General features: G+C 42.4%; 1 protein-coding gene across 1 annotated transcript; it reads left to right on the forward strand.

Moving 5' to 3' along the window:
- Positions 1-22915: 22915 nt before the first annotated feature.
- LOC135057585 (pulmonary surfactant-associated protein D-like) lies at positions 22916-32559 on the forward strand. The gene is made up of 4 exons (XM_063963421.1): positions 22916-23108; positions 28163-28270; positions 29290-29373; positions 31861-32559. Exons 1-4 carry the CDS (start codon positions 22928-22930, stop codon positions 32238-32240), a joined length of 753 nt encoding a protein of 250 aa, XP_063819491.1. The 5' UTR covers positions 22916-22927; the 3' UTR covers positions 32241-32559.
- The last annotated feature ends 39530 nt before the right edge of the window (positions 32560-72089 follow it).

Here is a 72089-nt window from a genome sequence, read left to right on the forward strand (position 1 = left end):
ATGTGTATCAAGGGCACGCTGTCTGCCGTTATGTGTAAAAAGGGGACGCTGTCTGCCGTTATGTGTAAAAAGTGTACGCTGTCTGCCGTAATGTGTATCAAGGGCACGCTGTCTGCCGTTATGTGTAAAAAGGGGACGCTGTCTGCCGTTATGTGTAAAAAGGCACGCTGTATGCCGTTATGTGTAAAAAGGCACGCTGTCTGCCGTAAGGTGTAAAAAGGCACGCTGTCTGCCGTTATGTGTAACAAGGGCACGCTGTCTGCCGTTATGTGTAAAAAGGGGACGCTGTCTGCCGTTATGTGTAAAAAGGGGGACGCTGTCTGCCGTTATGTGTAAAAAGGCACGCTGTCTGCCGTTATGTGTAAAAAGGCACGCTGTCTGCCGTTATGTGTAACAAGGGCACGCTATCTACTGTTATGTGTAAAAAGGGGACGCTGTCTGCCATTATGTGTAAAAAGGGGGGTGCTGTCTGCCGTTATGTGTAAAAAGGCACGCTGTCTGCCATTATGTGTAACAAGGGCACGCTGCCTGACGTTATGTGTAAAAAGGGGACACTGTCTGCCGTTATGTGTAAAAAGGGGGATGCTGTCTGCCGTTATGTGTAACAAGGGCACGCTGTCTGCCGTTATGTGTAAAAAGGGGATGCTGTCTGCCGTTATGTGTAAAAAGGGGGACGCTGTCTGCCGTAATGTGTAAAAAGGGGAATCTGTCCGCCGTAAGGTGTAAAAGGGGCTCTACCCGGTGTAGTGGTGCTACTGTGTGGTGTAATTTGAATAACGGAGACTACTGTGCACCGTTTTATGAATTGGTATTATTTTGTGGCCACACCCCTTCCCCATGAAACCACGCCCCTATGTATTTTTGCGCACGCCTACGCCGTGCACTGCCCCTGTTTTGCATGCAGGGCTGGGGCTCCAATGCTGTTTCTTGCACACGGTGCTAAAATGTCTAGTTATGGCACTGTTGCTAGGTATTCATTTCTCTCTGGCCCTGAGCAGGTCCCCCTCACCAGATCCTCTCCAGGGGTGAGGGGGTGGGCTTGGATGGGATGAGAGAGGGGGGGCCCAAAGCATTTTGTCGCACCTGGGCCCACCGCTCGCTAGTTCCGCCACTGGTTTCAACTCAGTTCAGTGAATCACTTTAACTATGACTACTACAAAAGCTGGAGCTTCTCTCCTCCCCTCAGTCCTGTCTAGGGCAAGGTTCCATCCCCTCTCTCTGCAGGCAACCAATCAGGTAGGAGACCACAGGCTACCTGGAGACATTGTTTTAGATGTGGGATGCATTAACCCTCTGTTGAGCTATTTAGCTGTGGCCTGCAGGTCTGTCTCAATATAAAAGGGCTGGCTGGGGTCTGTAGTGCCAAGGCTGTATGCTGCATGTCTCTAGATCACACAGGGGTATGCTGGCACTTGTGGTGCCACAATCCACTTTCAGGGGTGCCACAATAGGCCAAAGGCTACCTAGTTAAACTAAGAAACAGAGCAGTGACACAAACACATAGCATTTATTTCTGTTTAAAGATACTTTGCAAATTAGTAATGTATTACCAATAACCAATCAAACCAAATCACAAGTACTTTCAATTAGTGATGTGCACCGGACATTTTTCGGGTTTTGTGTTTTGGTTTTGGATTCGGTTCCGCGGCTGTGTTTTGGATTCAGACGCGTTTTGGCAAAACCTCCCTGAAAATATTTTGTCTGATTCGGGTGTGTTTTGGATTCGGGTGTTTTTTTCCAAAAACCCCTCATAAACAGCTTATATCATCGATTGTGGGGGTCATTTTGATCCCATAGTATTATTAACCTTAATAACCATAATTTCCACTAATTTTCAGTCTATTCTGAACACCTCACACCTCACAATATTATTTTTAGTCCTAAAATTTGCACAGAGGTCACTGGATGGCTAAGCTTAGCGACACATGTGGCCGACACAAACACCTGGCCCATCTAGGAGTGGCACTGCAGTGTCAGACATGATGGCAGATTAAAAAAATTGTCCCCAAACAGCACATGATGCAAAGAAAAAAAGAGGCGCTATGAGGTAGCTGTGTGACTAAGCTAAGCGACCCAAGTGGCCGACACAAACACCTGGCCCATCTAGGAGTGGCATTGCAGTGTCAGACAGGATGGCACTTCAAAAAAATAGTCCCCAAACAGCACATGATGCAAAGAAAAAAAGAGGTGCACCAAGGTCGCTGTGTGACTACGCTAAGGGACACAAGTGGCCGACACAAACACCTGGCCCATCTACGAGTGGCACTGCAGTGTCAGGCAGGATGGCACTTCAAAAAAATTGTCCCCAAACAGCACATAATGCAAAGAAAAATGAACGAAAAAAGAGGTGCAAGATGGAATTGTCCTTGGGCCCTCCCACCCACCCTTATGTTGTATAAACAGGACATGCACACTTTAACGAACCCATCATTTCAGCGACAGGGTCTGCCACACGACTGTGACTGAAATGACTGGTTGGTTTGGGCCCCCACCAAAAAAAGAAGCAATCAATCTCTCCTTGCACAAACTGGCTCTACAGAGGCAAGATGTCCACCTCATCATCATCCTCCGATTTCTCACCCCTTTCACTGTGTACATCCCCCTCCTCACAGATTATTAATTCGTCCCCACTGGAATCCACCATCTCAGGTACCTGTGTACTTTCTGGAGGCAATTGCTGCTGGTGAATGTCTCCACGGAGGAATTGATTATAATTCATTTTGATGAACATCATCTTCTCCACATTTTCTGGAAGTAACCTCTGTCAAAGTCAGAAAAATATCTCTATGCACACTGCCATATTTGCACCTCACACTGGTCCGCGCTGCGCATGCGTGCGCTCTCCCGTGAAGGCGCATACTCGCAGTTGCGTGCACCCGCTTGTGCACGGTATGCGTATTTACGGTAAAGTTTGTGTAGTCGTAGCGTGCGACTCAATCGTTACATATTTTCAGTAATAATGTATTTTGTAGATCATGGTCCCTTTGATAGATTCTGAAAGTTTGGTTAATATAGCATGTTCCTGAACAGAGAGATTCCTCTTTGTATTGTGCGAAGGGTCTAACAGGGGTCATACAGTGGTGTTTGGTACCCATCGGAAGAGTATTTAAATAGCAATATTCCGGTGTTGGTTTGGAGCGGATTAATCGCTCGTGCGAATAGTTATGGACATAAGAAGTTATGTCCATTTACTATTATTTGTTCTTACTTAGTAACAGTTGGAAACAGGTATCAGTGGGTCTCAAATGGCTCTTTGACCTTAGAGATCCCCCAAACAATAGTTTGCATGTTGGGAGGGCCTCACATCTTCACATGCATAAGGTAAGCACAGGAATAGTAATTGAAGATTAATTGTACTCCAAATCAGTATCTTTCCCGCAGACGGAGTACAATAGCCTTTAATTACACTGAGCTTTGAGACTCAATGAGGAGGGCCAACACCTGTGTTTACGAATGGGTTAGGGTTTGTATCCAGGAGAATGATGGCTGAGATGTCATTGTCTCAACTGAAAGTGGACATCATGAATATTGAACAAAACCCAGAGACAGGGTTTTGTTTTGTATTCGCCAAACAATAGCTCTCCAGAAGACAGGAATGTGTTAGTCATCACCCTTTGTTTTGCATAACCAAGGCCACTGATACAAGACAGCCCACCTGTATGAATCAACCTATGACCTTTTGTTATAATGCGAAGCCGAATTCCTGTGTCTAATGAACAATGAGATTGTAGGGACCATTGAATTGTATTGTGTGTGGGGCATAAATAGCAGGCCGACCATATCCAACTTCACTCTCTCATCAACGGTTCTCATTGCTGATAACCGGGAGCTGGATATCGAGGCGCATGCGATCGTTCCCCTTGTGCGTAAGTATTCTCCGTAATCATATTGTCTTACTGTGAGCCATTTCTCTCTCTCCTTTCTCTTTCTCTCGTATTTTCCCTTAATAGTATTGTATTGTATTTCCTGTATAGTTATCTGGTTAGTTGGTTTATGTTATATTGTAGTGTATGCTTTGTACTGTGATTCTTTTTGCAAGTATAATAGTCATAATACATATAATAGGTTTCGGACCCTAAGCCCAGGTATCTGTGTATTCTTTATAGTGTTAAGTATTCTCTGAGCGTCGGTGATGCTCAAGCAGCTTTGTAGTTAATTAGGTTACACCAGGTTGCACTTACACTCTGTCTCTACACTAAAGTATACTGTGTATCTCATTGTTAAAGGTATAGATATAAAGGTTTAGCGTTGTGAGCGTCTGCGCCGCTGGTGATCTCCTCGTGGTCCCGAGCGTCCGCTACGCCATAGCGAATCATTTCGTTCGTCGGCAGCCAGTGGCGTGCATGCCTGTGATCTCTGGGCCGTGAGCGAACGCGACGCTTGAGCGTCTCGCCTACGGCTGAGCGATCGTTGCGCGGCTTGCGTACCCTTGCGGTACTTCTTGCGTGGATAGCGTGCAGTGTTCTTAGACCTCATGAAGGGTTATATATATACGATAAATATTTAGCTTTATCAATTGGGGGCCGTCCAGTCCTTCACATATCTGCACTAGGTAGAATCAGCAGACATTATCCCTCAGCAAAAGGCGGGAGGTTATATTCCTCGTAGTGCTGACGGGATAAGCGTCTGCTTCGCTTAGTAAAGGGTGCTGAAGGAATCCGGGAACCGGAGGTAAGAACAAAACGATAGTCTTTTAAAACTGTTTATTTTTCTGTCTTGCGTACACACGCACGCACACATATATATACCTGCATTTCTTTTTCATTTGTGTATTTTTGTATATCACCTTCCTGTTTGCTTTTTATAATTGATAAACGTGCTGAGAGAGATTTGCCGCTATTTCAATAGTTTGAGTAAAGGTAATATAGTTAAAGTATAGACAAACACACAGCTTGTCAGTGTGGTGCGCGGTAGATGATAAAGGATCATCTACATTGATAAAAGTATAAATTGTGTTACGGTGGATCTTTGCTTTGCGTACACGTGTCTCTAACAAAGACTCGCGTACGCAAAGGCCGACGCACGCAGCGTATATTACGCAACGGAGCGTCTGGGTACGCCCACGTAACTCAAACAACAGGCGATAAATAGCGCAACGCGATAAATAGCGCAACGCGGTAAATAGCACAAATTGATTTCAGCTTTCCAAAACTTAGTTTAAATACCTTACTTTACTGTAACACCTCTGGGGAGAGCTATCAGACTACGGGAAATGATTTTTCTGATCAGAAAACTATAAGAATGATAGTGGGTTGAAAACGGTATGAGTGTATTGAATCCCGCTTTGTGGACTTTGTGATCTGTGTGATAAAACGGTATTGAACCCCGCTTTGTGGACTTTGTGAAGCTGTGTGATCTATGAGCACGGTCTGAAGTGAAAACGTGCAACAGAGTGTGATAAAGTTTTCGTTGTATTACGCTCTGGCTGTTTTGGAGCACAGTAGGGAGACTCCAATGATCCTACCATTTATGGGCAACAAGTGTCTATAAGTGGTACGATTGGACCGCACGGTTGTATGTGTGACCAATAACGCAACGTGATATGAGGTCGTATATCCATGCGTAAATCTTGCCCTCATACGTGTTGTAGGGAGCACATGCAAGCGTGATTTGTGTAAAAGAAAAAGGAAGGGAATTTTTCTCAGGAAAATCTCTAAAAATAGGGCCTGCAACGGCTACACGTGTCTGCTAGAAGGCGGAACGGAGATACCCGGAGCAGAAGAAGTTCAGTGAAAGAGCTTTAAGGATTTCCAACGAAGTTCTGTGTTTGGTGCATTTTAGGAAGTTTTTCTGTGTTAAAAAGGTCCACAATGGCAGCCAAGTGCACAACACAGAGACGGTCGGAGGTCAGGATTCAGACTCCAGAGGCTTGCAGACCCCGAGGGTCTGCTCGGTTAGTAATGTGGGGGAAATATGGTCCCCACTCTGAGACCTTTTGTGATGAATGGACACGAATGACTGCGGGGGATAAGGCACCATTTCCCGGGATAGGTAGTTTTGACTCAGAGGTGTTGCATAATTTAAGGCGAAGGATATGTCTCATTAAATCAGCAAAGAGACGAATCAAGCATTATGATTGTTTACAGATATGGCAACAGGAGAGTGAAATGCAGAGAAATGTAACTTACTCACCTAACTTTCATCTTGAGAGGAGAGACATGACAATGGAGGGGATTGTGGTTGCGGAGAAAAGCACAAGGGTGAACAATAAAAACGCTCTTGGCAACTGTAGTATAGATGATAAGAATAAGTGTAATAAATGTAACAAAGATAATTGTAATACTGTTGAATGTACAACTATTAACCCATGCAAGTCGCACCCCATGTTAAACTTTCCTCAGGAACACCAACAAGAAAGTGAGCCCAGAACGATGTCGGCACCATTTCCAGAAGCCATCACACAAGACATCCAGGTGGACGCGACCCAATCGGTAAAGACTGTAAACAAACCCCCTAATGGAGGGTCAGGTGAGGTCGTGTCCACAGGTACGTATGGTATTATACATCACACACAAACAAATGTACCTTATATCGTAAAATCAATTCAGAATGACGTTACTGGACTTAATCCTGTTAGGGTAATCGCAGTACCAAATGGGAAAACTGACATTTCAGGATTCACTCCTGTCAGGAACATCGCCATGTACTGCCCTTTTTCCCGAACAGAATTAAGAGCAATTCTGTCTGAATTTCCTGATCCCAGGAAAGACTTAGTTGCTTGTCAAAGATACATTAGAGTGCTAGGACATACTGCAGAGCCAAGTAACAAAGATTGGAGGACAGTTTTGAGGGCATGTTTACCCCCCGATGTTGATTCATTGAAATTTATCGCTGATTGTAAGCTAGATGAGGAAGTGCCACTAACAAACGAGTATAACCAAGATAATGTAAAAAGAATCAATCTACAGTTGAAAGAATATTTTCCTACAGTAGTAAAGTGGAATAAAATCTTTACAATAAAACAAAAAGAAGTTGAATCCGCAGAAGAGTATTTTCACCGGGCTCTGCAGGATATGGCTAGGTACACTGGTATAGATGACATTGAAACTAATGTACACCACAGAGAGGTAGCTGTGTCCGTATTAATGAACAACTTAAAAGACACACTAAAAATTAGGGTACAAACCTCAATACCTCATTGGAGAGGTATCTCGGTTGCGGCATTAAGAGAGTCCGCTATCGAGCATGACCGAAATATCCAAAGAACCAGGGAAGCGCAGGGAGAGCGGTTGATGACACTGAACATCCAAGCACTAGAGGATGCTTCAAGTCGACCAGAACCCCAGGCCCCTAGCACATGGAGAAAGCCAAGGATTTGTTACCATTGTAGAAAAGAAGGGCATTATGCCAGCAACTGTAATAACCCACATAAAGTCAGACCCCCTAGACCAAGAAATGAGCAAAATTATAACACACACAATTATAATCAGGGATCACATAGGCAGGAAAGGTGATCATTGAGACTGACGGTAAGCCTGAGGTAACGGTTAATAAATTGGGAGGTCATTCACTGAAGACACAGGAATGACCAGGTGAAACGTTGTAAATGTATTTGTGAAGAAAAGTGTTTTTCTCTCTCTCTCTATCCCCATCTCTGACGATTATCGGTAAGAATTCACACTTTGCATATCCACTTGGTCCTTGCAGAAGCCTACCAAACCCCAGCAGGACCTATCCGCCACAATGTATTTCTGGCCAGATACAAACAGTGGAGTAATGCAGGTGCTGGTGGGGAGGGACTGTTCAAGGAGACCATTAGACACGTAGATATGACAGCTTGATAATGCTACCAATGTTTTCTTAATGTTGAAAAAGGTTTGATAAAAATGCTTTGTTTCTCTTCTCTTATTGATGGTTATTGTCGAGTTATGTAATGTATATATGCACATGAATTGTTCTCTATCTCTTTTGTTTTTTATTTTCTCTCTCTTCTCACTCATGTTTTCATGGTTTAAAGATGGTATGTCACCCCTCAGTTGGACCAATGGTAATGCCAGATTTTTGCTCCTTACAGAAAGATCGCTGATGGGGAAGGAATATTGCATCACCAGAATGTTCGTTTGGAAGACTGAGAGACAGCACCTTTGAGAGGACAGCAGAACAAGAAGAACAACAAGACGAGAGAACTTATTATCGTAACAAGTTCTCTCCCCCTCAAACTGTTTTCTTATACCCCCATTACAAATTTCTTCTTTTCTCCTCCTGTAAGATGGACTTGCCCCAGGAGACTGTGATATGGATTTTTCCTGTCGACCATGATGTTGACCAGAGCAGTCTGTTTCGGTGAAAGTACCAGTGAGGTCGAGAAAGGATCCAGAAAGGTTCTAATGACTGAGACGGAGGTGTAAATTTCCAATAGCAACCCAATCACCAAGCAAAGGCGAGTACCGGGCACGATCTAACAACCTTGTTATTTGCAAACGTTTTGAAGGATTGTTAGTTTAAGAAAAAAACTGTATCTGTAGGCTCTGTGACAATATCATTGAGGATGGGTGTATAAAGAAATGCCAATCCAGTTTTAATATCCATATGGACCGGCATCCATTGAGTGACTATCACTCCTTAGTGGGTAATGTGTTAAATAAAACAGATTGTTGGGTATGCTCTCAAGTACCTCAAGGTCATAGCAAAATCAGGGCTAGTACCATTTCCTTTAACGATAGGGGAGGTACTTGAGCTAAAGGGTGGGAGACCGGTGGACCGGAGGTTTAATATCTCCAGCCCTCCTAGTTTGAAGCTCCACCAATACCACGTGGATAGGTCCCTATTATGTTTTAACATCTCCAATCCCAGAAAGCCGGGAAATTGGGAAGTATCATGGAGTAACCACACCATGACCTTTTCACATAGAGCAGATAGAATGCCTACAGATACAGAGCTTGTACGCCACATAGCCAGTAGAGGAAGATCTTTCCGGTATAGGTACACCTTAGGAAATAGGATTACGAGAGTTGGAGAAGTATCACCAGGATACTGTGCATATATCGTACAACCTGATACGTGTACTAAGCAGATGGAAGAATTAGGGTCAGGAGATTTCACATGGAAGGTGTGTAATATGGTTATGTCCTACTCCGTCCCATATGTTCTCCCCGATGATGCATATTTCATATGCGGGAGAAAGGCGTACAAGTGGCTTGCCCCAAACTCTGAAGGATTGTGTTATATTGGAAAAGTATTGCCTGAAGTAATGACTGTAACACATGACAAAATGAAAGACATACACCGTGGTGCCCAAGCTCCTTATACTCACACTCATTACGAGCACCTTGTTAAAAGACAACTGTCAGAAAGGTTAGAGCATCCGGCCTCTGATCTGATCCATGAATCCACCGGGATTCAGGTTCTGGTGGCGTTAGATTTCACTCGCACCGCTCGAGGAGTGATGAATTATAGATACATTTCCGCACTCGCCAATTTGTTAGATAATATCACTGAAATGTATGATGACACGTTTAGATACACTGGAAGAGAACTTCAAGCTAATAAAACAGAACTGGTACAGCATAGAATGGTTCTTAATTACCTCACAGCAGTGACAGGCGGATATTGTGTTACATTGGCAACACAGTACGGCGTGAAGTGTTGCACGTATATCACGAACAGCACCGAGGATCCGGTAGAGGTCATAGACCAAAAGATGGACGATATTCTCCAATTAAAGTGGGAATTTCGCCGAAAACACAATCTCACTCTTGCTGCTGTAGGTAATGAGCTGACTGGTTGGGTGTCATGGTTGAACCCGCGAAATTGGTTCTCCGGTTTGGGAGACTGGGCTCAAGGAGTCATAATGGATGTTGGGAAGTTTCTACTATGTATCTTAGGTGTTGTTATATCGATTGGATTGATATTTAAATGCGGGCAGGCTTTAATGAGGTGCAAACAAAGTACCAGAGTGATGAGTTTGAGGAGTGAGGAAACTGTAATTAACCTGGATTTGATTTACGACCCAACGATAGAAACAATGATGTGATGAAAATGCGATTATACGGTCCGTTTCTTTCACCTGTTTTTCTGCTTTTCTCCAAGATAAAAAGACCCCCTTGGACGAGGAAGTTGACGAGACGCTATACAGACAACGGATGGACCAAAGAAGGAGTTTTGACCACTTGAGATACGGACATTTGATGAACTTTGCCATGGATCCCCAGTTTCCATAGAATTCTTAAACTTACGCTAGCCCAACATTTTTTGTAAATCTGATGGCATTGACAAAGCTTATTGCTCACGCCTAATGAGCAAAACAGCGCAAAGAAGACGACTTTCAACTGATACCGAACAAAACTTCAACCGACAGATGTACATTAACCTGACATAGAATACCACTGCATTTACCGTAATTATGTCTTTTCTTCATTTCTACAACCCTCAGGTAATGACACACATAGTATAGGGAATACAGGCACAGATATCAGCAATCACATATTCCCCCATTCATGTATCATCAACTAAAATGTGCTCCCCATTTTTGTTCAAAATCCGAAAAGAGCTCGGTAAAGTTTGACAGCCCATCCACAGACCCGTACCACGGGATAAGAAGGAATTCAAATGTATACTTCGCAATACCTCGAAGCTTGATTTACAACACGTACGGCACGATGATACATGACCCCCCAAACATGGACTCATACACACATGCTTCTGCTATCTCACTAGGTCATACCCTCTTCACACCTTCTCCTCTCTCCTCCCTTACCCAACCATAGAAATGAATTAACCCCTGACATATATTTTTCTCCTTTTGAAATGTTTTAGAAGGTGGCAGTTATTATTGACTGCCAAAGGGTAGACTGTCAAAGTCAGAAAAATATCTCTATGCACACTGCCATATTTGCACCTCACACTGGTCCGCGCTGCGCATGCGTGCGCTCTCCCGTGAAGGCGCATACCCGCAGTTGCGTGCACCCGCTGGTGCACGGTATGCGTATTTACGGTAAAGTTTGTGTAGTCGTAGCGTGCGACTCAATCGTTACATATTTTCAGTAATAATGTATTTTGTAGATCATGGTCCCTTTGATAGATTCTGAAAGTTTGGTTAATATAGCATGTTCCTGAACAGAGAGATTCCTCTTTGTATTGTGCGAAGGGTCTAACAGGGGTCATACAGTGGTGTTTGGTACCCATCGGAAGAGTATTTAAATAGCAATATTCCGGTGTTGGTTTGGAGCGGATTAATCGCTCGTGCGAATAGTTATGGACATAAGAAGTTATGTCCATTTACTATTATTTGTTCTTACTTAGTAACAGTTGGAAACAGGTATCAGTGGGTCTCAAATGGCTCTTTGACCTTAGAGATCCCCCAAACAATAGTTTGCATGTTGGGAGGGCCTCACATCTTCAAAAGCATAAGGTAAGCACAGGAATAGTAATTGAAGATTAATTGTACTCCAAATCAGTATCTTTCCCGCAGACGGAGTACAATAGCCTTTAATTACACTGAGCTTTGAGACTCAATGAGGAGGGCCAACACCTGTGTTTACGAATGGGTTTGGGTTTGTATCCAGGAGAATGATGGCTGAGATGTCATTGTCTCAACTGAAAGTGGACATCATGAATATTGAACAAAACCCAGAGACAGGGTTTTGTTTTGTATTCGCCAAACAATAGCTCTCCAGAAGACAGGAATGTGTTAGTCATCACCCTTTGTTTTGCATAACCAAGGCCACTGATACAAGACAGCCCACCTGTATGAATCAACCTATGACCTTTTGTTATAATGCGAAGCCGAATTCCTGTGTCTAATGAACAATGAGATTGTAGGGACCATTGAATTGTATTGTGTGTGGGGCATAAATAGCAGGCCGACCATATCCAACTTCACTCTCTCATCAACGGTTCTCATTGCTGATAACCGGGAGCTGGATATCGAGGCGCATGCGATCGTTCCCCTTGTGCGTAAGTTTTCTCCGTAATCATATTGTCTTACTGTGAGCCATTTCTCTCTCTCCTTTCTCTTTCTCTCGTATTTTCCCTTAATAGTATTGTATTGTATTTCCTGTATAGTTATCTGGTTAGTTGGTTTATGTTATATTGTAGTGTATGCTTTGTACTGTGATTCTTTTTGCAAGTATAATAGTCATAATACATATAATAGGTTTCGGACCCTAAGCCCAGGTATCTGTGTATTCTTTATAGTGTTAAGTATTCTCTGAGCGTCGGTGACGCTCAAGCAGCTTTGTAGTTAATTAGGTTACACCAGGTTGCACTTACACTCTGTCTCTACACTAAAGTATACTGTGTATCTCATTGTTAAAGGTATAGATATAAAGGTTTAGCGTTGTGAGCGTCTGCGCCGCTGGTGATCTCCTCGTGGTCCCGAGAGTCCGCTACGCCATAGCGAATCATTTCGTTCGTCGGCAGCCAGTGGCGTGCATGCCTGTGATCTCTGGGCCGTGAGCGAACGCGACGCTTGAGCGTCTCGCCTACGGCTGAGCGATCGTTGCGCGGCTTGCGTACCCTTGCGGTACTTCTTGCGTGGATAGCGTGCAGTGTTCTTAGACCTCATGAAGGGTTATATATATACGATAAATATTTAGCTTTATCACCTCGTACGCCGATTGCTGACAAGGTGAGCGGCTGCACTAAACACTATTTTGGAGTACACACTGGAGGGAGGGCAACTTAGGTAGAAAAAAGCCAGTTTGTGCAAGGGCCTCCAAATTGCCTCTTTTTCCTGCCAGTATACGTACGGACTGTCTGACGTGCCTACTTGGATGCGGTCACTCATATAATCCTCCACCATTCTTTCAATGGTGAGAGAATCATATGCAGTGACAGTAGACGACATGTCAGTAATCGTTGGCCGGTCCTTCAGTCCGGACCAGATGTCAGCACTCGCTCCAGACTGCCCTGCATCACCGCCAGCGGGTGGGCTCGGAATTCTTAGCCTTTTCCTCGCACCCCCAGTTGCGGGAGAATGTGAAGGAGGAGATGTTGATGGGTCACGTTCCGCTTGACTTGACAATTTTCTCACCAGCAGGTCTTTGAACCTCTGCAGACTTGTGTCTGCCGGAAAGAGAGATACAACGTAGGTTTTAAATCTAGGATCGAGCACGGTTGCCAAAATGTAGTGCTCTGATTTCAACAGATTGACCACCCGTGAATCCTGGTTAAGCAAATTAAGGGCTCCGTCCACAAGTCCCACATGTCTAGCGGAATCGCTCTGTTTTAGCTCCTCCTTCAATGTCTCCAGCTTCTTCTGCAAAAGCCTGATGTGGGGAATGTCCTGACTCAGGCTGGCAGTGTCTGAACTGACTTCACGTGTGGCAAGTTCAAAGGGTTGCAGAAACTTGCACAACGTTGAAATCATTCTCCACTGCGCTTGAGTCAGGTGCATTCCCCCTCCTTTGCCTATATCGTGGGCAGATGTATAGGCTTGAATGGCCTTTTGCTGCTCCTCCATCCTCTGAAGCATATAGAGGGTTGAATTCCACCACGTTACCACCTCTTGCTTCAGATGATGGCAGGGCAGGTTCAGGAATGTTTGGTGGTGCTCCAGTCTTCGTTACGTGGTGGCTGAATGCCGAAAGTGGCCCGCAATTCTTCGGGCCACCGACAGCCTCTCTTGCACGCCCCTGTCGTTTTTTAAATAATTCTGCACCCCCAAATTCAATGTATGTGCAAAACATGGGACGTGCTGGAATTTGCCCAGATGTAATGCACGCACAATATTGCTGGCGTTGTCCAATGTCACAAATCCCCAGGAGAGTCCAATTGGGGTAAGCCATTCTGCGATGATCTTCCTCAGTTTCCGTATGAGGTTGTCAGCTGTGTGCCTCTTCTGGAAAGCGGTGATACAAAGCGTAGCCTGCCTAGGAACGAGTTGGCGTTTGCGAGATGCTGCTACTGGTGCCGCCGCTGCTGTTCTTGCTGCGGGAGGCAATACATCTACCCAGTGGGCTGTCACAGTCATATAGTCCTGAGTCTGCCCTGCTCCACTTGTCTACATGTCTGTGGTTAAGTGGACATTGGGTACAACTGCATTTTTTAGGACACTGGTGACTCTTTTTCTGACATCTGTGTACATTTTCGGTATCGCCTGCCTAGAGAAATGGAACCTAGATGGTATTTGGTACCGGGGACACAGTACCTCAATCAAGTCTCTAGTTGCCTCTGAATTAACGGTGGATACCGGAACCACGTTTCTCACCGCCCAGGCTGCCAAGGCCTGAGTTATCTGCTTTACAGCAGGATGACTGCTGTGATATTTCATCTACCTCGCAAAGTACTGTTGGACAGTCAATTGCTTACTGGAAGTAGTACAAGTGGACTTCCGACTTCCCCTCTGTGAGGACGATCGACTCCCAGCAGCTACAACAGCAGCGCCAGCAGCAGTAGGCGTTACAATCAAGGATGCATCGGAGGAATCCCAGGCAGGAGAGGACTCGTCAGACTTGCCAGTGACATGGCCTGCAGGACTATTGGCGTTCCTGTCTAAGGAGGAAAATGGCACTAAGGGAGTTGGTGGTGTGGTTTGCAGGAGCTTGGTTACAAGAGGAAGGGATTTAGTGGTCAGTGGACTGCTTCCGCTGTCATCCAAAGTTTTTGAACTTGTCACTGTCTTATGATGAATGCGCTGCAGGTGACGTATAAGGGAGGATGTTCCGAGGTGGTTAACGTCCTTACCCCTACTTATTACAGCTTGACAAAGGCAACACACGGCTTGACACCTGTTGTCCGCATTTGTGTTGAAATAATTACACACCGAAGAGCTGATTTTTTTTGTATTTTGACCAGACATGTCAATGGCCATATTCGTCCCACGGACAACAGGTGTCTCCCTATGTGCCTGACTTAAACAAACCACCTCACCATCAGAATCCTCCTTGTCAATTTCCTCCCCAGCACCAGCAACACCCATATCCTCATCCTGGTGTACTTCAACAGTGACATCTTCAATGTGACTATCAGGAACTGGACTGCGGGTGCTCCTTCCAGCACTTGCATGGGGCGTGCAAATGGTGCACGGTGCAAGGTCTTCCCGTCCAGTGTTGGGAAGATCAGGCATTGCAACAGACACAATTGGACTGTCCTTGGGGATTTGTGATTTAGAAGAACGCACAGTTCTTTGCTGTGCTTTTGGCAGCTTAAGTCTTTTCATTTTTCTAGCGAGAGGATGAGTGCTTCCATCCTCATGTGAATCTGAACCACTAGCCATGAACATAGGCCAGGGCCTCAGCCGTTCCTTGCCACTCCGTGTCGTAAATGGCATATTGGCAAGTTTACGCTTCTCCTCAGACTCTTTCAATTTTGATTTTTGGGTCATTTTACTGAACTTTTGTTTTTTGGATTTTACATGCTCTCTACTATGACATTGGGCATCGGCCTTGGCAGACGATGTTGATGGCATTTCATTGTCTCGGCCATGACTAGTGGCAGCAGCTTCAGCACGAGGTGAAAGCGGATCTTGATCTTTCCCTATTTTAACCTCCACATTTTTGTTCTCCATTTTTTAATGTGTGGAATTATATGCCAGTATCAATAGCAATGGCCTACTACTATATATACTGCGCACAACTAAAATGCACCACAGGTATAGAATGTAGATGGATAGTATACTTGACGACACAGAGGTAGGTACAGCAGTGGCCTTCCGTACCGTACTGCTATATATACTGGTGGTCACTGTGTCAGCAAACTGCAAAACTAAAATGCACCACAGGTATAGAATGTAGATGGATAGTATACTTGATGACACAGAGGTAGGTAGAGCAGTGGCCTTCCGTACCGTACTGCTATATATACTGGCGGTCACTGTGTCAGCAAACTGCACAACTGAAATGCACCACAGGTATAGAATCTACATGGATAGTATACTTGACGACACAGAGGTAGGTACAGCAGTGGCCTACCGTACCGTACTGCTATATATACTGGTGGTCACTGTCAGCAAACTGCAAAACTAAAATGCACCACAGGTATAGAATGTATATGGATAGTATACTTGACGACACAGAGGTAGGTACATCAGTGGCCTTCCGTACCGTACTGCTATATATACTGGTGGTCACTGTGTCAGCAAACTGCAAAACTAAAATGCACCACAGGTATAGAATGTAGATGGATAGTATACTTGACGACACAGAGGTAGGTACAGCAGTGGCCTTCCGTACCGTACTGCTATATATACTGGTGGTCACTGTGTCAGCAAACTGCAAAACTTAAATGCACCACAGGTATAGAATGTAGATGGATAGTATACTTGACGACACAGAGGTAGGTACAGCAGTGGCCTACTGTACAGTAATGCTATATATTATATACTGGTGGTCAGCAAACTGTGCAAAACTGAAATGCACCACAGGTATGGATGGATAGTATACTTGATGACACAGAGGTAGGTACAGCAGTGGCCTACTCAGGGCCGGTGCTAGGGTGTTCGGCGCCCCCCTGCAAACTATAAATTTGCGCCCTCCCATATTCCTTTGGCGCGCGCCGGGAAAAGGGGTGTGGTCTCACAAGTAAGGGGCATGGCCACACAGTAGTACCCCCATTTAAAATTACGCCACAATGTAGCACAATCTTATTAATCTTATACGTAATGCCCCACCCGTAGTAGTAGCGTCCTTATACGTAATGCCCCACCCGTAGTAGTAGCGTCCTTATTTGTAATGCACCCCAGTAGTAGTAGCATCCTTATACATAATGCCCCCCCAGTAGTAGTAGCATCCTTATACATAATGCCCCCCGAGTAGTAGTAGCATTCTTATACATAATGCACCCAAAGTAATAGTAGCATTCTTATACATAATGCACCCACAGTAGTAGTAGCGTCCTTATACGTAGTGCACCCCCAGTAGTAGATGCGTCCTTATACGTAATACCCCCCAGTAGTAGTAGCATCCTTATACATAATGCCCCCCCAGTAGTAGTAGCATCCTTATACATAATGCCCCCCCTGTAGTAGTAGCGTCCTTATACGTAATGCCCTCCCGGTAATAGTAGCGTCCTTGTACATAATGCCCCCCAGTAGTAGTAGCGTTCTTATACGTAGTGCACCCCAGTAGTAGTATCGTCCTTATATGTAATGCCCCCAGCCCCAGTAGTAGTAGCGTCCTTACACGTAATGGCCCCCCCAGTAGTAGCGTTGTTATACGTAATGCCCCCCTGTAGTAATAGCGTCCTTATACGTAATGCCCCCCCAGTAGTGGCGTCCATAGAGCGCGCGCACAGACATACCTCACACACACACACACACACACACACACACACACACACAATTCACACATATATACACACACATACACACCCACCATATACACACACACACACACACACACAATTCACACATATATACACACACATACACACCCACCATATACACACACACACACACACACACACACTTCTCTCTCACCCTCTACTTACCTAATCCAGTCTCCCTCTGTACAGTAGCCAGGTCCGTGTAGCTCCGCCCCCTTATGGCCCGTTTAGCCACTCCCCCTACCGTCCCATGTAGCTCCGCCCCCTTCTGTTCCGTACTCTGCGCTCTCACACAGATGAGATGAGGTGAGGGGAGGGAGGAGGCGTATCATGCTGCAGGTGCCCGCTGCCAGTGCCTGTCATACAGTGACAGACACAGCAGTGGCAGCAGCAGGGGGGACAGGACGGCGCAGCAGGGAAGGAATGCAGAGCAGGGGGAGCGCCTCTACGTCCCAGCGCCTCCCTGCACTGCATCCCTTCGCTGAGCGGGTAGCGCCGGGCCTGGGCCTACTGTACTGTAGTGCTATATATTATATACTGGTGGTCAGCAAACTGTGCAAAACTGAAATGCACCACAGGTATGGATGGATAGTATACTTGACGACACAGAGGTAGGTAGAGCAGTGGCCTTCTGTACCGTACTCCTATATATTATATACTGGTGGTCAGCAAAATTATGCACTGTACTCCTACTATATACTGTCTACAATGCAGCACAGATATGTAGTGTTTTTCAGGCAGACAACATATACTGGTGGTCACTGGTCAGCAAAACTCTGCACTGTACTCCTCCTATATAATATTATACTGGTGGTCCCCAGTCCCCACAATAAAGCAGCACACTGAGCACAGATATGGAGTGTTTTTCAGGCAGATAACATATACTGGTGGTCACTGTCAGCAAAACTCTGCACTGTACTCCTGCTATATAATACAGCTGCTCCCCAGTCCCCACAATTAAGCAGTGTGAGCACAGATATATGCAGCACACTGAGCACAGATAAGGAGCGTTTTTTTCATGCAGAGAACGGATAAAACTGATGGTCACTGATCAGCAAAACTCTGCACTGTACTCCTCCTATATTAATATACAGCTGCTCCCCAGTCCCCACAATTAAGCAATAAGTAAAGCAAGCACAAATATTTGCATCAACAATACACGGAGAGGACGCCAGCCACGTCCTCTCCCTAACATTTCCAATGCACGAGTGAAAATGGTGGCGACGCGCAGCTGCTTATATAGAATCCGAATCTCGCGAGAATCCGACAGCGGGATGATGACGTTCGGGCGCGCTCGGGTTAACCGAGCCATACGGGAGAATCCGAGTATGCCTCGGACCCGTGTAAAAAGGGTAAAGTTCGGGAGGGTTCGGTTTCCGAGAAACCGAACCCGCTCATCACTACTTTCAATAGAAAACAATAAAACACAGAAATTTACTAAGACTCTTGTGTGGAATATCATTGCTCTAAAGTAGTATTCATTAACAAACAGCAACTATAAAGACACTAAACCATGTTTAAAAAAGCAACAGCAGATGTGGATGACCCCGACACAAGTGCACTTGCCCCAATCACATATCTATTCTCAGTGCCCAATCTGTACCTCCTTCCTGAGGGTCCTGGGCCAATTATGACTTGCACTCTGTTCTCATGTAAGGCCCCGATCATTCAGTCTTTTTGTTGAGCAGTTCATCAAAATCTCCTTGACTATAAAACAGTGTTCCGTGCCTGCGGGTCAGATACAATGCAGGATGGATACAGTGTGGGTTGGATAAAGTGCAGTATACAGTGCAGGTCCGATACAGTATGGTTTGTATATAGTACAGGTCGGATATAGTGTGGGTTAGAAACATTGTGGGTAGTATTCAGTGTAGAATAGAGTGTAGGTTGATTACAGTGTGGGATACAGTCACTTTCACTGTCACTTTCCACCTGGGACTTCCCACGGAGCACAGCCACCACTGTTCATGCTGCAGTGTGGGTCAGATACATTGTGGGTCAGATACAGTGCGGAAAACAGCATGGGTTGGATACAGTGTGGGTTGGATACTGTGCAAGTTGGATACAGTGTGTGTTGAATACAGTGCAGGTTGGATAATGTGTGTGTGTTGGATACAGTGTGGGTCACATACATTGCAGGATATAGTGTGGTCTGGATACAGTTCAGGTTGGATACAGTGTGGGATACAGTGCAGGTTGGATACACCAGTAGTGCACTTACTGTGATAAGGGGTACCAGTGATGTCCTCAGGGTGGGAGTGCCGGTGGTGTCAGTACTGCTGGGGTACTGGCAGCATCAGCAGTGCTGTGGTGCAGGCAGTGTGGGAGTGTTGGTGATGTCCTCAGTGCTGGGGTGCTAGCGCTGTCTGCAGTGCATGAGTACCAGTGGTGTCCTCAGTGCGAGTGTGCCAGCGGTGTCCTCAATGCAAGGGTGTTGGCATGGCAGGGTTGCCAACGGTGTTGGCAGTATGGGCAGCACTGTCCTCAGTGAAGTGGGGGCCACCATTGTGTGTATCTGCTCCATTGAAGTCTATGAAGAGGCGCTTATTGGCTGAGAGACATGACAGATGGCTCTCTCAGCCAATCAGAATCATTAAAATGACCTACAAATTTTATGAGGAAGACCTGCACTGCCATTACAACAGAGATTACTCAAATTGTGAATTCCAGTGAGGCAGAGCTAATGTTGTGCGATGTTAATATTAATAATAGTGAGGAGGGTGATGATGAGGATGAAGATAAAATGTTCCACAACTGATTATGATTCACAGCACTGTTAGTCACCTTAAGCCCATTGGTAACGTGGTTTAAATAAACCGCCAAGATTTTGTCATTTGTGGAGGTCTAAACAAACCAACCATATCAGCCACAAAGGTGTCAGTTCCTGATGTTGAATTTCTTAGTTTGTTAAACTGTGCATGTCCTTTTTAATATACAACCTAAGGGTGGGTGTGGGGGCCCATGACAGTTCCATTGTGCACCACTTTCGTTATGGGCTGTACTTTACTGAGGCATTGTTATCAAATCTTTCTCTTGCAAGACCACTCAACACCAGCTCATCCTTCTTATCATTCTTTCTTGTGCATTCTTGATAGGAAGCATATAATAAATTATAAGAATCATAACATATTATCTTATCATATTATTATCATCTTAAATCTTATATTCGACTAGGCTGTAACTCTGACTTGATTGAGTATCTTGTATTGTCCTGAGTGTTGAGGACTAGTAGCTATAAAATTGGACTATACTATGACTCTGCCTTGAATGAATTTCTTGTCTCTTGTATTGTCCTGACTCTTTAAATCTAGTACAGATGAAGCAGTGCTCATCTATTCTGTGGCTATTTGCTCCCAAGATTAGATTAGTGCATATTCGCATTCGCGGCACATAGATAATATATTACCTAGTCACAGGTGTCAAAAGCCACAGATGAAGATGCGGATGGCACTTGTGTCTGACAGTAGCTGCCTTCTCCTTCTTCACATAATAACTTATGTGACTGATGCAAAAAGGAGCAGGGGCCATCAGGCACTGTAGACAATACAAGAAGATAAGATGCAACAGGAAAGACACAGGGAGTGAACAAGAATGACAAAGGGGGCTCAGCTGTAGAAATACAGCAGTTGAGTTGGGCAGACAAAGTTGGAGAAATGTAAGTGGGTTTAACAAAACAAAGGGGGCTGAGCTGTAAAGATAGAAGGGGGCTTAAGAGACACAGGGGTATTTGCTGGAGAGACAGAAAGAGGGTTGATCTGGGGAGACAGGAAGGGGATGGAGAGACACATGGAGATGAGCTGGAGATTGAAGCGGACTGGAGACACACAGGAATCTGCACTGAAGAGACTGAAGGTGGACTGGAGAGGTATAGAGGGCTGAAGTGGAGAAATAGAAGGGTCTGAAGAGCCATATAGGGAGCTGGAGAGACAAAATTAGTGAGTTGGAAAGACAGAAGGGGGTCTGGAGAAACAAAGGGAGTTGACCTGGAGAGACTGGAGGAGGTCATGAGAAACACAGGAGCTTGAGCTGGAGAGACACAGGAATCTGCACTGAAGTGACTGCAGGTGGACTGGAGAGCTATAGAGGGCTGAAGTAGAGAAATAGAAGGGACTGAAGAGCCATATAGGGAGCTGGAGAGACAAAGGGAGTGAGTTGGAAAGACAGAAGGGGGTCTGGAGAGACAAAGGGAGCTGACCCGGAGAGACTGAAGGGGGTCTGCAGAGACTCAGGAGGATGATGCTGGAGAGATACAGGAAGATGGTGGTGAAGAGAAGCATGGGGAATGTCACTGGGGAGATGAAGTGGGCATGAAATGGAGAGATGCAGGGGGGTAAACAAGAGTGACACAGGGGACTGCACTGGTGAGATGAAGGAGGCTGACCTGGAGAGATGTAAGAGATGAGATGGAGAGATGCAGGGTGGTGGTGCTGAAGACATGCAGAGGGGATGGTGATGGAGATACACAGAGTATGTGGATCTGTAGAGATGCAAGGGTAATGGTACAATAGAGACTTGGGGCAAAGGTGGTCTAGATATTCATAGGGAATGGCATTTTAGAGACACAGAGGGATGACAACTGGAGAGACATGGGATGTTGGTGTCTATCCAGGATGTTTGATCAGAGAAGTTCACATTTTGTCCTGCCCCATCACTATCCATTATCTGGTTGAACCTCTGTTGTATGAAAATGACATATTATTCCTATGCAAACAGGTGGCTTCTGTACGACATGATCTCCTGTATGCATACCAAAGGCGAGCTCAAGACACTGTCTGTCCTGGAAGGCTTAATTTCTTCAGAGGTCCCTCATTGCAGAGAAACTAATGACATAGAACATATTTTTCTTTTTAAGGGACCTAATGCTCAGCTGGTGGCAGGAATATTAATAAAGAATCTAAAATTTGTTTCACACTATTTTAGTCCCTGAAGATTCTGGAGGACTGGGGTGATCTCTGGCCATTCAATTCAAATTTACACCAACTTCTAAATTCACACGTCAAGCACTAGTTGAAAAAATATGTGAATAGCTTAGTGAATGCGACATGGAGATATGAGCAACACACTAGCTAAGAGAAAACAGAGGAAAGTAAAAAAATAATTGGCACAAAATTTTGGTATCAAGCACCATAATGCATGTGCATAGAACAAAATTTACAAAATTTACTTTGAGCAATATTATAAATGGAAAATACTTTTTTATTTTTAGTTATATATAGTTTAGGTATTTTTCTTATTATTGTCTTGTTCATATGTTTATTTATGTTATACTAATACAATTTCCTTATTTATCACCTTCAGGATATTGAATCCTGTTCCATTTTACAACATGACAGATCCGCCAATACAAATTATGCCAACAAGGAAACAATTTATTAGTATAAAAGGTCTGCACTGTAAGCATTTCTTTACTTGTACTACTGCTGGTAACATTAACTCTCATATTCTTCATATCTGATTGGTAATTCTCAGCATGATTCAAAGAGAAAAATAACACATTTACATTATGAATAATTGTTTATTCCTTTAAAGATTGCTTACAGTATGTATATTTTTCTGTTATATATATTTATGAAAGTATTGTGTCTTTATTCTCTGACAATAGAACTATTGTGCAATTCCCTTGCAGCAAGAAATGTACTCATCTGCAGTAATGGCAATACTATTACAGTACCTCTAATAAATGTTTCTTTCCTCATCTTTACTATAGATCTATGACATTTGGAATATGCAAGCTTTCCGTGTTTTCTGTGTCCTGTTAAATGTATCCTTAGTGTTATCCGGAACTCAGATATGTAAAGACCCAGACATCAATGCTTATTCCATAATTACATGTGGTGCCCCAGGTAAAGATGGTCTACCAGGCAAGGATGGTAAAAATGGACTTAAAGGAGAAACAGGAGAACAAGGTGAAATACTACAACCACTGTATATTAGAATGGTGTAACAGAATTTGCTTTCCAACTTTTTTATAGTAATAAATTACGTTTTATTTGTGAAAATGTCTTTTGAATATAATCGTTAGGAACATAATAAGCAATGCAATGATTCACATTTAATAAAAAATTAACATACCTTATTTGGACATTTCAACAACCATCCATTTTACCAACAAATGCTTTTATCTGTATTTTTGTAATCTGTTATTATATCACAGCTGCACCAATGCAATTTTACCAACAATTAAAAATCCTTTCAGAAATACCATTCCTTTTTAACCCTCTCGCAATCCTCTCATTTCTACCAGTCCAAATACATTTCTGCACCCACTTTATCTACGCTTTGATTCACTTCAAACTAAATCTACACCCATTCAGCTTACACTGCTTTTCTCACCTGCATTTTTGCAATTCTTCTGCTCTGATTCCCTTACACCAGAGGCGGTCGATGGGAGGGAGGGGGCAAAATGGCGGCGTTTGGCTGCCGTTTTGTGGGCGTACTCTGGCCAACGCAGGCGTGGCCGGACCATGCAGGGAGTGGCCCGCAGCGGCTGCGTGACGTCACACGCAGCCACTACGGGCTGGGGAGCGATGAGTAGCTCCTGGCCAGCACGCTAAAGCTGCGCTGTCTGGGAGCTACTCTTGAAGTGCAAAGGCACTAACATGCATGGCAGACTAGCCCTGTGCTGGGCTTTCCCCCTCATGTCTGAGTTCATGATCGTAGCTGTGCTAAATTTAGCACAGCTACGATCAACTCAGAATGATTACCTATGTCCAGGTTTTCTTCTACTCCCCACATCACTCAGTGTCTACCTAATCATGTGTCTTGCCCCCTATTCACACCTCTATCCTTCCCCCCTAGTCTCCTACACCTCCTCCTCTCTCCCCTCCTGTCTCCCCTCCATCCCTCAGTTTCATTCCCCCTCTTTTCCTCTTACATCACTTTCATTCACCTCTGCTCCATGGTCCTGCTACTCACCACTCAGCCCTGCTCCCTCCCTTCCCTGTCATCTCCTCACACCCCCATTCACATCACACTGAACTCCCTCCCTGCCCACCTCCTGCAGTTTCCCCTCCTAGCTCAGGCACCCGCACCATCACTACTCTCTCATCATCCTTGCCCTCAAAGCCTCAAAGTTAATCTCACCTCACCTCACCACTACAGCAACCCTGATAATCTCATTCACATCTCTCCCACAGACTCCTATCCCCTCTCCTGTGCCCTCTGGAATGCCAGATCTGTTTGTAACAAACTGGTCCCCACTCATGACCTTTTCATTTCCAACTCCCTGCACCTACTGTACTAGCCATTACTGAAACCTGGATTACTCCCTCTGACACTACTTCTCCTGCTGCTCTATCTGCTGGGGGCATCGTATTCACATGCACACCCCGACCTGGGGGTCGCCATGGGGGAGGTGTTGGGATCCTTTTACCTTCTAGTTACTCCTACCAACTCATACCACCAGAACTGTCCCTTACATTCTCTACATTTGATGTCCATGCTATACGCCTCTTCCAACCAGTCCATCTTAGAGTACAGTAGCTGTCATTTACTGACCCCTTGCATTGCCTCCAAATTCATCGACAACTTTACTTCCTGGCTTCCTCACTTCTGACACTCCCTCCATTATCCTAGATGATTTCAACATCCCTATCGATATCCCCACACAATCCCCTGCCTCTAAACTCCTTAACCTCCCCTCTTTACTTGGTTTCTCCCAGTGGACCTTCTCGCCCTCCCATGTGAATGGAAGCTCACTGGATCTGGTCTTCACTCACCGTTGTGATATTTCTGATTTTTCCAACTCCCAATTTCCCCTCTCTGACCACCACCTGCTCTCCTTTAACCTATCTCTCTCTGATTCCCCAACTCTACCTCCTAAGCCTGCCAACACTAAGCATAACATTGAGACTATTGACACCACATTCCTTTCCTCCCTGTTTGACTCACTTCTCTCTCCTATTCTCTCTCTCTCTCATACCCTTAACAAGCCACTTTCATATACAATGCATCCCTTACTTCTGCTCTTGACTCTGTTGCTCCACCAACCACTATTTACCCTCGCTAATTAACACCTCAACCCTGGCACACTAAATGCACCAGATATCTGCAAAAATGCTCACGTACCGCTGAGCGACACTGGATGAAATCACGCTCTAAGGCAGACCTCCATTTCAAACTTATGCTCTCATCCTTCAGTGCTGTCCTATCCCTTTCTAAACAGTCATACTTCAAGAACCTCATCTCCTCCCAGTCTTCCAACCCCCGGCGCCTCTTTGTCACTCTCAACTCACTCCTCTGCACGCCTCCACCTCATCTACCCTCCTCACTCTCTGCTCTTGACTTTGGCACTTACTTCACGTTCAAAATTGACTCCATACATCAGGATATCACATCACACCAGACCAACAGCAACCAGCCTCCTCTCATTACTTACCACCCCTCCCCATCCCTCTCACCAACTCTTACATCTTTCTCCCATTCATCTGCTGAGAAAGCCATGGTCCTCATTCATTCCTCTCCCCATATCACCTCTCCTCTTGACCCTATACCTTCCCGCCTCCTCCGCTACCTCTCTTATTCTGCCTGTCCTCATCTTTCCCACCTTCTCAATCTTTCCTGCTCATCAGGCACTGTCCCCTCTGCCTTCAAGCATGCACTCATCTCTCCTATTCTTAAAAAACATACCCTGGATCCAAACACTCTCTCCAACTATCAACCCATCTCTCTTCTCCCTTTTGTCTCCAAACTCCTTGAGTGTATTGTCTACAACCGCCATACTTCCTTTCTTTCCTCACACTCACTGCTTGACCCATTCCAGTCTGGCTTCCGTCCTCTCCACTCCACTGAAACTGCCCTTACAAAAGTCTGCAATGACCTCCATGCTGCTAAATATAAGGGCCACTACTCTCTACTTATTCTTCTTGATCTCTCTGCTGCTTTTGACACCATGGACCACCCTCCCCTACTGTAAATCCTTCACTCCACCGGTCTGTGTGATACTGCCCTCTCTTGGCTGTCTTCCCACCTCTTTGACCGTTCTTTCTCTGTCTCCTCTCATGACTCCAACTCCCCCTCACTTCCACTAACTGTAGGTGTACCCCAAGACTGTGTCCTTGGTACTCTTCTTTTCTCTCTCTATACATTCTCACTAGGTAAGCTCATTCACTCTTTTGATTTCCAATATCATCTCTATGCTGATGACACTCAAATCTATCTTTCCCCTCCGGACGTCTCCCCTGCTCTCCACACTCGAATCTCCAACTGTCTCTCTGCTATCTCTGTTTGGATGTCCCAGCACTTTCTTAAACTTAACATGTCTAAGACTGAGCTGATCATCTTCCCTCCCTGCCACATAACCTCACCTCCCACAATCTCATTATCTATTGATGGCACTACTATCTCCTCTAACCCCCAAGTGTGCTGTCTTGGAGTAATCCTTGACTCCTCCCTCTCCTTCAAACCACACATTCAGCACCTCTCACAAACCTTCCATTTTCATCTTAAAAATATTTCCAGGATCAGACCCTTTCTGACCCAGGATGCTACTAAGATCCTTTATCCACTCACTGGTCATCTTCTAACTGGACTACTGTAATCTCCTCCTGACTGACATTCCTGACAAATACCTCTCTCCACTCCAATCTATCCTCAATGCTGCTGCCGAACGCACTATGTCCACCTCTCCTCTCCTCTCCTACAAGACCTTCACTGGCTTCCCTTCCTTTTCAGAATCCATTTCAAGCTTCTCCCACTCACTTACAAAGAACTCACCCACTCCTCTCCCATTTACATCTCTGACCTTATCTCCCCTTACACTCCCACCCAGGGCTGGCAACAGAAATCTCTGGGCCCCATACAGTAATATATTTGGGGCCCCCTCAGGTTTTATACATATATATATATATATATATATATATATACTGTGTGTGTGTGTGTGTGTGTGTGTGTGTGTGTAGCCCCCTTCCTCCCACACATCCCTCAGTCTGTCTGTCCCCAATGACTACATACTGCATTCCCAGCTCTCCCACCCCATGCCAAAGCCATATATACCCTCACCAATCCACTCTTACTCCAAGGAGAGATTCCCCTGCACTGCACTTTCCACTATCCAGACCCACACACCACACAGCCGGAACCATGCGACCCTCACACCCTACCAGAAGAAGCCTGCACAGGAAACAGGAATCCTGACCAGTGGAGCTGCTGCATGCCCCATAACTGCCTTCAACAGAGAGGGTCCTGGATTAGCAGGTGCACACTCATGCTGCACAGTCTCTGTGTGAGAGGATCCTGTCACTCTGAGGCTGACCCACACCGCCTACAGCTTGCTGCCCTATTTGGACAAGATGTCTCACATCCCTGGTGGTCACTAAGTGGCATATACTTGGAGCCCCTCTAAACCTTGGGGCCCAGCACAGTTGTCCCCTTTGATCCCCCTGTCACCGGCCTTGCTCCCACCCATCCTCTTCACTCTGCTAATGCATGCCGACTCTCCCGCCTACTGATTACTCCCTCCCTCTCCTACCTCCAAGATTTTTAATGTACTGCTCCAATTCTCTGGAATTCCCTACCTCTCCCCCTCAGACTCTCCACCTCTCTACAAAACTTCAAATGGGCTCTCAAGACCCACTTCTTCACCAAACCCAACCAAATCTCATCCAAACCCTCTGTTCCATGCTCTCTATATACCCCATCTGTGTCACCCCTGTCTGTCTACCCCTCACCTTTAGAATGCAAGCTTTCACTCATGTGCTTATCCTTTCTCTTACTTTAACAATCTTCAACTGCACCAACTCCAGCAGTTCTCTGCCACATGATACTTATTTCAGTGTTATCTGCTGATGTAGCTATGTTTATTTACCCTGTACTTGTCCTATATTGTCTTCAACTGTAAGTTACTGTTTTCCTGTTTTAATTATTTGTTTATGTAATCTGTAATTGGACACTGCGGAACCCTTGTGGCACCATATGAATAAAGGATAGTAATAATAATAATGTTTTAATACATTTATTTCAGGACTACCAGGACCAGCTGGACTACAAGGGATTGCTGGACCACACGGATTAAGAGGAGAACAGGGTCTACCTGGCCCAAAAGGTGACAGAGGTGACAGTGGAGCCTCAGGTAAACTTATTCGATTTTTGCAATTACTTTATACATTACTATGCCACTGAGTTTGAAATAATGTATTAAGACAATCAATTTTTAAACAATACCCATATCAATAACTATTGCATAGAATTTATTTGCTGAACCTTAAAGTCAGTGGTGATTTTCTTTTATTTAAAAAGTGCATCAGATATTAACATCTTAAACCTAGCATTTAATGGTATTTTGGAAGTTATTAATAATGTTGCACTTTTGTCAACCTGTAGTCCAGCAAGTAATGATTGAATAGATGCAGTATTATGGTATATAATATTTTGGGTTTAGTGTTATAAATTATAACTGTATTAAATTAAGCAGAATTTCTATTTGTTATATTTCAAAATACTTCACATACTGTATATCACATGCAATTTATAAAAGTATTGATCTTTTTAAAATTTGTTTGTAACTGATGAAATCATAAACACTGACTGTTTATTAGATATTGGAGACTTTATGTTTCTGAAATCGCATAGGAAAGTGTGCACTGATGTCAATACTACTCAAAATAGTCAGTGTATACTGTATGTTCCTAAGTGGTAGAGAGAATAAGAGTTAAGGAGCCTTGAGCACAGATAGAGAAGATCCCTCCAGGTTCCATAGATGCACGTGTGGTCAATACTATTGGCTTCATCTTTCAGCTATTGACACTAAAGACAAAACAAGTTACAAATAAGAGGGCAGTTGTATTAAGCCTGGAGAAGTGATAAAGAAGTGATAAGTGGAAGGTGATAACTTACCAGCCAATCAGCTCCTAACTGTCATTTTTCAAACCCGTAATGACTTGCTGGTGCATTATCACATTCCACTTATCACTTCTCCAGGCTTAATACATTTGCCTGAAAGTATCTAAATAACTTCAAGATGACATTATTGCCTTGTAACTATAGCAAGCATTATAATTATATGTGAGCTGCTACAGTATATATCATACAATGTTTTATTGCTACTTGGACCACTAGGTATACAGATATTAATTAGTACTCTTTCTCCAGTACTCGAAGCTCATAGAAAACAAATTGCAATTTTTGATGAGCGTGTAAATAAACTGCAATCAAGCTTAACACAGCAGAAAAATGGTTTGTATTACTATATGTAATGCTATGATTTTTGGTTATATATTTCTTATATTTGTGAAAGAAAATAGCACAGGATGTGCAAAATAATACTCTAGAAGTGTGTATAAGCTGCAGTTAGATACATGATTACATGTAATAGCTTGAACTTGTCCTTTCGGCAACACAAGCAGTTCCTAAAATAATTTCACTTGACAAAAACATCTGCCAAATAGTTTGTGGTCAAAAAAAGAGACACAGTGGTGGATATTCAATGTATGGGTCTATTTACTAAGCCTTGGATGGAGATAAAGTGGCCGGAGATAAAGTACCAGCCAATCAGCTCATAAATGTCATTTTTCAAACCTTGCCTGTGGCATGGCAGATAGGAGCTGACTGGCTGGTCATTTATCTCCATCCACTTTATCTCTGTCCAAGGCTTAGTAAATAGACCCCCTTATGTGTGAGTTGATTCACTAATCACTTTACCACAGCTGTAGTGCTGGCAACAATTCAGTTATATACTGTAGTCCCTTCATGATGCATCCAATAGATGTGCAAACAAAAATGAGAGATTTTTAAGACCTAATACATACATGATGCTCATTGTGGGTCTATATAGTAGAACTGGTATTGCATTTTAACAGTGTTCAAAAGCCAGCATGGGAAATTTCAAAAACAGCTGTAAATAGGGGTGGAGTCTGTGAATGTTACGGGTCTGATGGCATATCTAGGTGAGTATGATGGCATATAAGGTATATGATAGAGTCTAAGGGCATGTAAGGGGCATCTGTATGGACTCATGGTATATAAGTATGTGGGGGAAAGGAAGACAGGGGGAGGCGGTACCAATCTGAGACTTTGCCTTGGGTGACAGAAGCATAGCTTCAACCTGATTTTAGAGCCACTGATTGCAAAATAATACTAAGGAAGAGGAGATGGTGCAGATAAGCAAAGAAAGAGTAGATAAGGGAAGAAGACCCCACTTATTTAAACTTGCAATGTAGTGGAGTGGTTGTCGAACAAAGGTGACACAGAATGGCCAGTCAACTTTTTTTGGGGAAAATGGGGTGTTAATAGGGTACTAATAAAGCCAGAGATGGCTTTTCCACACTCCAATGTGTGGAAAATACATAACTTTGTGGTCAACATTTTAATTACTCACAATAAAACTCAGTTTTGCTCTTGCCTGCCTCACCCTCCATATATTCTTAATTACTATTCAAAATAAGTTCACATCACTGTTATACTGACTAATACTAGTATAACTAGCTGATGTGAGAGGCTAGGAGGATTTGTATCTTCAACAGAATGAACCCTAGAGCCCCACAACCTTCATTAACCCCCCCCACCACCACCACCACCACACTACTGTCACACTCAAAACACCAGCACTCAAAACCAATCAAGCATGATACTTATTATAATTAGAATTAACTACTTAACTTCAAACTCTGTTCTATATACTCTGCATCTTCTTTCTTGGTTTGCTCCCTTCTAGCACCTCTACCCTGACATCTGCCACAATTTCACAATGCTAAAATTACTGGGAGGAGTTGGGTGCATCTCAAAGTTATCCATCATTGGTGAGGCTATGCTCCAATAGGGAGCATCCAAGCTCTGGAACCCTAGGCTGCAGTCTGATCTGTTCAATGGTTTGTCAGTTACTGTTCACCCTTTGCCCTCACGCACTGGCCACATTCTCTCCTATATCACCCTGTCCCTTCCCTCACACATTGCCAATATCCCTACCTCCATCATTCTTATCCTTTCCTCACATTCCTGCCCCTCCTCTCCTTCATCACCCTGCTCCTTCCCTCACACTCTAGTCCCATCCTCTCCTTCATCACACTCTGGCCTTTCCTCTCCCCCCTGTAATCTCCATGTTCCTTCCCTCACATTCTGGACCCTCCTCTATAAAGAGTTGTCACACGGAGAATATAGGCATGCTGCATATCATTTTAATCAGCACAGTCTGTTTGTGCATCTCATTTGCATAATCATGTGAATAAGATGTATTTTTGCCTAATAAGACACCCATTAGCAAAGCTGCCTGCAAACTGCTGACTCACTCACGCCAGGCATTTTGCATTTGAGCACAACGAGGTACAGCTTTGATGTGCATTAAGGGGTCCCCCATTTTGTTACAGTAGCTAACTACTATGCCACTCACAATCCCCACTATTATTCTCTTGGTTTGTTATGGTAGGATGCAGACATATGCAGTAAATGTATGTACCGTAAAAATAAAGTCCTGCAAATTAGATTACCAAATACAACAAAGCTTTGCTCATTTGCAAATGAGAATTTATTACTGATAATAATTTACTTTAGACTGTAAATCAATTTTATATATATCAATACCTGTGCATTATAACATATTGCACAAAGTACTTTACATAAATAATATACAAAAACTTAGCCTTTTTAACAAAATGTATCATAATGACACTTATAATATTTATTTTTCCTTTTCCATATATAATATATTATATATTTATTCTTTTTCAGCTTTTACATTTTTCGAAGGAGGAACAACATCTGGTGGAAAGATCTATGTTTTAAATAATGCCCAAGCTAATTATAATGACGCAAAGTTAGTTTGTGCCCGTGCAGGTGGTCAGCTACCTTCACCTGTAAATGCCAAGGAGAACCAAGCTATCTTAGATATTCGTAAAAAATCTCCGATAGCCATATTTCTGGGCATAAATGATATTAAAAAAGAGGGCACTTTTACATATCCAAATGGTGAAAACATTGGCTACTCAAACTGGTATCCTGGTGAACCGAATAATCTGAATGGAGTGGAGAATTGTGTAGAAATGTATGAAAATGGAACATGGAATGATACAAATTGTGCAGAAAAACGTGGTATTATTTGTGAGTTTTGATCCATTTAGAAAGCCATTCACTGCTTTGCTTTAATAATTTACTTTTGATTATCTTTAGTGAAGTGGGTCATTTTATTTTGTTAAAATTAATATTATTACAATCAGATGTAGGCTTAATTACTACATACAAATGTTGTCTACTGGCTAGAGCATGTTTTAAAATACATTTTATGATGCAGTTAGCATTAAATAAAATTGTTCCTGGATAGTTTTGGAACTTGAATAAGGGCCCTCATTCCGAGTTGTTCGCTCGCAAGCGGATTTTAGCAGATTTGCTCATGCTAAGCCGCCGCCTACTGGGAGTGAATCTTAGCATCTTAAAATTGCGAACGATGTATTCGCAATATTGCGATTACACACCTCGTAGCAGTTTCTGAGTAGCTTCAGACTTACTCGGCATCTGCGATCATTTCACTGCTTGTCGTTCCTGGTTTGACGTCACAAACACACCCAGCGTTCGCCCAGACACTCCTCTGTTTCTCCGGCCACTCCTGCGTTTTTTCCGGAAACGGTAGCGTTTTTTCCCACACGCCCATAAAACGGCCTGTTTCCGCCCAGTAACACCCATTTCCTGTCAATCACATTACGATCGCCAGAACGATGAAAAAGCCGTGAGTAAAATTCCTAACTGCATAGCAAATTTACTTGGCGCAGTCGCAGTGCGGACATTGCGCATGCGCATTAAGCGGAAAATCGCTGCGATGCGAAGATTTTTACCGAGCGAACAACTCGGAATGACCACCAAAGTGTAAAACAAATTGAACATCTACTGTTAGTACAGCACTAATAAATGGATATTTTTCATTTTTAGCATCTAATGGCTATTTATTGACTAAGCATGGCATAAATAATATTAACTAAGCACAGCATATTTACATAAGCATGCCAAATATTGTTATCTAAGCATGGCATGCATATTGTTTTTATTATTTACCTCTAACTTTATAATAATATAGATAGATTAACACTATAGTTAACTGATAATTGTTTTGTGTACTCATCTAAATAACACTGGCTGGTTTTAATTATTTTTTATGAAAAAACCCATTTGGGTATAAATTGTTGTTGTGATTGCCTTTGTATTTCCAACAACAAGAACTAAAATATGTTGATCTAAGATTCATTTAAAAATTAAAAAGTGTTACTTTGGCAGCATGGCCTAGCGATGGATAGAGGCAGACATGTTTATCTGTCGCTCCAGGGATTGTGGCATTATGAGGCAGCCACACGGAACTTACCTGCACTGCAGCCCACATACACAGTGCTTGTCAGGATCTGGTTCCCTCCTCTGCCCAACAGTACTACATGTAGAGCTGCTTGTGCCTGTGGCCTAGTCCTGGTGCAACGCCACTGCCTTGAGCAGGGCTGAAACTAGGAATTTCGTTACCCGGGGCAAGGCAGTAATTTGGCACCCGCCCCCACCCAAAAAAATATAAATAAAATAATAATAATAATAAAATAAAAACCAGAAAAAAAGGGGATACTACTGGACAATATTCCCTTATGTGCCTCAAATGCCCTAAGCATCACAAGCCCCCCCCCCCCCCTCCCCAGCATGTTCAACTACATGCTCCTCTGTGTGTCCCCATACATTGCACTATATCATAACACTTCATCACTGCACTACATTCCCCTATCCACTGCACTATGGGGGTAATTCAGACCTGATCGCTCGCTAGCTTTTTTGCGGCACTGCGATCAGGTCAGAACTGTGCGTACGTATGTACCGCAATGCGGCGGTTCATTGCACGTGTACAAAGTGTATCGCTGCTCAGCGATGGGTTTGTGTGAAGGTTCCATTCGTACGGCCGTTTGCAAGGAGATTGACATTAAGAAGGCGTTTGTGGGTGGCAACTGACCGTTTTCAGGGAGTGTTTGAAAAAAATGCAGGCGCGTCCAAGCGTTTGCAGGGAGGGTTCCTGATGTCAATTCCGGCCCTGGACAGGCTGAAGTGATCGCAGTGGCTGAGTAAGTCCTGGGCTACTCAGAGACTGCACAACATCTGTTTGTACAGCTCTGTTACACATGCGATCGCATGCTTGCAAAGCGAAAATACACTCCCCTATGGGCGGCGACTATCTGTTAGCAGCAGTGCAAAAAAAACCTAGTGAGTGATCAGGTCTGAATTAGGCCCTATATCACTATACTACATCCCCTACACCAGGGCTGGCCAAACCAGTCCTCGAGATCCACCAACAGTTCACATTTTCCAGACCACCTAGCTAGTCCATAGGTGTAGTCATTACTAATTACAGTAAGATGTGCTGCATTCATTCCTAACTGACAATTCTACAGATGTCCAGGAGGCCTAGAAAACATGAACTGTTGGTAGATCTCGAGGACTGGTTTGGCCAGCCCTGCCCTACACACTGAACTAAATCACTAGACTACATGTCCCTATGCACTGCACTACATACCCTATATGCTATATGGCATTGCTACACTACATCCCTTTATATGCTACACCACATAAGTGCACTTCAGGCCCCTATGTACTGCAATACATTACTACACTATATACCCTATATGGTACACTACATCACTGCACTACACCCCGCTATATGCTACACTGAATCCCCCCATCTGGGAGGCAAAGCGGAGGTTGATACTGCTAAAAGGGAGCACATTGTATAGATTGTACAATGCACCGCACGCTAGTCGCAACACTGCATGGCAAAAAAGAGAGTTTAAGACAGTAGCTGACATAGGAGAGATCCCAGTAACTGGAGATCACCCACACAGCATCAGAGCCAGCTGCGGGCAGACAAGTGGATCAGATACATTGTCCTGGGAGCTGTCTCTTGTCTCACTCGAGCAGCATAGCACTGCCGGTAAAAAACAAAACAAAATAACTATCTATAGATTGTAAGCTTGCGAGCAGGGCCTTCCTACCTCTATGACTGTTTGTTATTACCCAGTTTTGTTATATAATTTTATTTACAATTGTTAAGCTCAATGTACTTTGCTGTGCTACATAAAAAATTGTTAATAAATAATAATAAATAACCCTGCTCCTCTGTAACTCTTTGGCACCCCCTCAAATCCAGCACCCGGGGCATATGCCCCCTTAGCCCCCCTAGGTACGGCCCTGCCTTGAGTTCTGGGGGCATGCAAGTGCAGCTGTTGCTGGCATGACCATCTTCCAGCTGCCATTGGAACCCTTAGCTAATCCCTGGTTGGGCAGCTATCTCTTAAATGGACTCCACACTCACTAGAACTCTGGGAATCCTTCTCCCACACAATTGTTGGAACTATATAACTGGGTGGGCAGCCATTTTAGATATGACTGTGCTGTACTGAGGGGCATTACCTGCTTAATTAGTCACATTACAGTATGTTTGGGCCCTGAGATGCTATATAATGCCTTATATTGGCTTGGTTGAGTGGGGTTGTACCCTGCCTGATTCTCCCTCTGTTGCTGTGAGTATGCTGTGCCTTTTTACTTTGAGGTGTTTTCCTGTAATTAACTGTAGTCTGGGAACCAACACTCCTGTAACACCGACTGTTGCTTTCTGTTCCTAGTGTTTCTGTTACCTCACAGCAGGCTGATATTATTGCGGAATTTAGAGCTGGTCTTCAGTCTTGTCAACAGTCTGTTGATTTGGGAGGATGTACTAACCACCTTGAGTCTAAAATAGATGAGCATGTGGGCTCTCATTATTATTTAATTACTCTCCATGAGCAATGAGTTAGCACCTACCCATCCATCACCCCCCTCCCTCCACAACCTCCCACCTCTACAGACCATTTTGAGCAATGTCAGATGAATGACCCAGTGCAGAGAGCAAGGTGGGCCCCATTGCTTGAGGGACCTGCACCTTATCTTAGGGAGACAGGGCTGACTTTGTGTGTGCCACACTCCTAGAGGATTCCTGCAACCTATCAGCTCTGATGATCACAGCCACATACAGGAGGCGGTCAAGATCCCACCTGACGGGATCCCGGCGGTCGAAATACCTACGCCAGAATCCCGTCCAGCACAATCCCGACATATTCTCCCTCCATGGGTGTCCACAACACCCATAGAGGGAGAATATAATAGTGTGCCAAGCGTAGCGAGGCACCGTGCCTGCAGCATGGCGAGCGAAGCGAGCCCGCAAGGGGCCACGTTCCGCTCGCCACCCCTGTCGGGATTGTGTGGTCGGGATTCCGGCGTCGGTATTTCGACCGCCGGGATCCCGTCCAGCGGGATTTAGTACTGATCCCCCACATACTGCCTCTAATTAACAGACAGCTGTACTTTATTTCTGATTCACTGCTGTCTGGGAATTAAAGACAGCTCACAACCAGTGTTGGGGCTAAAATGATGGATTCCTGGAAGTACAGTGGTGAATATTTTTGCTCAGTCCTATTCTAGTATGACTTAGCAAATGATTTACAGGTTCCCCAGCCTACTGATGACGGCATTGCTAAGTTTGTGCAGGATTTATATCTTCCTTCATTGGACACTTCCATACAGTTTAGTAGTCTTTGGGCAGTAGAAGAAGTTGGGATAGCTAAAGATTCTTTGCCACTGGACTAGCATCCCAGTCTTGATGGCTATTTAATACATGTTATAAGGTTTAAAAGATACTGTACTTTGTCTCCACTATCAGTTCAACTGTTTAACTTCCCATGTGGAATGTTAGAAGCAGATTGTTGCTTTCCCTGAAACTGAAAAGAATCCATCCTTGGTCTCCAACTATAGTCTGATAGCATTATTAAATGCTGATATTAAGATCTATGCCAAACGGCTTGCTAATAGAATGGGTCCATTGATACCTTTTTTAATTAAACAGGACCAGGCTTGATGTGTTCTTGGTAGGCAATACTCAGATAATATTGGTAGGTATTGATAGAGTCAAATAACTACCTTTTAACATTAGCTATATATTAATACCGTGTAGCCGTAATGGCTGCTAAACCATGTGCACATGCTACGCACTCCGTACGCTATTTGCGTATGAAGACCTCGCACGTGGTACGCAAATAAAGTACACACGCTGTGCTGGGTGTACGGAATACCCACAGTGAGCATACACACAGACAGTAACCTTTATAAACTTTAAACACAGATTATGCTTACTCTGTAACCCTTGTATGCAACACACTATGATTGAGTTTGTGTTGTAAAACCTTACTACTGAAATACTGCAGCGACATAACGCTGCTTAACCTTGTTAATGTAAATGCTGTTAGAGCGATTTAGAATTCAGAAACCCTTTGTACCAGCTAGAGAGACACAGACACCCTGCTGAGGTTCTAACACCTTATATGAACGTTCTATTTGCAAAAGAATAATACAATACAAGTCATACACTACCAATATAACATAGACTACCAAACCAGATAACTGCACATGAAATACAATAACAGTACAATAACACTTAAGAGAAAGGAGAGAGAAAGAGGAGAGGAGAGAGAGATATGGCTCACAATAACAATAAAGACAATATGATTGCGGAGAAAAACTTACGCACAAAGGGGAACGATCGCATGCGCCTCTGGACATCCAGCTCCCGATTATCAGCAATGAGAACCGTTGAAGAGTGAGCTGGATGTGATCGGCTTGTCTATTTATGCCCCACACACAATACAATTCAATGGTCCCTACAATCTCATTGTTCATTGGACACAGGAATTCGTCTTCGCACTAAAACAAAAGGTCATAGGTTGATTCATACAGGCGGGCTGTGTCTACTTCCAACTGCTCAGGTGGGTGGGAAACTAGGTTTCCCGCCGCATTGATAAGTAAGTGCAAATAATAGTAAATGGACATAAACTTCTTATGTCCATAACTATTCGCACGAGCGATTAATCTGCTCCAAACCAACACCGGAATATTGCTAATTAAATACTCTTCAAATGGATACTAAACACCACTGTATAATCCTTGTCTGACCCCTTGTATCAGAAAAAGAGGGATCTCTCTGTCCATGAACATGCTACATTAACTAAACTTTCAGAATCTATCAAAGGGACCATAATCTACAAAATACATTATATGGTTAAAATATATATCGATTGAGTCGCCCGCTAGACGCATACAAACTCTAACGTAAATCCGCATATCGTGCGCCTGCGGGTGCCCGCGAAGGCGAGTATGCGCACGCACGGGAGAGCTCTTGCACGCGCAGCGGGAGCTCGCATGAGGTGCAAATATGGCAGTGTGCATAGTGATATTTTTCTGACTTTGACAGTCCACCCTTTGGCAGTCAACAATAACTGCCACTTCCTAAAACATTTCAAAACGAGAAAAATATATGTCAAGTGTAAATACATTTCCATGATTGGGTAGGGGAGGAGAGGAGAAGGTAGGAAAAGGGTATGACCTAGTGAGATAGCAGAAGCATGTGTGTATGAATCCATGTTTGGGGGGTCATGTATCATCGTGCCGTACGTGTTTTAAATCAAGCTTCGAGGTATTGCGAAGTATACATTTGAATTCCTTCTTATCCCGTGGTACGGGTCTGTGGATGGGCTGTCAAACTTGTCGAATACTGTGACTGAGGCAACCTACTGAAGGCCTAACATTTATGTGTGTGCACTACGGGATAGTACGTATATTATGTATACATCCAATAAGCAAAGGGTTCTCATATTCACTAGTATAATATGAAAGCATAACAGAATCCATCTTGTTTCTAGCTAGATGATATAGCAAATTCATCTTGAACTTTATACACACCCTGAGAGAAAAACAACTTTGTTGGCTGAGTATTGTTTCCAACTACGCACTTTCTAAAAGCTCATAGAAACCAGATGTAATTCCTAATATGGACACAGTTCAATATATCACGAGTATCTTGTTAGTATTCTTGACAATTGTCCCAATATTGCCTAACATTGTATTCCAGAAGAATGAAATCATATGGGAGGGATATACAAAAGGGGCGTTACTTTGTATTATATAAAACTCATTGTTGATACGTGTATGTTGTTGTTAAATGATTTGACACAGGACGAGAGAATGCTACCTCTCCCCTGTATACGGGCGTGGCCCGTTGAATAAATAATAATTGATTTTTATAAATCCATTTTCAATTCATTAATTTTACCTAACAACCCAAACAGCAACAAGATGGTTAATTTAGTTAACCTCACATAAGAGAATTCAACAGATGGGGGCTATGTCCTTGGAACTATAGATCTCGATCTCTTCATCAAATTCTCAAAGGGGTGTGCCAGCCAGCCAGCAGCTGATGATGGAAGGAACATCCCAATTCATAACAGCACTGGTAAGTATAGAATACCATGGTATGTGCTGTATTCCAGTACATGCTGTTTCTATACCTGCCAGCTGTCTGTGTGATTGTATTTTTATAATATGAGAATTATAAGTGGAGAGATTGACAAACTAGTAAAATAACTCAGGGACCTGTTTGTTGTTGCTTGTTTGTAAAATTAATACCAAAATTATGTCCAAATCGGTTGAAGGACCAAGTAACTCGGAAATGATGATTGACAGATGCTGTTGCATGTAAATAAGAATACCAAAATTAATTCAAAGATTTGAGCAGAGAAACAGTGACCTGTGTTTTTCACTCTATGAATGATTGCGTGAATAAGTGCTTTGGACCAAGAGCCAAATAAAGTAAAAAGCACATAGATCACCTCCCCTTGTTAGTCAGCTACATACGTGTAAGAAGGGTACTTTAAATAAATAGAGTGAACAACCCGAGGTTATAGGGATTATATGTAATTGAGTGTAATAATATATTGCAATACTGAGCTACTAAGAGCTGCTGGTTGTTTTAAGCATAACATGGCATGTTGCTTTGTGATAGTAGTCTGTGATAAGAGGATCTACTGCAGCTTCCCAGTTGACAGACGTGTCGCGTGTGTGAAAAATTGCAGGGATTGCAAATTTTTCCAGCGTATGGGAAGGGCAGGGAGGATTAACTTTAAGTGTGCATATCATGTATGGAAGAAATATTCCATAGAAGCACTAATTTTGTATAGTACTGTGACAAAGGGTACAGTATATGTTTTGCATTTCAATCATGCTGTATAATATTGGCCTGATCAACCAATACTAAGCGTATTTTGAAATCGGCAAAACTGTTGAAATCTGCAGGTAATTGAAGTTTGCAAACTGTATTTAAATTTTTGTATTATGGTTTTGTGGGTGTAACATAATGTTCAGTTAAGTATATTCTCAGATCTGTGTCTAATAGAAACCTTCTGTCTGTGATTGGCATGGTTACAAGTTTTGAAATAATAAGGTTTATATATATATATATATATTTGTGAACTAAGGAAACAAAAGTTGATGTCCGTGTTCAAATGGCTTTTGGCAGATCTGTAGTTAAAAATATGTGTTTATCTAATGTTACTATCTAACTATGAAGTGAAGTTTCCATATGGTATTGTTTAATACGCAAATATTCTTTAATGCAATATATTGTGAGAAGGTCTGCCAGCAGAAAAAAAAAAAAAAAAAAAAAGGAGTAGATGGCGTTTATATGTCATCCTTAGAGTCAGTTGTGTGGTGAGGGACAAGATTTGCTTCTGTTGGGCCACATATTTTATGACTGGCAGCCACCAGCACTGAATAATTTGAATGGGTACTAGACCATCAACCCAGGGCACCCCTGCAAGTGTCCGAGGCACCCCAGGTAGCTACGGCACACAGTTTGGGAACCTCTGCATAAGCAATACTCTAGAAATGTTTGTTATACAAACTATCTACTCTAGTTTTAATATAAAAAGCTAATATCTTTACCAGATAACCTGTAGAAAATGCTGCCAATTTCTTTCTACAGCATAACTGTAATCAGAAAATATAAGAAAAAAAAAAAAAATCCCAGCAACAGATTGCTGGAGATACGCTAACAGCGTTAACGCTAACAGATCTGCATCTGGCAGGCAGTCAAGAAGACAACGCCCTAACTCTGGTGAGCTATACGGGGGGAAAAGAGTTTTCAAAGCAGCAGCTAAAATCATAGGGAAAGATAAAGGAATACGCATTCTTTAATGTATATGCTGTAAATCAAACATTGCGACAAGCAATTAATCACTACGATTCCAGTATTAACATACTTTTAGACAATTCTTCAAAGTTATTTGGAAGAATCCTAATGTAAAAGTTACCCTGGGTATTTCTAAAGATTCCAGGAAGAATAAAGTAGGAACAGATTAAGTTGGATGCATAGCATATCTATATATCACTTACCCTGGGTTCGTGAGGTAAAAAAATATGCTTGCTAAAATCCATCTCATTGTATAGTCATCGATATAATACATTGCAAAAGTTCTTAGTGGACTGCACAATATGCAGTGATGAACCAGGTTCCGTAGCCAGGAAGTGTGGGGATATGATTGTATAGAATAGTTATACAGAAAATAGGAGCGTTGTTAAGTTTGTAAGTGATTTTTCAGTGAATATGTATATGTGCCAAAACATTTCATAGGGTTGACACAGTCCAACAAAAGTTTGCTTGGAAGCACAGGAAGTAATGGGTGTGCATGAAGAAACGTACAGTTTGTGTGGACTGGCCAGTCTGAATGATATGTTGAGATGAGTAAAGAAATGTAACCAGTATGTGGATGATATACCTTTGTGCTATAAATTATTTGAAGTATTGGTGTCAGATATTAAACAGTTGTGTTTTCTTACAGAAAAGACCACAAGGTGGCGCAAGACAAAAGTCAACGGTGTGCTGACATAGTTAACTACCTAGATCATTGTTTGGCGCTAGGCCAAAGATAGTTAAAACCCTTAGAGGGTGGAGCCTTGGTATACATTTATTGATAGATAGATATGTATGACCAGATGATAAATCTCCAGATACAGTAATTTTTTTTTGGAAATGCTATATGCATACATTCAAGTTCATAACCAAAGAAATTATAGAAGGTAATACAATATTACACTTTATCACAAATAAAACATTATGAATACACAGTCAGAGCCAAACCATCCACTTATGCAGAAGCAAGAACATATATGTTTAATACTGAGTATATAGGTTTAATACTGAGGTTAAGCAGTAGATTTTATATGATGTGTACATTTTACCTCTGACAGTATACAACTTAGATATAATATAGCAATAGTGTAGCTTACGGAGAGATTTCAGATTTAAAGATATATCCCTTCACTCAATATGGGATATATGAACCAACAGGGAAATTGTAACAAATGATTTGTTCCATGAAAAATGTGTTTATTAGGACACATAAACTCACTGACATACTACATACATAAAGTGCATGGGTGAATCTGGACCAGTTAAAGTGACCGTGTAATAGATGTAAATTTCTCACCATATAATGGGATTGCGGTGGGCTAGCTTAAAGAAGCAACTTGGGTCCGAGGCTGAAAATAGCCTAGGCACCACCGCAGATGGTTTATTCAGCGTATCAGTCCTTTTACTTGCTTCACTGACCCTCGTCACCCGATTCCCCTGTCCAAGAACCTATCCTGGTAGGGTTTCCTCTGGTGGCACAGTGATGCCCAGCTCAGAGTGTTTCCTGCTGATGATTCACAGGACAACTTAGATACAGCTGCATACTTGTCTTCCTCACCCCCAAAAGTGGGGAGTATAAGGAATATAATGTGGATGAGTAAGACAATTATAATGATTACATCGCATTTTACATTGCATTTAAAGGAACTGAAAAAAAAAGCATCTCCAGCATCCATAGGGGATAATGGGATGGTGAATTAGTGAGTTAGTATTATTAATAATAAAGTGTTGTTGCCAATTTTCATTAAGGGGAAATGTCATGAGTTATGCAAATCCAAGGGTAATTAAAATGAATTAGATTCACAAGCTTTCTATAGTGGGATGAAGTTTAATGGAGAAGTGTACATTGTGTTTTGTGAGGGATCGTGATGGTGATAAAGAAAGCTATAGCATGTTTACTGCAGATGGTTGGGTTGATTAAAAACAACATTGTTTTAATACACATAGTTTAATGCAAAAATAAGGAACTATAGTATGTGTAACAGGTGTTAAGGGGGTTTTTGAGAAATGAATAATAAGGCCTGAGGTGTGAGCTATTGTTTCAAAGACAGTAAAGTTTCTTTACTGATAGAAAGAGTTTATAGGAGTTTGAAAAATATTTTGTGTTTAATATGTGTAATGTTGAGAATAAAAAGTCATAATGTGACAAGGAAAGTTTAAAGAATTAAGCATTATTAATCTACAAAAGAGACAGGAAAGGCAGAATTTGAATCATGGCATGGTCCAATCATTGGTTCAATAGTGGTAGAATTACACCTAAGCCTCTGCTTTGTCTCTCTTCTATATCATTTTTTGTTATTCTTTTTGGAATCCAGCAAAGATATGTTATCCAGCAAAGATATATTATCCAAAGACTGATTCAAAACTACAAAATGATTTGACGATTCAAATGTGTCACACAAATTATTTAAACAGTTACAAGAATATCAAAAGCTGCAAGAACCTTGGAAAGATATTTAACCAACACGAAAACACACAGTCCGGCACAGGACAATCACTAAAGAGAGTGAAGACGGTGTTATGGTGAGAAGTTGCTTATGTTTTGGTTCCATTACAGATCGCATAGGATGGTCCTTGGCAAGTACCGATGACTCTGATACAGCCGTTGCAAAGGCTGCAGAAGAAGGACACCTAGATCCATGAGCTTGCAATGAAATGAAAAGGTCAGAGACCAGAGCTTAAAGGAACCTAACACTAAAAACAATTGTATGGAGATACAATACAGAGACTGTTACTACTGTTACTACCACAGAGTTGTATTTGAATGAACCCTTCAATCAAGATAGAGATGATTATGATCATTGATAATAGACTATGTGCTTATAAGCTAATATCCTACAGAACTTTTAACATTTCTGAAAGTATACGGGAGCGACGTTATTTATAACAGCATTAGGACTTAATTTATTTATTTTTCTTTGAAGAGAGAGCGAGCAAACGTGTGGTGTAGGTATGAGTACTCATCCATTATTGTGGATGGGAATTATTTCAATAAGACCCTTCCTTCCTCTTTTCTTTTCTAAGCAGGAAATCCAGAGGGATTTATGACTGGTGTAACGAACACACACTTTGAAAGACGTGGTTGTGAGTATTATACTCCACTTGAAGACAGATGTATAGATTAATGCATGGATAATTTAAATAATTTAGGATATTATTCTGAGGAGTATCCAGTCCAGCAATACCATTAATTGTTGGAAAGATTTTAAGTACTGCAGCTATATAAATTGTATTGCTAATCATTATTTAAGACTATTATAATTGTTAGATATGTATACATAGACACTAGCAGGCCAAAGTTCTCTATGCAATTTACATTTGATGTGATTACCAAAACTTTATAGAGTCGTGATAATAGTGAAATACGGTACATGTGTATAGATACAACAGTATCTCAAGAAAGAACCACTGGTGATAATATTAGCTACACATATCGGGTGTATTTCAGTTAGTGGAAATAAAATAGGTCAATAATACAGAAAAAAATAAAAAATAATTTTTTTTTTTATCTTATGTAGATAGAAAAGGTTGATTTAAGGGAATGTGAAGGATTGTTACAATATACTAACCTAAGGTTTCTAGATGTGCTAGATATAATGAGTTAGGTATATAAATAGTAATGGTTACATAGGATGTTCATTAAAGTTTATGATTTAATAAATGTATTTTACCAGGAGTAGATTCAAAGGTTAAAAGAAGATATCATACATAACGGGGAATGGTAGTTGTCACCATGTCCTTAGGATATGATATATAATTGATTACCTATTAATTCTAAAAATGTTTGTTATTTAAGAAGATTGATTTAGCAATTTTATACAAAAACATATATTAACTTGAGAAAAGTTTTCTTTCAGGATGAACTATTCCTAAAAAGAGTAATTGACTCAGTAATCAGGAAACATGTTCCTGCCACCAGAGTATCAATAAAACCTTGAAGTGGTAAAGGTGGCTAATAAGTTCTCCTATGGCTAATGAAGTCGTATGATTAATCAACTGGAAGTTGACGTTTTATTTTAATTAAATTATTGATAACATGATTGATCTTTATGATATGATATTCCAGAACTGTGGACATTTGTGATGATTCCAGGACATTGGACATGAACTATTACGATACCATATTGTTCTACAGTTTTTTTTAATACCACAAATTGGAGGATATTGTTGATGTCCGGAAACAGCACTTTAAGCTCAATGCTGTGCTTATTTGACCAAAGACATTACGGATCCTGATACGTGTAATGCCAAGTATATAAAGGAGGTCCATGATATAAAAGAACTTTAACCAAGGCATTATGATATGGACTGGAAAAGATAAATGTTTAAATCCTAGTATTCAATTTTCAGGATTAGGAAAATGTTTTTTAAGTATATTGTATGTGATGATGTATTCTGTGATGAGGTTTATTCTTTGGTAACCCCGATGTGATTATAGACAGTCATTTGATGTTCACCGCATACAGGTGTGGCCTATGTTGTATTTAGAAGGCTACTGTCAAATGCAGAATAGCAATACTACATGAAATGATTATTAGCGAACTATACGTTCCCAGAAATTCTCCTGAGATGACAGGGCACATGGATAATGTCCCTGATCAAAGGGTGGAGCTGTCGAATACTGTGACTGAGGCAACCTACTGAAGGCCTAACATTTATGTGTGTGCACTACGGGATAGTACGTATATTATGTATACATCCAATAAGCAAAGGGTTCTCATATTCACTAGTATAATATGAAAGCATAACAGAATCCATCTTGTTTCTAGCTAGATGATATAGCAAATTCATCTTGAACTTTATACACACCCTGAGAGAAAAACAACTTTGTTGGCTGAGTATTGTTTCCAACTACGCACTTTCTAAAAGCTCATAGAAACCAGATGTAATTCCTAATATGGACACAGTTCAATATATCACGAGTATCTTGTTAGTATTCTTGACAATTGTCCCAATATTGCCTAACATTGTATTCCAGAAGAATGAAATCATATGGGAGGGATATACAAAAGGGGCGTTACTTTGTATTATATAAAACTCATTGTTGATACGTGTATGTTGTTGTTAAATGATTTGACACAGGACGAGAGAATGCTACCTCTCCCCTGTATACGGGCGTGGCCCGTTGAATAAATAATAATTGATTTTTATAAATCCATTTTCAATTCATTAATTTTACCTAACAACCCAAACAGCAACAAGATGGTTAATTTAGTTAACCTCACATAAGAGAATTCAACAAACTTTACCGAGCTCTCTTCGGCTTTTGGTTGCAACAAAATGGGGGAGCACATTTTAGTTGATGATACATGAATGGGGGAATATGTGATTGCTGATATCTGTGCCGGTATTCCCTATCGCCTATGTGTGTGCTTTACCTGAAGGTTGTAGAGATGAAGATAAGACACAATTATGGTAAATGCAGTGGTATTCTATGTCAGGTTAATGAACATTTGTCGGTTGAAGTCTTGTCTGGTGTCTGTTGAATGCAGTCTTCTTTGGGCTTTTGCCAATAGGTGTGGGCAAAAGCTTTGTCAATGTCCATAGACTTACAAAAGTGTTGGGCTAGCGTAATTTTAACATTTCTAGGGAAACTGGGGGTCTATGGCATAGTTCATCAAATATCCGTGTATAAGGTTGTCAAAACTTCTTCTTTAATCCATCAGTTGTCTGTATACAGGCTCGTCAAATTCCTCGTCCAAGTGGGTCTTTTTACCTTGGAGAAAACGGAAAAACAGGTGAAAGAAACGGACCGTATAATCGCATTTTCATCACATCATTGTCTCTACCGTTGGGTCATAAATCAAATCCATTGGAATTACAATTTCCTCACTCCTTAAACTCATCACCCTAGTACTTCGTTAAAGCCTGACCGCATCTAAATATCAAGCCAATCGATATGACAACACCTAAGATACATAGGAGGAACTTCCCAACATCCATTATGACTCCTTGAGCCCATTCTCCTAAACCAGAGAACCAATTTCGCGGGTTCAACCATGACACCCAACCAGTCAGCTCATTACCCACAGCAGCAAGGGTGAGATTGTGTCTTCTGCGAAATTCCCACTTTAATTGGAGAATGTCATCCATCTTTTGGTCTATGACCTCGACCGGATCCTCGGTACTATTCGTTATATATGTGCAGCATTTCACGCCGTACTGCGTTGCCAGTGTGACACAATATCCACCTGTTACTGCTGTGAGATAATTAAGAACCATTCTATGCTGAACCAGTTCTGTTTTATAAGCTTGAAGTTCTCTTCCAGTATACCTAAACGTGTCATCATACATTTCTGTGATATTGTCTAATAAATTTGCGAGCGCAGATATGTATTTATAATTCAACACTCCTCTGGCGGTGCGAGTGATGTCTAACGCGAGTAGGACCTGAATCCCGGTGGATTCATGGATCATGTCAGAGGCCGGATGCTCTGTTCTTTCTATCAGGTGCCGTTTAACTACGTGCTCGTAATGAGTGTGAGTATAAGGAGCTTGGGCAACACGGTGTATATCTTTCATTTTGGCATGTGATACAGTCATTACCTCAGGCAGTACTTTTCCAATATAACACAATCCTTCAGAGTTTGGGGCAAGCCACTTATACGCCTTCCTCCCGCATATGAAATATGCATCATCGGGGAGAACATATGGGACGGAGTAGGACATAACCATATTACACATCTTCCATGTGAAATCTCCTAACCCTAATTCTCCCATCTGTCTAGTACACGTATCAGTTTGTACGATATGTGCACAGTATCCTGGTGATACCTCTCCAACTCTCATGATCCTATTTCCTAGGGTATACCTATATCAGAAAGATTTTTCCTTACCGGCTATGTGGCGTATAAGCTCTGTATCTGTCGGCATTCTATCTGCTCTATATGAAAAGGTCATGGTTTGGTTACTCCATGACACTTCCCAATTTCCCGGCTTTCGGGGATTGGAAATGTTAAAACATATTAGGGACTTATCCACATGATATTGGTGGAGCTTCAAACTAGGAGGACTGGAGATATTAAACCTCCTGTCCACCGGCCTCCCACCACTTAGCTCAAGTACCTCCCCTATCGTTAAAGGAAATGGTATTAAGCCTGATTTACTATGGCCTTGAGGTACTTGAGAGCATACCCAACAATCTGTCTGATTTAACACATTACCCACTAAGGAGTGATAGTCACTCAATGGATGCCGGTCCATGTGGATATTAAAACTGGACTGACATTTCTTGATGCACCCATCCTCAACTACATTGTCACAGAGTCTACAGATACAGTTCTCTTTTCAGCTAACAATCCTTCACAATGTTTACAAATAACATGGCTGCTAGATCGTTTCCGGTACTCGCCTTTGCCTGGTGGTTGTGTTGCTATTGGAAATTTACACCTCCGTCTCAGTCATCAGAACCTTTCTGGATCCTTTCTCGACCTCCATGGTACTCTCGCCGGAACAGACTGCTCTGGTCAACATCATGGTCAACAGGAAAATCCATATCACAGTCTCTTGGGGCAAGTCCATCTTACAGGAGGAGAAAAGAAGAAATTTGTAATGGGGGTACAGAAAAACAGTTTGAGGGGGAGAGAAACTTGCTACGATAATTAGTTCTCTAGTCTTGTCGTTCTTCTTGTTCTGCTGTCATCTCAAAGGTGCTGTCTCTCAGTCTTCCAAACGAACATTCCGGTGATGCAATATTCCTTCCAAACCAGCGATCTTTCTGTAAGGAGCAAAAATCTTGCATTACCATTTGTCTAACTGATGTGTGACATACCATTTTTAAAACATGAAAACATGAGTGAGAAGAGGGAGAGGAAAAAAACAACAAGAGAGAGAGAACCATTCACATATGTATATATCACATAAATCAACAATAAACAACAGGAAAAAAAACATTTTTCAAACATTTTTAAAACATTGTCAGATCATCATCAGGCTGTCATATCTACATGTCCCATGGTTTCCTTGCGCAGTCCCTCCCACCAGCACCTCCATACTCCACCCTCTGTATCTGGCCAGGATACATTGATGCGGATAGGTCATGCTGGGGTTTGGTAGACTTCTGCAAAGACCAAGCAGATATGCAATGTTTGAGTCCTACCAATAATCGTCAGGGATGGGGAGAGAAAAAGAAACATTTCACAGATACATATACAACGTTTCACCTGGTCATTCCTGTGTCTTCAGGGAATGACCTCCCAATTTATTAACCGTTACCTCAGGCTTACCATCAGTCCTAATGATCACCTTTCCTGACTATATATTATGGGTGTGGCCCAAAATTCTTCCTATATGATCCCTGATTATAATTTGGTGTGTTATAATTTTGCTCATTTCTCTGTCTAGGGGGTCTGACTTTATGTGGGCTGTTACAGTTGCCGGCATAATGCCCTTCTCTTCTACAAAGATAACAAATCCTTGGCTTCCTCCATGTGCTAGGGGCCTGGGGTTTCGGTCGACTTGATGCCTCCTCTAGTGCTTGGATGCTCATTACCATCAACCGCTCTCCCTGCGCTTCCCTGGTTCTTTGGATATTGCGGTCATGCTCGATAGCGGACTCTCTTAATGCAGCCACCGAGATACCTCTCCAGTGAGGTAGAGAGGTTTGTACCCTGATTTTTAGTGTGTCTTTTAAGCTGTCCATTAATACGGACACAGCTACCTCTCTGTGGTGTACATTAGTTTCAATGTCATCTATACCAGTGTACCTAGCCATATCCTGCAGAGCCCGATGAAAATACTCTGGTGTGGATTCACTTTCTTTTTGTCTTATTGTAAAGATTTTATTCCACTTTACTACTGCAGGAAAATATACTCCTAACTGTAGATTTATTCTTTTTACATTATCTTGGTTATACTTGTCTGTTAGTGGTACTTCCTCATCTAACTTGCAATCAGCGATAAACTTTAATGAATCAACATTGGGGGGTAAGCATGCCCTCAAAACTGTCCTCCAATCTTTGTTATTTGGCTCTGCAGTATTTCCTAGCTCTCTAATATACTTTTGACAAGCAACTAAGTCTTCCCTGGGGTCAGGGAATTCAGACGAAATTGTTCTCAATTCTGTTCGGGAAAAGGGGCAGTACATGGCGATGTTCCTGACAGGAGTGACTCCTGAAGTGTCAGTTTTCCCATTTGGTACTGCAATTACCCTGACAGGATTAAGTCCAATGACGTCATTCTGAATTGATTCTACGATATGAGGTACATTTTGTTTGTGCGTGATGTATAACACCATACGTACCTGTGGACACGACCTCACCTGTCCCTCCGTTAGGGGGTTTGATTACAGTCTTTACCGATTTGGTCGTGTCCACCTGGATGTCTTGTGTGATGGCTGCTGGAAAAGGTGCCGACATCGTGCTGGGCTCACTTTCTTGTTGGTGATCCTGAGGAAAGTTTAACATGGGGTGCGACTTGCATGGGTTAGTAGTTGTACATTTAACACTTTCATTTTTATAAACCTTACTACATTTGTTACTTTCATTCTTAATATAGTTACTAAGTGCATTTTTATCGTACAACATTGTGCCTTTCTCCGCAACCATAATCCTCTCCATTGCCATGTCTCTCCTCTCAAGATGAAAGTCAGGTATGTAAGTTAAATTTCTTTGCATTTCACTTTCCTGTTGCCATAACTGCAAACAATCATAATGTTTAACTCGTTGTTTCCAGGATATTATGAGACAGATCCTTCGCCTTAAATTATGCAATACCTCTGAGTCAAAACTACCTATCCCAGGAAATGGTGCTTTATCCCCCACAGTCATTCGTGTCCATTCGTCACAAAAAGTCTCAGTGTGGGGACCATATCTCCCCCACATTACTAACAGAGCAGACCCTCGGGGTCTGCAAGCCTCTGCAGTCTGAACCCTGACTGCTGAACGTCCCTGTGTTGTGCACTTGGCTTCCATTGTGGACCTCTTTTAACACAGAAAAACTTCCTAAAATGCACCAAACACAGTCTACGGTGGAAATCCTTAAAGCTCTTCCACTGAACTTCTTCTGCTCCGAGTATCTCCGGTCCGCCTTCTAGCAGACACGTGTAGCCGTTGCAGGCCCTACCTCTAGAGATTTTCCTGAGCCAGCGAAAATTACCTTCCTTTTTCTTTACACAAATCACGCTTGCATGTGCTTCCCACAACACGTCACGTTGCGTTATTGGTCACACCTACAACCGTGTGGTCCAATCGTACCACCTATAGACACTTGTTGCCCATAAATGGTAGGATCATTGGAGTCTCCCTATTGTGCTCCAAAACAGCCAGAGCGTAATACACCGAAAACTTTATCACATTCTGTCGCACGTTTTCACTTAGACCGTGCTCATCACGTATTCACCTTGACCGTGATTCACCAAGACTTACTTCACCAAGATTTACTTCACCAAGATTTCACCAAGAGGAGTTCAATACACTCATACCGTTTTCAACCCACTATCATTCTATAGTTTTCTGATCAGAAAAATAATTTCCCGTAATCTGATAGCTCTCCCCAGAGGCATTACAGTAAAGTAAGGTATTTAAACTAAGTTTTGGAAACTGAAATCAATTTGTGCTATTATCGCGAGGCTATACTATACCGCCCCCACTAAAACAATGCTATTGTGCGATTTGAGTTTCGGTGGGCGTACCCAGACGCTCCGTTGCGTAATATACGCTGCGTGCGTCGGCCTTTGTGTTGCGTTTGCGAGTCTCAGCCTTTTGTTAGAGACACGTGTACGCTGGCCATACAAAAATACAATTAGCACGTTTATCAATGTAGATGATCTTTAACTGTAATCATCTACCAAGCACCACACAGGTCTTTCCTTGTATCTCAGGCGAAGCTGTGCGTGTGTTTTACAAATTACCCCTTAATGTATCGTTTTTACTCTTTAACTACCAATAGCAACAAATCTTTCTCAGCACGTTATCAATTATGAAATGGCAACCAGGAAAGTGAGATGTGAAGATTACACAAATGAACATGCAATTCTAAATTAATCTAATAACATACATTGATGTAAGCACACGCATATAGATATTACATATATGAGACCCTATTCAGTGCTTCTAATTTGCATATGAATGTGCGATTTCTTTCACTGCTGGGAGAGAGAAAAAAACAACAAACCAGTCCCACAGGTCATTTGCATTTCAATGGCCATCCCACAAGCAGCAGAGCCAAAACAGGTTCTTGAAGAGAGACAGTGACCAAAAAAAAACTACTTTGCTTTATTTGTGCATTTCTCAAATCAAACATTCAATTCATTATTAACTGTTATCAAACTCCATCCGAACTACCCATGATTGACTATGATATGGACCAAAAAAATGCACTAAAAAAAAAAACTCATTAAATTATGATTTCTTTTTGACAGTGGATGGCTGATTATTTCCTGAGTCAACTGAAAATCAGCCGTTCAAAAAAAAATTGACCTTCCCAAAATGGCCGCTGCTCCTCCCCCTTCCACATCCATGAGGTTTACACAAAATGGGGGACAGACCTTTTGTCACAAAGAAAAATCATCATGCCAGCTCCTTTTAGTTATCACGCTATGCAGAGCGATTAAAAATAATTTTAAACCTATTTAAACAGACAAACCATCCAATCTGCGTGTGTAGTTGGCACCAAATAGAAATAAAAACCAGATTTACAAAGACAATAGCTTAATGTTCCTACCTCTGGTTCCGGATTCCACCAGCATCCCTACAGACCAAAAGAATCAGACGCAGACTCTCATCTGATCAGCACTATATATTCCTTTTCCTCCCTTTGCTGATCGATAAAAGTCTGCGCCTTTTTCGCCCGACTGCGGATATGAGATGGACCGGACTTGCCCCCACTTGATAGAGTCAAATAACTACCTTTTAACATTAGCTATATATTAATACCGTGTAGCCGTAATGGCTGCTAAACCATGTGCACATGCTACGCACTCCGTACGCTATTTGCGTATGAAGACCTCGCACGTGGTACGCAAATAAAGTACACACGCTGTGCTGGGTGTACGGAATACCCACAGTGAGCATACACACAGACAGTAACCTTTATAAACTTTAAACACAGATTATGCTTACTCTGTAACCCTTGTATGCAACACACTATGATTGAGTTTGTGTTGTAAAACCTTACTACTGAAATACTGCAGCGACATAACGCTGCTTAACCTTGTTAATGTAAATGCTGTTAGAGCGATTTAGAATTCAGAAACCCTTTGTAGCAGCTAGAGAGACACAGACACCCTGCTGAGGTTCTAACACCTTATATGAACGTTCTATTTGCAAAAGAATAATACAATACAAGTCATACACTACCAATATAACATAGACTACCTAACCAGATAACTGCACATGAAATACAATAACAGTACAATAACACTTAAGAGAAAGGAGAGAGAAAGAGGAGAGGAGAGAGAGATATGGCTCACAATAACAATAAAGACAATATGATTGCGGAGAAAAACTTACGCAGAAAGGGGAACGATCGCATGCGCCTCTGGACATCCAGCTCCCGATTATCAGCAATGAGAACCGTTGAAGAGTGAGCTGGATGTGATCGGCTTGTCTATTTATGCCTCACACACAATACAATTCAATGGTCCCTACAATCTCATTGTTCATTGGACACAGGAATTCGTCTTCGCACTAAAACAAAAGGTCATAGGTTGATTCATACAGGTGGGCTGTGTCTACTTCCAACTGCTCAGGTGGGTGGGAAACTAGGTTTCCCGCCGCATTGATAAGTAAGTGCAAATAATAGTAAATGGACATAAACTTCTTATGTCCATAACTATTCGCACGAGCGATTAATCTGCTCCAAACCAACACCGGAATATTGCTAATTAAATACTCTTCCGATGGATACTAAACACCACTGTATAATCCTTGTCTGACCCCTTGTATCAGAAAAAGAGGGATCTCTCTGTCCATGAACATGCTACATTAACTAAACTTTCAGAATCTATCAAAGGGACCATAATCTACAAAATACATTATATGGTTAAAATATATATCGATTGAGTCGCCCGCTAGACGCATACAAACTCTACCGTAAATCCACATATCGTGCGCCTGCGGGTGCCCGCGAAGGCGAGTATGCGCACGCACGGGAGAGCTCTTGCACGCGCAGCGGGAGCTCGCATGAGGTGCAAATATGGCAGTGTGCATAGTGATATTTTTCTGACTTAGACAGTATCAACTGATAAGTTGGTGGAGGTCAGCGTTAAGTAGAAAGGAATAGAAACCCACAAACTATCACATCACTTCAAACTACATCATAACCAAAATCCGAGAGGTATGACCTTCCAGGGCATCCAGAAAATATCCAAAAACTGGAGAGGAGGCAATTTTGAGAAAACCATAAACAAAGAAGAAATGAAGTGGATTTACACACTAAAAACATTCCGACCACAAGGCCTTAATATTGACAATGAAGTGAAAACTGTAATTCTAGGTTAATATGTTAGGACAATGAACATAGCTTGAAATATAGCATCGTCATGCAAACAACATTTTCATAAATGCATCAGAACCCCTGAAAAATTAAATGCGATACCTTCACAACATTCATTTACTATACATCCCCATAATCAAAAGTCGTCAACCATAAAATAAATAAACTCCACAACTAGCATTATACTTAACATAGATAGACAACCTTACATTAAGGTAAACATGTGGGATACGTCACTACAAAAACGTCTAACTAGATCTACTCAATTTTAGACATACAGCCAACAGAGGGTTAAACCTTCTCACTTGCACGCATATAACTGGCAGCACCAGAGCAATAGATTATGGGATACAATTATCAACCTGACTCACCTACATTATTACCATACCATCAACAGGTGTCACTATTAGGAGTACCATTAGTATGCAAGACAGGGCAAGATTCCACCATGCCCCTGCCCACCAACAAATGATCAACAAATTAAATCAGTTCAAGGCACTCATAAATATCTGACCACAACCAAGATGGCTCATACTGTATCACACTCCCTGGGGAAGGCTCATTAGGCCGATACGCATTAAAAACTACTTAGCTCTGACCTCCATCAACTTATCAGTTGATACCTACCAATATTGTTCTGAGAGGGAATTGGGTAACCCTAAGGCCTAACAACTGAAATACAATCCCCCAGTATACTTGGAAGCGCTGTCCTAACCACATTATTTGCAATCCTCAGATAATACTAGATGAGTAATAGATGTAATAGAGGCGTTTGCTACTTCTGACGATTCATTATGTTGCTTTCCTTGGATGCCGAGAAGGAATTCAATAGACTCTACTTGGGCTATCTAAAGGCTGTTTTGAAATGCTTTGGACTGAAGCATAGAGCTCTAATCTCTGCCTTGCCTCATTTCTCCAATTCATCAGCCCATTTTGTGATTGGGCTCCTCTCCTCTGATTTTTTCTTAACCATCAAAGCTGCCCGTTGATTTTCATGCTGGCAACAGTGACTTAAACTGAAATTATGAAGACTACAGAATCTATTCATGGCTCTGATCTCTATGGTTAAGTGCACACAATTGTTTTTCTGATTCTAACTAACCCTGAGTCTTATCTACCATCCTTGCATGTGGTCTTAGAGGACTATGCCTGAGTGTCTTACTTATAGATTACATTCTTCTAAAATGGAAGCTACCCATTTCCTTAAAAAAAACTCTGGATTATGTCAACCAAAAGTCAGAATATTTCTTATTCTGAAACCATGTGGAATTTATAATTACCTAAAATAGTCAGAAAGGGAGATTTCATGCTATAAATATCATTTTCACAACACTTACAGTTCAAGAATTGGTAGTATAGTTCCTCAGAGTTTTGTGCTGGGTCAGAAACAGTTAAATTGTCTTTAAACAATGTGTCCTCTGCTTCAGCTGCTTAAAATCTGAAAGTCTCCCATACAGTATATGCAATGAAATTCTGTGAGTCAACGTTAAAGAAACTGCCAGATTATCCATAATAGTTATTCATAGTTCCAAAAAAGTTAATTTCTGTAGAGTAAGAAAAACAGCTTCAAAACAGGACCCAGGGAAACTCCACAATAAAATATAGGTGCTTTGCAACAGGTGCTGTGATGAGAACACTGACCCCACAGATTATCATATAACATGGTCAAATGACTGCCGGCACTCTTAACAATAATAAAACAACTTGCTAAACTTCCAGGATCAATAGAAAAATGCACACTCCAACACATAAAGTTTGCACTCAGGATGATAATTTAATAAACAATGTGTATTAGACTGACATTTCAAGTTTTAAGTATTTTCATCAGGATTAAAAAAAATATATACAAACAATTGAACAATTTACCAAGATCATAAGGTCCCTCATGAAGTGTGCAGCCCAGCCACCACCAGAATATGCAGGTCACCCCACCGGATGTAGCCCACTGACTCTCTTCTGGGTAGCGCACCCAACATTGCCTAGGAGACAAGCAGTTTGCAATCAACAGATGCTGACAGCCTGGGCTCATCTGCAGGGTGGGGGCCTAGATTAAATTGTAGAAATAAATGACATTAAATATGCATATAATGAACTATTAAGAATAAAGAAAATACATTTAAAAAAAATAGTTTTAGCCAGCCTGAGCAAAATAAACAGACTGTAAAGGAAACACAGAGAGATAGACTAGAAGAGAGAATTAGAATAGAGATACGTACTAAAGGGAAAGGTATTCTGACTGTTGACATCCCGAATGCTTGTATGCTGACCGTATCCCATTGATTGGCTATGAAGTCCTTACAGGATCTTCAAAGGCAAAACAAAAGAGGAAAGAAAGACTCTGTGTTGGGGCACTCATATAGATATTATTAATAGACAGTAAAACTTAACTTTTAATCAATTTTTCTAAAATATAGTGACTCAGAATCAAAATTAAACATTAATATATAAATGATAAATGGGAGAAAAGCCTTGGTGAAGAATATTTCAGAGTAATAATATGTTAACTGGGTAAACCTGTATACATAATGTAATAAATCAGGTTAATTTTAATCCCAAGGGGGTGGTCTTTATAATTGATCCTTGCTATTTGCAAAATGGTTGTAAACAGTGTGAGCGATGTAAATAAGGAGATGTTAAAATGTTGCCTATGTAGGTTGTCCAGCACCCTCAGCTCTATATAAAGGCCGTGGTGTCACCAAAAGGCAGTTGATTCAGTAATTTTTTAGCCCTTGATAGGTACAATCCTCTTAGTGTTCATTACTGTGATGTACTAAATATGTGCTTATTTATTACTATCATGTAATATCTCAGACGTTGAATATCAAAAATAGCTATTTTTATTCACTCTAACAATTTTGATAATTATGCTTTTGTACTTGCTAGTAAATTAATTCAGTATTCAGACATCTCTTTACTTGAAAAATTGTACGTGATTAATCTCTGGGCAGAAACTATACTGCATCCACTCACGAGAGGTTTTCTATCCCTGTTGATGCAATATCACCAAGTCCTTCTGGTCCCTGCTTTATTTTCATCCAGGTATTTTTCCAAATACAGGGGCCTTGACACCTTAGTCTTCTCATTAGACCTCTCCAGCCCACATTGATCACACACATCAATCTGATACTCTGGTACCTTATCCTGACATTACTTTCTTCTTATCACTTGCTCTCTCATCCATTAATTTGGACAGCAGAAGCATGCTTTCTCTGTATGGTAGATATACTCTCTCATTCAGCAGATTACTGCCATACTCCACAGGATATGCCCAATCTCATCTAATCTTGGAAGCCAATCCATGGAAGGCCTGGCCATTCATTGTCTGGGAGACCAGCAATGAACACTGGGTGCAGTAAACAAGCAAGCTGAACAGCAAAAGTAATATCTCTGCCTATCATTTTCTTGCTTCCCTAGCAATTATAACTAACTCTTTTTCTTTTCTATTCCTCTCTTCCTAAAAAAATGTTTTTTCCATCTCACCAGGTATTTTAGGAGCACAAAGGGACTATTATTAAGTACCCCAGCTCTTATCAGCTGCAAGGGCTAAAAAATTACTGAATCAACTGCCTTTTGGTGACACCACGGCCTTTATATAGAGCTGAGGGTGCTGAACAACCTACATAGGCAACATTTTACCATCTCCTTATTTACATTGCTCACACTGTAACAACCATTTTGCAAATAGCAAGGATCAATTATAAAGACCACCCCCTTGGGATTAAAATTAACCTTATTTATTACGTTGTGTATACAGGTTTACCCAGTTAACATTAGTGATGAGCGGGTTCGGATCCTCGGAATCCAACCCGCCCAACTTCACCTTTTTTTTACACGGGTCCGAGCGACTCGGATCCTCCCGCCTTGCTCGGTTAACCCGAGCGCGCCCGAACGTCATCATCCCGCTGTCGGATTCTCGCGAGATTCGGATTCTATATAAGGAGCCGCGCGTCGCCACCATTTTTACACGTGCATTGAGATTGATAGGGAGAGGACGTGGCTGGCGTCCTCTCCGTTATAGTAGAAAAAGACTGAGTATAAAGACTGAGTGACTTACTTATAATTGTGGGGAGGATTGGGGACGGGGAGCAGCTGTTAGGGAGTACAGTGCAGGGCTTTGATTATACCACCAGTGAGTTTAATCCTTTGTTTGTTTCTCTGCCTGAAAAAAAAATGCTCCACCATATCTGTGCTCACTCAGTGTGCTGCACTGCTGCATGATATATCTGTGCTGAGTGCACTGCTCTGCTCACACTGCCTAATTGTGGGGACTGGGGAGCAGTTATAGCAGGAGTACAGTGCACAGTTTTGCTGACAGTGACCACCAGTCCAGTATACGTTTGTCTGCCTGAAAAACACTCCTGTGTTTTTTTTTCTTCTTCATACTAGTTTAGCAGTCTGCTGACAGTGTCCACCAGGTCCGTTATACAGTATATTATATATATAAGCAGCAGTACGGTAGGCCACGGCTTTACCTACCTCTGTGTCGTCAGTGCACTCGTCGTCCATAAGTAATATAATACTATACTATCCATCCATCTACATTGTATACCTGTGATGTTTTTTTTTTTCTTCATACTAGTTTAGCAGTCTGCTGACAGTGTCCACCAGGTCCGTTATACAGTATATTATATATATAAGCAGCAGTACGGTAGGCCACGGCTGTACCTACCTCTGTGTCGTCAGTGCACTCGTCGTCCATAAGTAATATAATACTATACTATCCATCCATCTACATTGTATACCTGTGTTGTTGTTTTTTTCTTCATCCTAGTTTAGCAGTCTGCTGACAGTGTCCACCAGGTCCGTTATACAGTATATTATATATATAAGCAGCAGTACGGTAGGCCACGGCTGTACCTACCTCTGTGTCGTCACTCGTCGTCCATAAGTAATATAATACTATACTATCCATCCATCTACATTGTATACCTGTGGTGGCTTTTAGTTGTGCGCAAAATATGGAGAACAAAAATGTGGAGGTTAAAAAAATAGGGAAAGATCAAGATCCACTTCCACCTCGTGCTGAAGCTGCTGCCACTAGTCATGGCCGAGACGATGAAATGCCATCAACGTCGTCTGCCAAGGCCGATGCCCAATGTCATAGTACAGAGCATGTAAAATCCAAAACACAAAAGATCAGTAAAAAAATGACCCAAAAATCAAAATTAAAAGCGTCTGAGGAGAAGCGTAAACTTGCCAATATGCCATTTACGACACGGAGTGGCAAGGAACGGCTGAGGCCCTGGCCTATGTTCATGGCTAGTGGTTCAGCTTCACATGAGGATGGAAGCACTCATCCTCTCGCTAGAAAAAAGAAAAGACTTGCGGCAAAAGCACAGCAAAGAACTGTGCGTTCTTCGAAATCACAAATCCCAAAGGAGAGTCCAATTGTGTCGGTTGCGATGCCTGACCTTCCCAACACTTGACGGGAAGAGCTTGCGCCTTCCACCATTTGCACGCCCCCTGCAAGTGTTGAAAGGAGCACCCGCAGTCCAGTTCCTGATAGTGAAATTGAAGATGTCAGTGTTGAAGTGCACCAGGATGAGGATATGGGTGTTGCTGGCGCTGGGGAGGAAATTGACAAGGAGGATTCTGATGGTGAGGTGGTTTGTTTAAGTCAGGCACCCGGGGAGACACCTGTTGTCCGTGGGAGGAATATGGCCATTGACATGCCTGGTGAAAATACCAAAAAAATCAGCTCTTCAGTGTGGAAGTATTTCAACAGAAATGCGGACAACAGGTGTCAAGCCGTGTGTTGCCTTTGTCAAGCTGTAATAAGTGGGGGTAAGGACGTTAACCACCTCGGAACATCCTCCCTTATACGTCACCTGCAGCTCATTCATAATAAGTCAGTGACAAGTTCAAAAACTTTGGGCGACAGTGGAAGCAGTCCACTGACCAGTAAATCCCTTCCTCTTGTAACCAAGCTCGCGCAAACCACACCACCAACTCCCTCAGTGTCAATTTCCTCCTTACCCAGGAAAGCCAATAGTCCTGCAGGCCATGTCACTGGCAAGTCTGACGAGTCCTCTCCTGCCTGGGATTCCTCCGATGCATCCTTGAGTGTAACGCCTACTGCTGCTGGCGCTGCTGTTGTTTCTGCTGGGAGTTGATCGTCATCCCAGAGGGGAAGTCGGAAGACCACTAGTACTACTTCCAGTAAGCAATTGACTGTCCAACAGTCCTTTGCGAGGAAGATGAAATATCACAGCAGTCATCCTGTTGCAAAGCGGATAACTGAGGCCTTGACAACTATGTTGGTGTTAGACGTGCGTCCGGTATCCGCCGTTAGTTCACAGGGAACTAGACAATTTCTTGAGGTAGTGTGCCCCCGTTACCAAATACCATCTAGGTTCCACTTCTCTAGGCAGGCGATACCGAGAATGTACACGGACGTCAGAAAAAGACTCACCAGTGTCCTAAAAAATGCAGTTGTACCCAATGTCCACTTAACCACGGACATGTGGACAAGTGGAGCAGGGCAGACTCAGGACTACATGACTGTGACAGCCCACTGGGTAGATGTATTGCCTCCCGCTGCAAGAACAGCAGCGGCGGCACCAGTAGCAGCATCTCGCAAACGCCAACTCGTTCCTAGGCAGGCTACGCTTTGTATCACCGCTTTCCAGAATAGGCACACAGCTGAAAACCTCTTACGGCAACTGAGGAAGATCATCGCAGAATGGCTTACCCCAATTGGACTCTCCTGGGGATTTGTGACATCGGACAACGCCAGCAATATTGTGAGTGCATTACATCTGGGCAAATTCCAGCACGTCCCATGTTTTGCACATACCTTGAATTTGGTGGTGCAGAATTATTTAAAAAAGGACAGGGGCGTGCAAGAGATGCTGTCGGTGGCCAGAAGAATTGCGGGCCACTTTCGGCGTACAGGCACCGCGTACAGAAGACTGGAGCACCACCAAAAACACCTGAACCTGCCCTGCCATCATCTGAAGCAAGAGGTGGTAACGAGGTGGAATTCAACCCTCTATATGCTTCAGAGGATGGAGGAGCAGCAAAAGGCCATTCAAGCCTCTACATCTGGCCATGATATAGGCAAAGGAGGTGGAATGCACCTGTCTCAAGCGCAGTGGAGAATGATTTCAACGTTGTGCAAGGTTCTGCAACCTTTTGAACTTGCCACACGTGAAGTCAGTTCAGACACTGCCAGCCTGAGTCAGGTCATTCCCCTCATCAGGCTTTTGCAGAAGAAGCTGGAGGCATTGAAGGAGGAGCTAAAACAGAGCGATTCCGCTAGGCATGTGGGACTTGTGGATGGAGCCCTTCATTCGCTTAACCAGGATTCACGGGTGGTCAATCTGTTGAAATCAGAGCACTACATTTTGGCCACCGTGCTCGATCCTAGATTTAAAACCTACCTTGGATCTCTCTTTACGGCAGACACAAGTCTGCAGAGGTTCAAAGACCTGCTGGTGACAAAATTGTCAAGTCAAGCGGAACGCGACCCGTCAACATCTCCTCCTTCACATTCTCCCGCAACTGGGGGTGCGAGGAAAAGGCTACGAATTCCGAGCCCACCCACTGGCGGTGATGCAGGGCAGTCTGGAGCGACTGCTGATGCTGACATCTGGTCCGGACTGAAGGACCTGCCAACGATTACTGACAAGTCGTCTACTGTCACTGCATATGATTCTCTCACCATTGAAAGAATGGTGGAGGATTATATGAGTGACCGCATCCAAGTAGGCACGTCAGACAGTCCGTACGTATACTGGCAGGAAAAAGAGGCAATTTGGAGGCCCTTGCACAAACTGGCTTTATTCTACCTAAGTTGCCCTCCCTCCAGTGTGTACTCCGAAAGAGTGTTTAGTGCCGCCGCTCACCATGTCAGCAATCGGCGTACGAGGTTACTTCCAGAAAATGTGGAGAAGATGATGTTCATTAAAATGAATTATAATCAATTCCTCCATGGAGACATTCACCAGCAGCAATTGCCTCCAGAAAGTACACGGGGACCTGAGATGGTGGATTCCAGTGGGGACAAATTAATAATCTGTGAGGAGTGGGATGTACACAGTGAAAGGGGTGATGAATCGGATGATGATGATGAGGTGGACATCTTGCCTCCGTAGAGCCAGTTTGTGCAAGGAGAGATTGATTGCTTCTTTTTTGGTGGGGGCCCAAACCAACCAGTCATTTCAGTCACAGTCGTGTGGCAGACCCTGTCGCTGAAATGATGGGTTCGTTAAAGTGTGCATGTCCTGTTTTTACAACATAAGGGTGGGTGGGAGGGCCCAAGGACAATTCCATCTTGCACCTCTTTTTTCTTTCATTTTTCTTTGCGTCATGTGCTGTTTGTGGAGTATTTTTTTGAAGGGCCATCCTGCGTGACACTGCAGTGCCACTCCTAGATGGGCCAGGTGTTTGTGTCGGCCACTAGGGTCGCTTAGCTTAGTTACACAGCTACCTCATTGCGCCTCTTTTTTTCTTTGCGTCATGTGCTGTTTGGGGAGTATTTTTTTGAAGGGCGATCCTGTCTGACACTGCAGTGCCACTCCTAGATGGGCCAGGTGTTTGTGTCAGCCACTAGGGTCGCTTAGCTTAGCCATCCAGCGACCTCGGTGCAAATTTTAGGACTAAAAATAATATTGTGAGGTGTGAGGTGTTCAGAATAGACTGAAAATTAGTGGAAATTATGGTTATTGGGGTTAATAATACTATGGGATCAAAATGACCCCCAAATTCTATGATTTAAGCTGTTTTTTAGGGTTTTTTGAAAAAAACACCCGAATCCAAAACACACCCGAATCCGACAAAAAAAATTCGGTGAGGTTTTGCCAAAACGTGTCCGAACCCAAAACACGGCCACGGAACCGAACCCAAAACCAAAACACAAAACCTGAAAAATTTCAGGTGCACATCACTAGTTAACATATTATTACTCTGAAATATTCTTCACCAAGGCTTTTCTCCCATTTATCATTTATATATTAATGTTTAATTTTGATTCTGAGTCACTATATTTTAGAAAAAATTATTAAAAGTTAAGTTTTACTGTCTAGTATGAGTGTCCCAACAGAGAGTGTTTCTTTCCTCTTTTGTTTTGCCTATGCATTTCTACTGACTCTGGGAGCACCACCAACCTGTAAATTATTATTAACTAGTGAAGTCGGTACAGACCATTCTCCATTTGTGGCCCTGGTCTGACACTACTACCTGTTGCGGAACTACCGCTGACATTTTGAGCAGGATCTTCAAAGGGTTTATGGTTATTTTTCTCTAAAAATATACTGGCAGTCTCCCTGATGTTCTCTTTACATGAAAATAAAAAGTTTACTTTTAGATATTGATGACTACAAATAAGTACAAAGGTCAAATCTTACACTTTCTTGGCTTATAACTACAATCTCTAGTATTTAGTTATAGAAACTGTTATGAACTAAGGGATAAACCTGGGCTGAATGATGTGGAGAACTGAATGAGTGAAGGTAAGCTTGACATGCAGTTGATCTTCTTGCAGTGACCCCTGTATACCTGGGCTTTAGACTCATAGAACAACACTCTGCAGGTCTTCTTGCCTATAAGAGCCGCTTTACCCATAAGGCTTTATGCGCCTACCGGTACTGGGATGCCCACCAGGACTTACACCACTGGCAGTAGTATGTGCTCAACCCCCGAGTGACCTGAATCAATGCTGGTAGGAAAGACAACAAAGACAAGACCAAGAATACCAAAAGACAAGAGAATAATGAGTTAATAACCAGGTATGGTAATAGGGTAAAGGTACTAATGAGATATCTGGGAACTGAGAGGCACAGAAGGAGTGGTGCACTAATGGTAATAGCAATGGGGAATTAGTCTGGAGAGAAGATAATAACAAACTAACAGGCTGGACAATCTAATTAAAGAGGCAGACAAGAAACATAAAACAACTGGTACATGAATAGCAAGGAATACTCTGAACAACAGAAATGCATGACAATAGCATACAGACAGGGAAAGCAGAACATACAAACAACACAGAATGCTCCAGGCGAGTGGATGTTACTCCTGGCAACAGCAGTACCAAAACAAAGGAGCAGAGAAGAATGAGACAAGAAATTGTTGAGAGAACAGACTAATAGGACTGTGACAATGTACACAGATAAACAGACCAGAGAGAGACTGTAGTGGAATAGGACTGTGGTAACAGAGACACAGGCGGTGGTATACGTAAAGCAGCTGTTTGCAAATGAAATGATACTGGATAACAGAAAGACTAAGATACAGACAAAACAAAAAACAAGTATAGTGTGGAGAAATCCCCACTGCAGCTAAAGCCAAGACAGACAGGACTGGGTCTGGCAAGGACACTTTAGCACAGGTTCACACAGTACAAGAATATGAAACAGACAGCCAAAGGCTTCCACGGCAAACAGGATCTATGACCAGCAGGGAGTAATGGGCAGACTGGGAATATAAAGAGAACACCAATGACAAAGTTTAATGCAGCCAGACCACCTTTAATTACTAACTCAGCACATCTGTGCTATTGCACGTCACCCAGGCTCCTGACTTAAACAAGAACTACATGCTGAAGTCAGGTAATAAAGCACTCCCAAACAGGTGTGCTGCCTGCAACAAACAGAAGCCAGTCTCCAGGTTGCTAGGAGACAGCCAAATCAACAAGCAGGGATGAGCTGCTGTGGCAACTCATAACAGAAACTTTATATTCCAGTAAGTAAGTTTTACTAACTGAAGAATACAGTACAGTATGATAAAGCAATAGATTAAGAATTTACTTAAAATGTATACTAAGTAACCTCATATCTTCAAACAAGGCCTTTGTTGTTTGGTGCAGTGCACATTATGGCATTGATGCCTGTTTTGTATACAACCACTTCAGCTTTCTCTGCCCCTTTGGGGGTAGGTGGCTCAGCCTCTGGTTTACCTGGTCCATGTGGCAGTCTCCCTGGAGTCCTGTATGGCCTCTCTCTGCCCATACTATAACTCTGCTAGCTTGTTTGTAAGAGGGACTGCATTCTTCAATTTAGTGACAACCTGCCACTTTCTGGTGCCACTGCTCTTATTACTTGTGCTCCAGGGGTCTGCCCTAAAGTAAATGTGGCTGCATCCGCTGTTCTTGCCCCTATCTTGGCTCCACAGGTAGCCATCTCTATGTCCATGATAGGCATGTTGTGGCTTTGAGGTGCTGTTTTGTTCACTTCTGCACTTTCAAAAGACAAGTTTTGATTCAGCATCAGTCAAAAAATGGTATTAGATAGGAAACCAAAAATAACAGAATAACAGGGTAGAAGGCTCTTATATTGTCGATTTGGTGGTGCACCCAGAGTCAGTGAATATTCTTAAAATACTGGCCAAGAAGAAAAAAAGACTGCTTTTTTGGTGCACTTTGGAAAATCGAAGATACATACGCCCTTATCTTACACAAGACACAGCAAAAACTCTAATCCATGCTCTCATTATCTCCCGCATTGATTATTGTAATAGTCTCCTGACCGGTCTTCCCAAACATAGGCTCTCACCACTACAATCCATTTTGAATGCAGCTGCGAGACTAATCTTCCTTGCCAGACGTTCATCGTCTGCAGATCCGCTCTGTCAGTCCCTCCATTGGTTACCGGTATTCTACCGTATTAAATATAAAATACTTTTACTCACATACAAGGCTATTAACCAAACTGCACCAACATACATCTCTTCACTCATCTCAAAATATCTCCCTACCCGACCTCTCCGCTCTGCACAAGATCTACGTCTCTCATCCACACGCATTACTTGTTCACACTCAAAATTACAGGACTTTATCCGGGCTTCACCCACTCTGTGGAATGCCCTCCCACGCACAGTAAGACTCGCCTCTAGTCTCCAAACCTTTAAATGTTCCCTAAAAACTCACCTCTTCAGACAAGCCTATCAAATTCCAGACCCACCGACATAACCTTCAGTGCTTCCCTATCCAATTACATCCTCTGTAGAATATTCATAACATCACATATCTTGTCTTTCTTTAGTCTCACACCCTCCTGACACTTGGATAACTTTGTGGGGTATCATCATACAACCCATTAAGAACCTAGCAATCTGGTGGACCATTATGCAATAGGTAGCATCTATCCTTGTGTATCTATGCCTATTTCCCTATAGATTGTAAGCTTGCGAGCAGGGCCTTCCTACCTCTGTCTGTCTGTTTTTACCCAGTTTTGTTCTATTACTGTTGTTCTAATTGTAAAGCGCAACGGAATATGCTGCGCTATATAAGAAACTGTTAATAAATAATAAATAATAAATAATATGAAATGGGTTAAAAGTAAACGTAACTTTTAATTGTTTGATTAAGTTATATCAGTGTATCCGAAAAAGACAAACAACATATATACAAAAATTTATATTATTCAGTGTTAATAGATATTCATGAACCCAGTATTTGGCGGACTTGGTTGGTTACCTATATCAGACAATGTATGATTGATCGAGTTGTCACTGGCTGAATAGATTGGTGATATGACAATGTATCATTACCCGCAATGGGTTAAAGGTTTTAAAACTCACGTAAGGTACCAAGGGTACTGGTTTTCAACACACCTACTTCTTATGGTTACACCTTAACACAAAGAATATATGCATGCAATAGTTAAGATGTTAGGAGTAATGGAGGTAAAAAAATATGTATGCTGCATTTTGTTTGATGTCCAAGATTATGGGGGTAATTCCAAGTTGATCGCAGCAGGAATTTTTTTTAGCAGTTGGGCAAAACCATTTGCACTGCAGGGGAGGCAGATATAACATGTGCAGAGAGAGTTAGATTTGGGTGTGGTGTGTTCAATCTGCAATCTAAATTGCAGTGTAAAAATAAAGCAGCCAGTATTTACCCTGCACAGAAACAAAATAACCCACCCAAATCTAACTCTTTCTGCACATGTTATATCTGCCTCCCCTGCAGTGCACATGGTTTTGCCCAACTGCTAAAAAATTTCCTGCTGCGATCAACTTGGAATTACCCCCTATAAGGCCTATATTTTATAGCAGTTGCAAGTGGGAAGAAAGAAAAATAGTGATTCTGCTGTCAGAGTTAGGCGCAGAGTGTTTCAAGTCCCCAAAATTTCTATGACACTTATGGGTATATTTACTAAGGTACCGAATTAACTCGAATCCATTCGAGTTCCGTTTTTTTAGTCTAAGTGGCTCTTGAATTTTGGTCTAAGTCTCTTGAATTTACTAACCCAGAAAGTCAGCCGTGTTTGTTGCATTCGGTTTTTTTTGCACAGCCACGAATACAAATATGAATGAATACACCATCGGTCAAATACGGTTGTTATTTAATACAACAGGGTAATTGTCAGGTTCTGTTTAGTTTGTGTTCCCGGAGGGGGCGCTAGTGGGTCAGTGGAAGTAGGATGGAGGAAGTGAGGAGGCCGGATTGGATTCCTGCGCATGTGCGCAAACGTTGTTTATTAAACAATAAGTTTAAACAATATGGCAGCAGGAATACTTGAAAATAACAGTAACAAATGCAATTGTGAATGTGCAGCGTGGAAGCTGAGAGTCTATGGCAAAGTCTGTATAGTAAGTTCAATCGATCAGGGGATCGATGTGTAGGTATGGGAACCGAGGGTTGTTAGGTCGTGGAGCCAGCAGAGATGATGATAGGAATAGCAAGCCTGGTAGCAATTGCAGGAGACAAGTGTTAAAGTTCTTAGTGCAGTTTGAAATAACACTGGCAGCTTGCAGGCTGATGAACAGGTGTAGATGATGAGATGCACTTGGAGGAGAGTCTCTACTGCAAAGGGCTGGAGCACACTGTAGTTGGTAAAGGTGTGAAGCTTGATCACTAGTGCAAGGATTGCTGGTGCTTGTGGTTCCACGGTAGTACAGGATCAAACTGGAAGGCAAAGCAGGTAAACGGAGGAACTGGAGAACGGAGCCAGAGACACAGGTCATAGGAGTGACACGAAGTCCAGGACAAGGACTGACTCACCCTGCTGCTCCTGATATCCCCCCCGGTCTGTAGGTATTGGTGGAAAGTGAATGAGGAGGTGCGGCCAAGCTCCAGATTGGCTAATGCGGTAGTCTGATGGAAACTGTCATGGCGGCGCCCATGCCGCGGCCCGGCAGGAACGCGGCGTGCATGCACGCCCGCTGGCAACAGGAATATCCTTAGGCCCAAGATGACGTCCGGCGACAAGGTGACCAGTGGCAGCGAGACGTAGGGACCCCGGATGGAAACCGCACCGACGGACAGATGCAGCTGTGGTAAGTCGATTCCTGACAGTAATTTACTATGGATTTGTATTTGTGTTTTTGGCCGTAAACACCTTAAACTCGGCCGCAAATCTCCTCCAATCGTACAAAAGTTCTAAGTTCAAATAGAACTACTTTTGGCTGGCGTGTTTGACATCTACCACTACTTGTCAATTACTAAGGTAAGTGTATTAATATTAATTTATGGTTGGTTCTGTATTGTGTGTGTTTTGTTGGATACCCTTTATGTTTTGCTCCACAGTACACTTTGTTTTGATGTTTGTATTGTTTAAATTTTTCCAAAAATCATGTCCTCTTATAGTAAACATTCTATTTGCACAGCATTTATGTAGTGCTGTTTTGTGTTCCTGAATATCACCTCATGCTTAAACATAATCCTAAAGTAATGTTACCTAATAGAATGATGTAAAGTAAATATCTTTTATAAAAATATAAATACTTAACCTCTGCTGCATGAGTAAGATATGTAATTTGATTGTGAGCATGCATATGATTTTATTAACCAACTTTAGTTAAATAGTTATGTAAACAATACCAAAACAACTGTATCATGTTGTATCTTGTTTTTACTAGTACATTAGTTTCTTAATAAACTTAGTAAACAAAGAAAAAGCACTTCTCACACTTGTGAGTGCAAACTGAAAAATGCAGCAACCATCAAATGTATTCAGAAAACTTTTAAAACCTGATTATGTTATTTTATTTTGCAGGTTTGCCTCTTGAGGTGGATGGTCCTTTCCTGCTGGTGTCTGGATGACTTCTGGCTTAACGTCTGGGAGGGGACATTACAAGTGTCACCAAGGAGGTTGTTGTAGAGGAACTGGAACTTGTGTGCTCCCCTTGATTAGTGAGATGCTGGGTTAGTGTTGTCAGAGTCACGTTTAAGTGTCTATTTGCAGACGTATGGCTCTCCATAATTCTGAGCATGGTGTTTTGTGTGGTTTGGTTAGCAGTCAATATATGCAAGTAATTTTGTTGTAGCCTATGGTTGTCATCCATGACTCTTTGAAAGGTATCGATCATGCGATTAGTTTCTGCCCACATTAATACTAATGTATTTGCCATTCGGGTGAGCTCATTAGTTTGTCTGCTGTTGCTTCTGGTGATGCGTGGAACTTGATGGGCAAGACTTGTTAACGCAAACACTGTAAATTATTATTTTGCTGGGTGGACCAGCTGGACCAAAATGCCTGGTCTTGTGACTGTGTTATCGGTATGGTAGGGCTTCTGTCCTGCTCAGGTGTCTGGTGAGTGGGCGGAGTGGCAAACTGTGTGTTTGTTGGTTCTGGCAGTGATACAGTAATTAGATTGAGGGTATATGTTTCCTCATTTTGTGTTGGCTGCAGTTGCCCTGGCTGACTTTCCTGAAGATTGGTGTCCGCTGAAAATAGAAAATAGTTGTGTGTAAAATATTTATTTGGCAGTGTAAGTGTGTGTTGCTAAGCCTATATTGGACACATATATTGTATGTTAGTTTTTACATATATGCACCTCACATTTGTAGGGCTAAGTGTTTTGAGGCAATAGTGGCCATTTAGTTTGAGGGGAACTTTTTTCCACTTAAGTTGTGCACTAATTTACTTCTTAATTTTTTTTTTTAAACATTGCAGTATTTGACGTAAGCTTGCATTTTGCCTAAATGTGGGATATAGGACATCTCATTCATTCACATTTCATGTGTTCCATTCTCAAAGGTGCAACATACTTGTCAAGTTTACTGTGTTTGTTTGTTAAGGCCAACATGCCATCTTAAGTAGGCCTTCACTAGTCCAGCATATTTAGCACTGTTTACAGTAGTGTAAAGTGTGTATGTAAATATGTGTGTTGTGTGAATGTGCAACAAAACTCACCAGGCAACTGTGGGGAATGCGGTGACATGGGTGGCGGACTGTCCCGCAGTTGCTGTGGGGGCACAGGTGAGACCAGGTATATGCGTCGTCGTGGTGATGGCCAGGGTTGGACTGGCCCACAGGGGTACAGGGGAAAGCACCGGTAGGCCCCACTGCATGGGGTCCCACTTCCTCTTCTAGGGATCAGGTTCCAGAATGTACACTTGTATTATACATTATACAGATTTTAAATTATCCTGCACAGGAGTATGGTGTATTTTCTACAATGCATTGACATTATTCATCTGGTCCATTATCATGCATGCATTAGCAGTATTTACTATACTTTACTATACTATTTACTCTTTAATGATCAGCTAAACCTTTGTGGCAGCTAGCCATGCCCCCTCTGAAGGCTGGCCACACCCTCAAACAATAGCCCCTATAACTGCATTCCCCGGTGGGCCCTTCATGCCCCAGTCTGACACTGGTGATGGCTGTAGTGGTGGTCTGGATGACACACCCAGGCTGTGCCTCTGTGGGGGAAATTTGTGTGTTCAGGGACCTTTGGGAAAAAGTGTTATAGTTATTTTTAAATCAACATCGAGGCTCAAACACACCCAAGGTTAATGTACTTATCAGCATCTGTAGCATCCTCGGCTTCAGTTAGAGTGGAGGCATGGCCAGAAGGCCTATGTGAATGTTTAGACACTACAAAAGGAAAGGATGTACTTTAAAAATTCGAACCAAAAAACCCCCATTACAAACAAATGTTGCAACACATTACTCCTAGGGGGTAATTCCAAGTTGATCGCTGCAGGAATTCTGTTAGCAGTTGGGCAAAACCATGTGCACTGCAGGAAGGGCAGATATAACATGTGCAGAGAGAGTTAGATTTGGGTGTGGTGTGTTCAATCTGCAATCTAAATTGCAGTGTAAAAATAAAGCAGCCAGTATTTACCCTGCACAGAAACAAAATAACCCACCCAAATCTAACTCTCTCTGCAAATGTTATATCTGCCCCCCCCCCCCCCCTGCAGTGCACATGGTTTTGCCCAACTGCTAAAAAAATTCCTGCTGCGATCAACTTGGAATTACCCCCCTAAGCTGATGTTTGCCATATCGTACATTTTACAAACCACTAAGCAAGACATATTTTCGCTATCGTGCGGCATACATTTAAACACAACTACAAACTACTGTATGTAAGCTCTCACTTCCCTCATGTACTTTTAGTCCTCTTTCTGTACGTATATTCAAAACAAGACATCATTTGATAACACTAAATCCTTAGGCTGTCATCCAAGCAGAAACTTTACAATGTGCTGCTTAATTATGCTTCTATGATTTTATTTCCTGTACTTATTTTCTATTGTACTGAACTGTAAGACACTGACTTCATGTTTGAC

This window comes from Pseudophryne corroboree, chromosome 3 (genome assembly GCF_028390025.1).
Source record: "Pseudophryne corroboree isolate aPseCor3 chromosome 3, aPseCor3.hap2, whole genome shotgun sequence".
In the NCBI taxonomy this organism is placed as follows: domain Eukaryota; kingdom Metazoa; phylum Chordata; class Amphibia; order Anura; family Myobatrachidae; genus Pseudophryne; species Pseudophryne corroboree.

Bases quoted from the DNA above. Each gene is read 5' to 3' on its own strand.
- LOC135057585 (XM_063963421.1), top strand. From the start codon at position 22,928: ATGCAAGCTTTCCGTGTTTTCTGTGTCCTGTTAAATGTATCCTTAGTG. The intron at 23,109-28,162 runs GTGAAATACTAC...CATTTATTTCAG, and splicing joins AGGAGAAACAGGAGAACAAG to GACTACCAGGACCAGCTGGA. The intron at 29,374-31,860 runs GTTTGTATTACT...ATTCTTTTTCAG, and splicing joins CTTAACACAGCAGAAAAATG to CTTTTACATTTTTCGAAGGA.